Here is a 71,757-nt window from a genome sequence, read left to right on the forward strand (position 1 = left end):
TTCCCATGCTCTCTGCCCTCATTTACCGAATTTCAGATCTCAAGCTAGGGTTTCACTCCTTTCAAAAGAGAATCTGACCTGGTGCCTTGCACAACATAGACTCAATAAACTATTGAGTTCCTCCTCCTGGCTCTTAGACAAGGTTCCTGCTGTCTCTTGTCCCTGATCCCAGCAAATGTCCCTCCTGAATTCTTCCTTCCTAGGCCACATCTTTCAGCCTGTAAAAACTTCCAAACATCCCCATTTCTGTCGAGAGCAAAGTCAACCTCATTCTCTCTCAATCATGTATCCACTTTCTGAATACCAACACATCTCTCAAATTTGTCCCCTTCTCTCCAGTCAAACAGACATCACCCTAGTTCAAGCCCTAACTTGTCCTTTCTAGCCTGGGCTATGGTGGAAGCCATTAATCCATCTCCCTACTTCATCACTTCCTTCTCTAATCTATTCCATATATAGCTGCAAAATGATTTTTCTAAAGCAGTCAATAACCATTTATTAAGCCCCTACTATATGTCAGGCACTGTGCTAAGGGCTGAGGACATAAAAAGAGGCAAAAAAGAGTCCCTGTCCTCAAGGGGCACACAGTTTAATAGGGAGAAAACATGCAAACAAATATATATAAACAAGCTATATAGAGGACGAATAATAACCAACACTAGAATTAAGAGGGACTAGGAAAAGCTTCCTCTAGAAGGTGGAATTTTAGCTAGGACTTAAAGGAGGCCAAAGAGTAAAGACGAAGAACATTCCATGAATAAGGGACAGCCAGTGAAAATGACTGCAGCTGAGGGACTGTGTGTCTTGTTCAAGGAACAGCACAAGGAGGCCAGTGCCACTGGACCAGACTGATGAGCGTTGTAAGGTATAAAGACTGGAAAGTCATGAGGACTTCAAATTCGGCCTCAAACCAGACACTTGACACTAGCTGTGTGACCCTGGCCAAGTCACTTAACCCCAATTGCCTCACAAAAAAAAAAAAAAAAGACTGGAAAGGTCAGAGAAAGGGGAAGGGAACTAGGTTGGGAAGGGCTTTGAACACCAGAGGATTTTATATTTGATCCTGGAGATGATAGGGAGCCACTAGAAATTATTAAGTAGGACAATAACGTAACAGGACCTGCACTTTAGAAAAATCACTTTGGCAGCTGAGAATGGAGAAGGAAGAGATTTGTGGCAGGTAGACCAACCATGAGACTATGAAACTAGGCCAACATGATGCAACCTGCATCAGGGTGGTGGCAGTAACAGAGGAGAGAAAGAGGCATATATGAGATGTTGTAAAGCTGAAATGAACAGCTCTTGGCAACAGACTGGATATAAAGGTGGTAGAGCAGAGTTGAGGACAACACCTAGGTTGCAAGCCTGAAAAACTAGAATGGTGGTGCCCTTAATAGTAATAGGGAAGTTTGGAAGCAGGGAGGGTTTAGGAGTAAAGATGAGTTGTTTAAGAAATCTTGAGTTTAATATGTCTACGGGACATCCAGTTTGAGATGTCTAATAGGCAGTTGAAGACGCAAGATTTCTGGTCAGCAGAGAAGTTAAGGCTGGATAAGTAGATTTAAGAATCATCAGTATATATAAGAAATGATGAACAGGCAGACTTCAGAAAAACCGGAAAGACTTGTATGGACTGATGCTAAGTGAAGAGAGCAGAACCAGGAAAACGTTATATACAGTAACAGCCACGCTGTGTGATGACTAACTTCGATAGACTTAGCCCTTCTCAGCAATGCAAGGACCTAAGATCTCCAAAAGTCTCATGATGGAACATGCTATCCACATCCAGAGAAAGAACTAGGGAGTTTAAATGCAGACTGAAGCATACTATTTGCTCTTCTTTTTTCTTCTGTTTTGTTTTGTTTCCTCTTTCTCGTGGTTCCTCCTATTGGTTCTAATTCTTCCTTACAACATGACTAATGTGAAAACGTTTAATAGGAATGTATATGTAGAGCTTGTATCAGTTTGCACACCGTCTTGGGGAGGGAAGGGGGGAGAGAAAGGGAGGAAAATTTAAAACTCAAAAGCATATGAAAGTGATTGTTGAAAACTAAAAATAAATTAATAAAATATTTTTTAAAAAAAAGAATCATCAGCATAGAGATGCTAATTGAACCCACAGGGACTCAACAAATTAAATAGTATATACAGAGACAAAGGTCCAGGACAGAACCTTGTGCGACATGCATTAATGGTCATGACCTCAATAAAGATCCAGAAAAGAAAACTGAGGAGCTATCAGATAGGAAAGAGAACCAGGATTGAATAGTATCTTGAAAACCTAGAGAAAAGAGAGTATCAAGGAGAAAAGGGTGATCAGCAGTGCCAAATGCTGCAGAGAGGTCAAGAAGGATAAAGATAAGATCATTGGTAACTTTGGAGAGAGTATTTTCAGTTGAAAGATGAGGTCAGAAGCCAGATAAGCAGAGCGAGAGAAGTAGAAATACCTACTATAAATGACCTTCTCAAGTTTAGTCAAAAAGGGCAGGAGATATGGAACAGATAGTTGGATCAAATTTTTTTGAGGATAGGGGAGACGTGGACATGTTTGTGGACAAAATAGAAACAGCCTGTGGTCAGTGAAAGATTGCTGGTAAGAGACAATGGGGATAATAGCTTTTTGGGTTTGGGCGGGTTTTTTTGCTGGACAAGGTGGGATAGAATAGGATTATTTGTGTAAGAAAAGGGGTTGGCCTTGACAAGAAAAGCCACCTCTTCATGTGAGATAGGGGTGAAGGATATAGTGGCAGAAGGCATCTGGGTAATGAGTAGAGGGACACTGAGGAACAGCCTCAATTTCTTCAGTAAAATATGAGACAAGGTTCCCAGCTGGGGGGCAGAAGAGGAGAGAAACAGCCATTGGAGGTTTGAGGAAGGATGAAAAGGTTTCCAAGAGCCACCGTGATGAGTGGAAGGGAATGGAAGTGAAGGCCTACATAAATTTGTAGTGGACCCAGTCAGTAGAGTTGTGTGATTTTCTCCACCTTCCCTCAGCAGCAAGCATGGAGGAGGGAAAGCAGTGAATGATGACTTATCCAAGTCTGAGACTCAGTAAGGCACAATCAGTGATAGACAGGAAAGGGACTGACTGTATGACTTGACTAATCAACAAACTGCAATGGTTCACTATGGCCTTTACAATCAAATGTAGGCTCCTCTGGTGGACTTTTAAAGTCTCCCCCAACCTGGCCCCAACCCCATTTCCAATGTTATGATATGACTCCCTTTCCCAAATTCTGGAGTCCCCCAAAACTGGCCTTCTTGCTGGTCCTCATAAACAACACTCCATAGCATGTCTGTGCTTTTGTACTGGCTGTCCCCCTCACCTAGGATGCACTCCCTCTTCTCTTCAACCTCTCAGAATTTCCACTTTCCTTCAAGATTCAGCTCAAGCACCACTATCTCCCTGATCCTCCAGCTGGGAGCAAGTGCCCTCACTTACACAAACTTACCTTGTATTTATTTTGTATATGTATGTGTATGTGTATGTGTATGTGTGTATACATATATATATATATAATATATATATATTATATATATATCTCAACATGTTGTTCTCCTCCATTGTAATGTAGGCTTTTTGAGGGCATGAGCCATCTCATTTCTGTCTTTGTATACCCAGCACCAAGTATACTGGCACACAGTAAGTGCTTAATAAATATTGTTGATTATCTCATAGAGGTATAGCTATCACCTGGGACCCTATAACATCTCTCTGGACAGTCTAGAGGCTGCAATTGCTCCACAAGCCTAATCCAGATGCCAGAGTGGCAACTACTCACCTCCCATCCCACTTAATTGTGAAGATAGTAACCTGGAAATGGGTTCTGAAGCTGCTTTGTTTCTATAGTACCACCAATCAACTTGTGCCATCCTACCTAGAAATCTAACCCTTGTTTTAAAAAAAAAAAAAACCAAAAAAAAAAAAACCCTCGATTATCAATCCTCTTCACCTAAAGACTTTGTATGTAAATTGAAAATTTTATAAAATAATTTTGCCCTACAAAGTAGCTAGGTCCCTTCATGTATAAACATATTTTACACCTTGCTGCTTCCATATGAATGTGTGGAAATAGACAAAGTGCAACAGACAGGATTTAGATTAGAGAACTAGAACTTTCTAAAAGGTAGGACACTTTACAGGTGACTTAAAAAAGATATAACATTGCCTTTCCTGGATATTTCTCAGAATAAGAAGGGACACGACATATCTAGAGTTGAGAATATTAGTTGAAAAAAGCAAGACAGAATCAACATATTTAGAACCAGAAGATTCCAGTAAGCTTAAAGAACATCAAAATGTCAGTTCCTCCCACAGCATTTTCCACAATCTACCAAAGGTGGGTCAGTGGAGACACCAGTAGGCTGTTACATAGCGAGGACCTATCATTTATTGATTTCTTCACAGGATTCAAAAGTCTCTTCCCCATCTTCCTCCTAACCCTCCCTCTGTCCCCATTAAGAGGTCCCAAAGACCTCATGCACTTACTTCCCTATGTAGAATTTTCAAATCTGGAAAACTCCCTAGATCAGCAAAGAAAAAGGAAACATAGAAGAGGTGTGGGAACACTAAGTAGGACTACTTTCCCTCCTGGGACAAGAGCAAACCTACCAATCAACACACAGCCTAAAGAAAACTAGGCAATGGGCTCTAAAGAAATCAAAAGCTCTTTTGTTTCTCTTGTATCTCTTTCGTGTTAAATGTTTGTTCCACATTTAATTCTGTGTCTACAAGGGAATTCTGAATATGATGGTGACAGGGAAACACAAAGATTCCCAAAGACTAGAGGCCTGAAAAGCAGCAGGAGATAACACTGAAAGGTGGTTACGGTAACTGAGAAGTCCTGTGTTACTTAGGAAGGTATGTTTGGGAATATTGGGGCCTGGAGGTATTCTGAACCCACAAAAGCAGCCAGGCAAGCCTTAATACTCTCCACTCGTCCCCCTACTCATAGTCTAAAGTGACATTGTGTCAACTAGTGTGGGACCAGGAAAAAGGAGAAAAATAAAACTAAACAAACTACAGGTGGGTTTGGTTTTGTTTTTCCAAATGAATTTAATTGATGCCCCCAGCTTCACAGAAAGGGCAAGGCCTTGACTTAAAATAAAAAATAAAAAAAGCATTGTCAAAAAACAAACTATAAAAAATTTTCATCCCTTCCCCTAGCAATAAATATTGAACTAATATACATACACATGTGGCTCAGGAGGATTCACGAATAGAAACCTTGGGGACCCAGCCCCCATAGCCCAGCCCCAGCACTCATACCTATCCAATGATCTCAGCCCAAAATATAGGGATCTGTGAAAGTAACAGGTGGTACCCCAGGCAAGGGGGCAGGTACTGAAAGGGGCTGAGACAGGGTAACAGAAGGATTGGAGGAAGGGAAGCTAGGTTATGTAATAAGGCAAAAGAAGGAAAAATCCAACCCAAACACATGCCCACCCCTCTGAGTCACTGGGTAAGAGTAATCCAGCCTCTTCATTCCCTGGAACATCTCTCCACATTCCCACTTCTTTAGGATGTGAGTCTGAGAGTCATTCACTCTGTGGTCGATATGCCACAGTGGAAGCAGCCTGGCTGCTGGAGCCTTGTGGCTTCCCATTCACCACCAACAAAAGGGGTGTCTCCACACGAATACAGGAAAAGGAGTAGTTCTGGAAGAAACAAGAGACAGAAAAGATTAGTGGGGCTCCTAGGTGGAAAGACATTCCAGAATGGATCCCACCCTCCCCTCCTACTCCTCCTCCCACTCAATATTCATTCACCTCTACTCCATCTCAGATTATCCCAGGCAGGGCCACAATGGGAACTGAGCATAAATAGAGAATAACTGTTAGCCTTACCAGAGAGAATAAGGGTTTGGGACACTGATGAAAAAATCAAGAGGGATTCTGAGAGAATTCTGCATTTCCCCAATGCTCTCAAACAAGACACAAGAGAAATGTTTGGAATAGGAGGAAAATGACCACCATGAGTACTGAAAGGATAAGATTTTTTTTTAAGGAAATCAAGAATAGTAGAAAAAAATAATTTATAGTAATTTTTCTAATTATAATAAAGCACATTAACTCACTGTACCTCAGAATCACCCACAGATTCACTGAAAGTTGACCCACAGATTCACTTAGCTTTAAACAAGTTGAGGCATTTCTATCAAAGAGCCATTGTCCCACTGCAGGTTTGGAACAGGACATCCGAGGTCCTGATAAGGTTTGGGCTCCCTGTTTTCAGATTTGGTTCAAACAAAGAAGTTAGAAGAGAGGATCTGGGACCCATCACCCACCTTTCCTTTATGCTGGATTTGATGGCACCGGAGATGGGGCTCAGGGATAGCCACAGAGTCACCAATGAGCACACCCCAACTCTGTACCATATTATACACTGTCACTGCAAAACAGGGCCCCTCAGAATCCACCAGGCCAAATGTGCTGCCAAGCGTAAGAAATAAAGATGGAAGAGTGTTGGCAAAAGAGAAAACCAAAAGCAAGGGTTTAAGAAGAAAAACTAGAAAAATAAACTTTTAAAACCAGTTCTATGTGTCTATTATTCTCTCATTATAAGCCCCAAGAAGGCAGGGCCACGAGGTATGAATTACCATTATGTATCTTTCCCAAAATACTTTAGACCACCCCATGTATCCAAGGGACCCTCAACAAATATTAATGATGATTAAACATCAACCAAATTGTTGTGGCTGAAACCAAGTTTCTTGTTTGTCATTTTAATTATGGTTACATCTTCCTTCAATCTTTCTAACTCCCTGCAGCTCTCCACATAAAATTTGAATTGACAAAGCACCCCACTAGCCTGCCTTCCTTTATCCCCTGTGCTTTTGGGGGGGGGAGGAATAAGAGGTTGAAGGCAAGGATAACCTGTTTTCAACAGTGTAAGAAACTCCCAGAACGGAAAAAAATCCCTTCACCAATGCAGATAGGCAACTCATCTGAAATCTGTAGTCTTAGAAAGTTGCAAGGTCACACAATTAAAATGTCACAACTTCAATCTAATTCTTCCCAACCGTAAGGCTAGCTCTCTATCTACTACTATGCCACAGCATCTCCCACATTTACTTCTCATAATTACCATTTTATTTAATTGGCTCTTTTCTTTACAGCTTTCCTTCTCTTTTTAATCCAACATGTTTTTAATCCAACTCTTTTTAACCTCCCCAACCAAGCTACTTTCCTCCCTTCATTTAAACCTCACCTTAAAGCTACCTGCAATACCTTCCCTTACTTAAGACCCAGGTTAATAAGACCTACCTACCAAAGAGGACAAAGCAAAAGCTCAGGGAAGAAGATCATCACAGATTTAACAGGGCACCCCTCTGAGGCCAAGGGAAAGACTTGTTTTTTCATGCAATGACCACTCTTGGGACAGTCAGCGAAGGAAAGCCACTAAGACTAGGGAGGGTAATCAAGTAAGACCGCAGTTGCCAGAGAAAATCCAAGCAGAACACCGGATTAGTAAAGATACTCACAAGGGTACCTTCTCCTCTGTGGTAAGACTGAACAAAACCTTGCCCAACACCACAGTACCACTGTTTATGCCAGGTTGCAATGTACTCAGTGGCTTTAGTTCCAGTGCCATCTTCTGCCCAGAGGCTGCCTGATATCGCCCATCCCCACAGGGGCCCAACTGGGCTGGGCGAAGACTTCCCAGCATGCTCTGCAACTTCTTGGCCTTCACCTTACCCTAGAGATAATGAAGATAAAGAAAACAGGTGTCAAAAGTCCAGCCCCTCTCCCTAAGCTCCACCGTCCCCACCTCAGTCTCACCTCTACCTAGGTTGCCATCCACACTGCCTAATCCCAATCCTAATAACCTACCATGAAAAAGAGGACGAGAATCAGTTCATCCAGGCTACCATACCTTGCTATCAAGGAGGCTGGTCAATCTATCTAGGAATTCCAGGAGCTGTTGCTCTCGTTGCTGAGGCTCTGGCCAGGCCGGGTCCAGCACTGCAGCTCTAGAGAAGCCTTCCAGGGCCTCCTCATAATTTTCTTCATATTTATATAGCTGCATATAAAGAATTGATCAAGATTCTCTCCCCATGATATTTGCACCAAACAATAATATTAACTAACCTCTGTATAGCACTTTGAAGTTTGAAAAATTCTTTACATACATTTATTTTGGTATTTTATTTATATGCTATTAACTAGATGAACACAAATCTTTCCAAACTTCTTCCCTTTTCCAACTGCATCATTTCCCCTCAGTACCTCCCACTTCTTCATTCCCTCCTCTTTCCCTCTAGTGTGCCTATGTGTTATCATATGAAGTAGGGCTGACCCACTCCCCCACCCCCCCAAAAAAAAAACTTTGCATTTCCTCTAGATGAATGTGCCAAGCTTTGCTATAATCCTACTCAGCTATATTCACAAATTAAGGCTTAATACATTACCACTTGTATGAGTTATAAATTGTCCTACCGTGGCCCTGTTCAGGTGGAGATCTGGATTGCTGGAGGCAGTCCTGTCCACTTTTTCCTACAGTGAGATACATTATTAAAAAAAAAAAAGCCATCATTCATCAATGAGTTCTGTTTCAGATATGAGAATGGTCACTCTAAACATGACTTGGAGCCTCACAGAAGCTTTCAAGATTTCCCTCCATGACAAAGAGTGCCCTTATCTACCTTCTGTTATGCGGCTGTTTCTGCTATAGATACAGTGGCTACCAGCTCTACCAAAGCGAGCAGATGAATACCCAGATACTGAAGCCTCATAATGAACCAGATAAATTCAATTAAAACTTGTGATTTACTTATCTATGTTACTATTTCATTATGTTTTCAAAATATTATTATAATTAACCAATAGAATGCTATAAGAATAAAATTAATAAATATGAAAGCATTTTGAGTGAATGAAAGAAAAAGTATTTATTAAAGCTATACATGCATTGTACTAAGCCCTGGGGACACAAATGCAAACAGAGACAGTCCTTACCCTCAAAGAGAGTAAAAGGAAGTGGTGCTTGGGACTAGGAAGTCACACAGATGATAAGTGGAACAATAAAACAGTCCAGTGACATGCCCTTTCCAGGGACAAGGGTAGTATCGATTTGATTATAGTTCTCAAAGCAAAAGGTAGAAAGGGAGAAAGTATACAACTCAGTTTTAACTTTAAAAGCAAAATGCAATAGAGAGCAAAGGGATAAACAAGGCTGCATATCGTACTAGTACAGGGAACAATGACAGAGAGTGAAACGTCAACAATTTACTAACAACCAATGAATTTCACAGTATTTGTGGTTAAGATGGAAAAAATATACCTCATCCTAACTCATTTCCTCTAACTGAAGTAACAACGGACACATCCAGAAAGATGTTTCTCTTTCCCAACTTTATTAAAAGTCAGATTAAAAATCATACTCAATCTCCAAACCTGATGCCTGAAACTAGCTGTAATAGATGAAATGGAAATACAAGGATGTATTCTCCCAGGAGAACACACAGGCCAAGCACACAATAAGGAAATCTTACATACATAACACATATGTGGACATGGATGCATGTATATATACACGTATGCATATATGCATACATGTATGTGTATAAACCTACATGTGTATATGTTAATGTTTTTTAAATGTTTTAAAATCTAGGTTCTGAAAGGGGAAGAAGAAAAAATGATCTTTCATGAATTAGAAGCAAGTCTCTGGCACAGCAGATTATGAAACCTGCTGGAAACCTACTATTACCCCAATAAAGGTATCTATTCTTTGAACAGTAAAGTATTTATCAGGACAAAGGTACTGGAAAAGTATAATTGCAGAGCTAACAAATGGGCACAAGGTAGCTATAATTTTCTTTCACTAACAGAAGCAAAGCTGTGTAATACAAAAAATATGATGCTGAAAGTAGTCTCTCTGTGCAAAGAAAAAGATGCAGAGTAGCAAAGAGGCTCTGAGACTTAAATAGGGAGTAATAACGGCAAATTAATGCTTTCTAAGAAGTTCTGAGCAAGTAGTTAGAGGATGGAAGGAAGGTATCTATTTGCAGTAGTTTTTTAAGGGGAAAAGTGATTCTGAAACTAGGAACTATGTCCTACCAGGCATTCAACACAAAGAAAGGATTCAGGGTGAATTTAAAGTTTTTCCACTTAAACCTGGAAGAATTCCAGGAGTAGATTACTAAATTACAAACACATACATCATTAGCTTAAATTCAATCAGACACATATACACTGCTATTTTTAGTATTTTAAAATGTGTATTGAAATGTTAGTAACTGATTATTAAGAAGTAAGCAATTACTATAAGGTAATACAGTTAAATTTCTACAGAAAGAACAGAAACTGATGTCAGTATATGCTACATTATTTGATTCAGTTAACAAGCCTATGGGAAGTTTGGCCAATTGTCTCATGCCATTCAGCTGATGATAGTTCCCTGTATCCCAGGCACGTGCATATAAAGAAATTAAACAATTCTTAATGACTAACGTTGTAAACCCAAACCTGTGAAGTGACGGTAAATGTCTCTCATGTTATTTATTAAAAGGCCACCATCATTTGTATTAGGAATCTGTTGCTATCCCATCCCCATCTGTCCCAGGTGACCATTAATACTCACTGCTTGGGCATAAGCACTAAGAGCTTGTTGGGAAATCTTAGGGTTCTGGCCTGCGTTGAAGAAGAGGGAGAGGTATGCATTCCCTAGGATATCTGAATAAGAAACGCAAAAGCAGTTAAATTAGTAGCACAAACCCACGTTATCCATAATCAGCACTAGACCCTTCCATTTCATCCCACAGGTCCCATGTCTAGGGTGATTGTGTCTCATTTTAGAAAGCCTTACAACAGGAGTTCTTATCCTAGGGTCTATCAACTTGGTTTTTAAAAATATTTTGGTAACTGTATTTCAATACAATTGGTTTCCTTTGCAATTCTAGGTAATTTGTTTTTAAAAACATTGTTCTGAGAAGAGGTCCACAGGTTTCCCCAGACAACCAAAGGTTCAATGACTCAAAAAAGTTTAGAAAGCCCTGGACTAGAAGCTAATAAAACAAAGTTTGCTTAACTCCAGACCCGAGGAAAAGACTGCGGGAACAGTTCTGACTCAACCGTTACGTGTACTGAAATAGCATAGTTCCCTTCTCACAAAAATACAATGGGGGGGTCACCCAGATTTATTGAAAGAAAAATCTACCAATCCCAAAATAAAAGACACGGAATCCTCTAGGAAAGAACTCACACCACGAACGTCCATCATGAACATCCATCTGCACAGCTAATTTGGCCTGCCGGACACTGTCCATGACATGGCGGGAGTGTTCCTCACCAGTCTCAGCCCGCAGCTGACGAAGCACCATTGACAAATTCTGCAGAGAGACTTTGTTCTTGTACTACAAATAAAAAGGAGATACAGTCAACTCCCTGGAACTCTCCTGACCCCATCTCCTTCTCAAAAAACACATTCCCTAAGCCCATCTTCTCATCACTCTCATTTCTAATCTTAGTCTCATTTTTATCACTCCTTGTTCCCATCCCCCTATACCAGTTTTACATTTAACCGTTTTCATTCCTGGCTGTCCCTCACCCAAATCCATTACCTTCTCCCTTTCTTAGTCCTTTGTCCCTCATTCCCTCTTCCAGGTTTGTTCCCCAATTCCTGTTTCTAGTCTTCTAATTCTGGTTTAGTTTCAACCTGGCTTTCATGCACTGGGGGGAATTCCCAGACAACAGAGGAATTTCATCCTTTCCATATGTGATTCCTGTAAATATAGCAGGAAGCTCACATGGGAGAGGGCTCCAGAGAAGCAGGTGTGTGCAGCTGCAACATCCCCTTTCTTCCAGTACACCTCACCCAGCTGGTTCCAGGCTTCCACCAGCTCAGGCTCCAACTTCACAGCCTTCGACAAAAGCTCCTCAGCCTGAGGACTATAGTCTGGAGTCACATTCAGAGCCTTCCCTGTCAGCATAAGAACCCAGGCCTTTTCTTGGGAAAAGCCTATGAAAGAGGAAAAGGTAAAAGAAATTGAAATCTGAGACAATATTAAAAATGGATCTTTCCCCCAGGGAATAGCTCCACCAGTGGGAAGACTTGGAGAAAATTATCATCAACAAAAGTATTGATTTTCTACTAAGTGTAAAACACTATACAAAGTGCTGGGGTCATAAATCATTACATGTTAAGACATGGTCCTTGTCCTAAAGACTTATAGGTTACCTGGGAAGTGCACATAAAAATAGCTCATGTACATAAAAAAGACAAACATCAGTATAAAGCATCACGTGCAAAATATCAAATGAATGATACAAATAACCAAGAGCTACAGGAGTTCGCTGGACGGAGGCAGAAAGCTGAGGAAAAATTTCAGTTATCCAAGCCATCATTGTTGGTTAGAGCTGTGAACTAGTCTAACCATTCTGGAAAATAATTTGGAAATATGCCCAAAGGGCAACAAAACTGTGCATACCCTTTGACTTAGTCATACAGTTACCAGGTCTACATGAGAAGGAGATCAAGTACCCATATATACAAAAATATTTATAATAGCCCTCTTTGGGGTGGCAAAAATTGGAAACTGAGGGGATGCTCATGAATTGGGGAATGACTGAACAAGTTATGATCCTACTGTGCCGAAAAAAATGACGAAGGGGATAATTTCAGAGGAATGTGGTAAGACATACGAACCGACGTAAAGTGAAGTGAGCAGAACTAGTACAACAGACTGAAAGATTTAGTAATTCTGTTCAATACAATGTTCTACCAGAATTCCAAAAGAATAATGATGAGAAATGCTATCCACCACCAGAGAGAGAACTGATGGACTCAAAGTGCAGACTGAAACATATTTTTATTTCCTTTATTTTCCTTGTCCTTTTTTTTTTTTTTTGGTTGGGGGGGTAGGTTGGGGAACATAGCTAATATGGAAATATATTTTGCTTGATTTCATACAATTAATGGGTATCATAATTTCTTGCCTTCTCAATGGGTGAGGGAGGGGGTGGAGAGAGAGAAATAACTTGAAACTGAAAATTAAGAAAAAAAAAAAGAATCCAAGCTATCAACAACCATATGAAAAATACATTCCAAATCACTAACCATTCAAAAAAATGAAAATTAAAGCAACTCTGAAGTTCTACCTTGCACCCATCAAAATAGCAAATACGACAAAGAAGAAAATAATAAATATGGGAAAGGTTACAGGAAAACAGACACACTGGTATGCTGTCGGTGGAACTGTGAATTGATCTAACCATTTTGGAAAGCAATATGGAACCACAACCTAAAAATAACTAAATTATGTATACCCATTGACCCAGCTATACCACTATTAGCCCTACACCCCAAAGAGATCAAAGAAAGTGGAAAAGGACCTAAAATATTTATAGCAACTCTTTTCATAACAGTAAAAATCTAGAAACTAGGAGCATGCCCTCCTATAGGGTAATGAGTAAATAAATTGATGGAATAGAATGATATTGTGCTATGAGAAATGACAAAAAGTACAGAGAAATCTCTATGAACTCTCTATGAACTAATGCTAAGTGAAGTGAGCAAAACAAAGAGGACAACATACGTGATGGCAATAGTGTTATAAAGAAAAACAACTTTGAAAGACTTCAGAAGTCTGATCAGTACAACGATAAATCATGAGTCCATAGGTCTGAAGATGAAATACCTATCTCTTGCCAAAAAGGTGATGGATCAAAATGTAAAATGAGACACACACTTTTGGACGTGACCAATGTGGGACTTTGTTTTGGTGAACTATGTATATTTATTATGAGGGTTTATTTTTCTTGTTCTGTTTTAAAATTATTGTTCAAATAGAGAAGAGGGGATACTACGATAGGGAGAGCTAATGCTTATATAAATAAATTTTTTAAAAATAAAAAGGGAAGATTTCAAGGAAGAAGTTAGTTCTTATAGGAAGAATAACACCTAAAAAATGAAAAGAAGAGTATCCTAGACAAAGAAAATGGTACAAACAAGAGCAAAGAAACAGGACTCTGTATGGCCTAGCTGGTAGACAATAAGTAGACTAGTTGCTGAAACAGAGGGGAATAGTAGGAGATAAGGTTCTCTAGCTTCTAGTCTATGCCCTCTCTGATTCCTCTTTCACACAGCCAACAAATTGATATTCCTAAAACAAAGGTCTGATCATGTCCCTCCAGAAGCTCTTTGGCTCCCTCTTATCTCTAATCTAATATCCTCTGTTTAACATTTAAAGTCCCTCAAAATGTGGCTTTTCCAGGATTACTGCACCTGACTCACTTTCACACTCTATACTCTGGCTAAAATGGCTGTTTCCTATCCATAACAGATCATCCCTCCTCTATGCCTTTGCCAAGACTGCCCACAATGTCTGGAATGTATTTACTCCCTCCTTATCTCTACCTCACAGAATACTTAGCTTCCTTTAGCCAGTCAGGCAATAAACATTTATTAAGTATCTACTATATGCCAGGCACTGTGCTAAGCACTGGATATATAAAAAAAAGATAAAAAACAGTACCTGCTCTCAAGAACATAGGTCTAATGGGGGAAGACAAGAAGCAAACAACATACAAACAGGATAAACTGGAGACAATCAACAGAGGGAAAGCACTAGCATTAAGGGGAATTGGGAAAGGCTTCTCGTAGAAGGTGGAATTTTAGCTGAAACTTGAAGGAAGCAGGAAGGCCAGGAGATGAAAAGGGACAGAACTGCAAAATGGAGGACAACCACTGAAAATTCCCAGAGTCCAGAAATGGAACGTCTTGTTTGAGGAACAGCAAGGAAGTTGGTGTCACTGGATTGAAGAGTACATGGGGGGGGTAAGGGGAGGAGACTAAGGTGTAAGAAGACTAGAAAAGTAGGAGGGGGCCAGGTTGTGAAGGGTTCTTGAAGCTCAAATAGGAGATTTTTTTTTTAATATGACCCTGGAGGAACAGGGAGCCACTAGCGTTTACTGAGTAGAAGGATGGTACAGTCAGCTCTTCACTTTAGGAAGTACAAAACTTTAGGAAGACCACTGCGACAGCTGAGTGGAGGATGGACTAAAGTGGGGAGAAACTTGAGGCAAGGAAACCAGCCTACAGACTATCACAAGAGGCCAAGGGTGATGTGATGAGGGTATGGACCAAGGTGGTGGTAGTGTCAGAAGAGAGAAGGTGTCATGTATGAAAAATATTATAAAACTAAAGATTTGGCAACTGATTGGATATGGAAGATGAAAGAGAGTGAAGAGTTTCAGGTTTTGAGCCTGGGTAACCAAAAGCATAGTAGGACCTTCAACAGTAACAGGGACATTAGAAGAGGAGAGGCCTCTTCCCCTCTTCCAATTTGAAATGTCTAATAGATAGTTGGAGATGCGAGACTAAAGGTCTAGAGAAAGGTTAGGGCTAGATAAAAGGTATGTCTGGGAATTATCAGTACAAAGACGATAACTGAATCTATGTGAGCTAATGAGATCAACAAGGGAAACACTGTAGAGGCAGAAGAAAAGAGGAGGCAGGCCAAAGCCCTGGTGGACACTCATGGTTAGCTGGCATGGTCTTGCTGAAGCTCCAGCAAAGACTGAGAAAGAGCTGTCTGTTAGATGGGGAGGAAAAGAACCAAGGGAAATTAATGTCCCAAAAATCTAGAGAGAAGAAAGTGCCATCAAGGAGAAAAGGGTGATCGGTAGTATCAAAGTCTACAGAGAAGTGAAGAAGGATGGTTAAGTGAGAAAAAGTCATTAGCTTTGGCAATTAAGAGATCACTGGTCACTTTGGAAAGAGCAGTTTTGACTGAATGTTAAAGTCAGAAGCCAGACTGTAGAGTCAAGAGAGAAGAGGGACTTAACACTTACTAACTGTGTGACCCTGGGCAAGTCACTTAACCCCAACTGCCTAAAAAAAAAAAAAAGAGAGAGAGAGGAGAGGAAATGGAGATACTGATTGTAGATTCTTCCAAGCTCAATTTACATGCAACGTCCTACAAGAAGCCTATCCTGATCCTCCTACTTATTAATATCCTCCTCTTGTAAATTACTTTGCACATACTTTGTACTTAATTTTCTAAGCAGATCCTGTTTCCTCCCAATTAAATGGTGGGGTCTTTGAGAGAAGGAACAATTTAATTTTTGTCTTCATATTCCCAGAATCTAGCAGACTGCCTGGTACAAAGGACACTTAAATATTTACTGAATTAGTAAAGTTTTGAAGGGTCATGAAAGGCCTAGTTTAGACTTTATTCTAAAGATCATAGGGAGCCACTGAAAGTTTCTAAGTAAGAGAGTAGCATGAACAATCTGTTGCTATAGGAAAAGTATTCTGGCAGCTATGTCCAGGTTGGAAAGGTGAAGGCAAACAGTTTAGTGAAACACTCTAGCCAAGAAATGAGCCATTTCACATCACAGTGGTGTGACCCTAAGGTGAAAGGAGCTGAGAGTTTGGGAGATTTGGTATGGGGCTTTTTCAACTACATGCATTAGCTATGGTCTATACCTATCAGAATGACTTGTTTTGCTTGACCAACTAGTGGTGGCCCCTTTACAGAATATACAAAGGGAGGAAGAGGCCATCTCATTTCCTAGGCAAGGAACACTGGTGTTCTATCTTGAATCCTAAGGGCCATACCTACTGCTTCCTCCATCTTGTGTAGGGTCTTCTCCATTTCTTCTCGAACATCCTGATGTTTCTGACCAGCATACTCAACTGGATGTGTCTCAAAGTAGTGGTCCCGAAACGAATAGAGCTGGTCCACCAGTTCCTAAAAAAGTATAGGGATGGTGCTATCATTTGAAAGGAACAAAAAGCAGAGGAATCTGAGATTGGCTGGTCACAGAAAGCAATCTTTAACTCAGAAACATCAACTCCCTAATACCCTTCGGGGTCAGGACAACAGGACTGGGATACCGGAGTGCCATAGATCATAACACAAAGCAGCTGGGGTTTCAGGCTCATATTTCAAGAGTGCTCTGCTCCAGTCTCCATAAAAAAAAAAAAATATGTAAATGTCAAATAACATTTCTCTCTCCCTTACCAATAATCTGTTGATATGTTATTGTCTTGAGGATCGGGACCTCAATCACAAACTAGCCTGTTCCACTATTTCTGGCTAGGGCCTGAAACTGAGGCACACAGAAACACGTAATTTTTGTGATATACACACTAGGGCATTTTTTCTGGCATCAGTTAAGAAGAATAGGCAGTCTCTAGGGGTCCATTCCACCCCCAAGAAGTATATAAAAACAAAAACAACCTTTTCCCAGCTTTCTAACCTATGATAGATATATCAACTTATTCCTTTCTTCTTCTATCGGCCTTCTATTTCTGTGCTTTACATACGCCCCTTTTTCTGTCTACCCTCTACGAGGTTACTTTGGAATATCCAGTACAAATGAAATTCATTATTAGGAGCATTCTTTGAGCACCACAGTTACCCCCAATCTCCAACCTATCTCCTCCTGAGGTGCCCTAATTAACAGGGATCTTTGGATCTTAGATTTAGACCTGGACGGAATCTTGGAGATTACCTGGTCCAACTAGAGAAAAGTGAGGCCCAAAAGGTCTAAATGATCCAAGGCCTTCCAGGTAAAAAGCAGCAGACCCTGGATTTGAACCCAAATCCTCAGATTCCTAAACCAACATTCTTTTCACTATACCATGCTGCCCACTATATTTTAAAATCACTCTGAAGTAAAAAATAAAGTTGAACCAAGTTCCTTGGGAAAAGTTAACCAGATATGGTTACAACTGGTACTGCTTCAACCTGATTTAGCTGCTAATTTTCACAAATGTTAGAAATATGGTAGTAAATGCCTTCAAAAGACTAGAAATGAGCTATAATGTAGGTCTAGCATTTAAGCTTTAACTGCCTTAAACCATAAGGAACTGAGTTTCTGAGCCTAAGGGATTATGTCAGATCACTATGGATAATGTACGCTAAAGCAAAACTAAACTAACGGGTACAACTCACATGCACCTGCCTTAGGAGGCTAGTTGTCTCGGCCTCTTGTAGTTCTAGGGACTTCTGTACAGCAAAGTTCAGACGTAAGGACTAGACGACTCCCCCTCGCCCCCATAAAAAAAAAAAAGAGGCATGAGAGAAGTACAAAACTGTCTCTATTGTTGCCAGCTCCAAAGCTGAAGGCAGAGGGAGTGCGGGGGAATGGGGGAAGGGAGCCAAAACAGCCTTACAACAAGTGCTTGGTAGGTGGACTTGCTAAAATGGGGAGGTGGGAGAAACTGTACTCTGGGAGAGAAGAAATCCAATGAGTTGGAGAGAAACGAAACCACAGCCCTGCCTGAAAAATGTAAGGGAAAGTTTGCTAGTAAATCTCCCTACCATGCCCCTTCCACCAGAGTACTAAGTGTAAATGCCCTGGGCGTAGCAGGGGGCGCCCGGGTGCCTGCTGAGCATCCTGGCAGCAAAACCCGCCCCGCCCCCGGCCGCCGCAGCTACTAATACATAAACGCGACCCCCACTCCACCCCCTCCCTAACCCAGGAAGCTTCGCAGCCCAGCCCACCCCCAATCCCGGGCCAGGACGCTTCCCCCCAGGAACGGCCCCCCACTCGGGAAAGAGTTTGTAGAGTAACTGCACCCCGCATCCACCCGGCAGCATGGCTGGGCGCGCGGAATCACTGCCAACAAACCACCCCAGCCTAAGCGTTTTCGCCCCCGGGCCCTACTTGCAAGAGCTGCACGGGCTGCTTGGCTTCCTCCTCTTCTTCAGCCATCGTTCCTCCGGCTACAACCCTCGCCTCCCCCAGCGCTACAACCACAGAGAAACAGGAACTCTCGCGGAGCCACAGTGACATCTAGAGGAGTGGAGGCTCCCCTGCTCACGTGGCGCCGTGCCTGACGGACGCCCACGGGGTCTGTCTGTCCGTCTGCATCTCCGTGCCCCAGCAACTTTCTGCAAACGAAACCACGAGGGGGAGGCAAGTTGGTGTTGGGATGCATATTTTCACGTGCATATTTTTGTGTAGATCCATATTCCGTAAACATGTATGCATTGTACAACATAGAGCTGTGGCCCAAATCATATAGCCACCGTGTTCTCAAGTCTCATTTTAACTGCAGGCCAGCCCATTCCCGAGCAGGGACAAAAGAAGCAGCATTCAGGGGAGTCAGGAAGACCTCTTGTTCCAGGCTTGTATGGGGCACATTCATTCTATGGTAGCTGTGTGAGCCTGAGGCAAGTCACTTAACTTCTCCGGACCCCCAGGCACTGGGGCTATAGTTTGCAGATGAGAAGTGTGCCATTCTACAGTGGTGGAGATTTCCACATTAAAAGCTCTCTACCCTTATGAAACCAAAAGCTATCACCCACCTTCTTGGCAACCTTTTTTACTTCTTTGAATTACAACAAAACCTGAAAGTTATCTTATAAAGGCCTTTTGGTGCTCAAATGTGTAAAATGAGATGTTCATTTACACCCTCTCTGCCCCACCATCAAATAAAAACATCCCAGATTTATTTTATGTACATCAACATTTCATTATGCTATTTTTACATCAAGTACATTCGGATCTGGCATTTAGGGAGCACTTAGCAGTGCCTGGCACATAGTAGGCACTTAAATGTTTTTTGATTGATAAAGCCAGGGTTGTTGTTAGGTACAAATGAGGCTTTGCTGACCTCAAAACACTATATAATGTCAGTTATTCTTTTATTTGTATTACTAAAACACCAAGAAAAATTTCACTATTCTTTTTCCTAATCTACAAAAAAAAAAATCATAAAATTAGAGAGGAAAACAACTAGAAGCCAGTTAGTTTAATCCACTTATTTTACAGATAAGGAAATTAAAGCACAGAGCATCCCAAAGTCACAAAACTAAATGAGAACCTACATGTCCTAATTCCTTAACCAGTGCTTTTTCAACATATACTAGATATCTTCCTAAAGCTCCAAAATCACAGTCTGTCCTTTAAACAGATAACTATTTAATTTTTACTTGTTGTGGAAAGAGTTAAAAATGTTCAGTCTCTGACAAGAGCATACAGGAAACTATTCTTCAAAAGGCATTTTAATGTCATCTGTAAAATGAATTATATGTTGATTATAGCTAGCATTTATATAAAGCACTGTATGTATGAATTATATATATTTGTGTGTACATATTGATGTTCACAACAGCCCTATAAGGGAGGTGCTATTATAATATATGATTTATATAAATTTGTATATAAGGTTAGGCAAACTTTCTACAGTATATATGTACACATATACACATATATATGTGTGTATGTATGTGTATGTCTCTGATAAAGCAAACTGAGACAATAAATGATAAGGTAAAAATATTTTCATGTTTCATATTGAAATGGATACTTAAGAGCCAACTTAAAGAAATAATAATCGTTATCAGTCTGACTAGTTTTAAATTGAAATACAGACTTGACAAATGCCAATGCAATAAGATGTTCACTTACATATTCCCAAATGAATACACTTCTAATACATGCTGACACAGTGACACACAAATATAAACATATCAAGAGATACACATAAATACAGAAATATATCAAAAGCATCTAATCATAGATTCATATGTATTTCTCAAGTTAAATATATACATAAATATGATAACAAAGATGCAAGTGTAAAATAAAATGCACACACATAAATACCAGAATCTACATACTCAGATAACTATATATACACATTTAAAGAAGTCACAATGATCACATATCTAAACACAGATATTCCCATGTTTAAGACTTTATGGATATAACAATATGTGGCCATACAAGCCAGATAGTTACAATAAGCTAAATGTTGTTCTAAATGCCAACACATCACCACATTTGTCTGAATACTACTGATCACAAATATGCAACAGTTCACAAACTGAGTTTAATAAAACAGTGCATTCATTATTCAAAATAACATTGGCAAAAGAAAAGAATCCAAAGCCAACTTTCTTCCTCATAAGTTTCTCACAGCAAGCAGCAAACTCTGTAGAACTAATAGCACAAGGAAACTGATAACCTCACAAATGAGCAACAATACTTGCCACAAGAATGGCTTCACCCTAACTAGGATCCATTTACTGTTAGAAACCATCAGAGAAGAGCAAGAAAGCAAACTAGATTCTTAGTGAATTCAACTTTGAAAAAATGAGGCACAGTAGGCAGGCATAGTTATGATAAATGATAAATTCCCCTCTTTCTCACTTTGCCCTCTGTTTCCAAGATGGGCTACATTCTTTTCACTTTAAAGGTTCTGCTACCACCTGGCTGTGGCACTGCTTCATGGCTGGGAGAAGCAAAACTGAAAAAGTTATTGCTAGGTTCAGCTGCTGTGGGAGAGCCCACAAAAAATGGTCTGAACTGGAAGTCTCCATCTCCACTGCCCCAGTTCCGAACTGGTGTCATATCCACAGGAAACTTGGAAGTATTCCCTGGAGAAAAAGAAAGAACAGAATTTAGATACCTATTTTCTTGAAGATCTATTTATACAGATAATGGGCACTGTTGACTGAAACTCAATCCTCTGAGAAGAAAAATATAATCCTGAGAGTGATAACAGAAAGTCTGTAATTACCTCCAATGTGCCTGACACACATTTCTGTTCAATTATTCACTCATAGCTAGCCTCTGATTCCATATCAAAAGTAGTCTGGAAAAGTAAAGACATGGATTTGTGGTAGAACTAGAATGTGCTTATGATTATCACAGAATTACAGAGTTAAAAGAGAACCCTTACAACATTCACCTTTTTTCCCCTTGATAGTAAGTATTTAATATATTTTAAAAATCAAATAACTCATTCTTCTTAGATGATTCAGGTTTTTATGGTGCTTAGTAATATTCTGAGCATCAACCCTCAATGTACAATTCTCTGTAGATGACTAAGGAGACTGAGCTGAAATATACTGCTCACAAGCCATCCTATACAAGTGTTTGTTTTGTTTTAAATATCTGATATAATGTTATTTCTACCATGTACTCCTTTCAGAAAAAATGAAGTCACTTCTTTAAGTGACACAAGGGTGAAGGATATAGTATTATAAGGCATCAAAGTGATGTGTGAAAAGAAGGAAGAGAGAAGAGGAAGCTCTAAGCAAATGGATTCAAATTTTTGGTGAAGTATGAGGCAAGGTACTCAGCTGAAAGCATGGAAAGAAGGGTGGTCATGGGAGGTTTGAGGAAGGATAAAAAGGTTTGCAATAGTTTTAGCTTACAAGTTTTAGCCTGTACAAGTTAAATATTAACTTTTGTCACTCTAAATGTGAAATATTTGTCCAGTGTCCAATGATACATTCTATTGTCACAGCAACATTGACATTCTCATTATAAGTAAAACCAAAAGACAAAAAGAAATTGAAGGTAGGGGCAGCTAGATGGCATAGTGGATAGAGCACCAGTTCTGGAGTCAGGAGGACCTGAGTTCAAATTTGATCTCAGACACATGATACTCACTAGCTGTGTGACCCTAGACAAGTCACTTAACCCCAATTGCCTTGCAAAAAAAAAAAAAGAAAAGAAATTGAAGCTAAATGGAAGGATGGCATACACCTTTGGAGAGGAAAAGAAGGAAATTAGTAGAATTGACTTTACCATATATAAAAAGGTAATGTGAGATATTTCATGCAACATTTTCATGTAACATGTAACATTCATGTAGTCTATTTTCTCTTGCAGTGCTCATGACAAGCATAAGTAAAAAAAAATTACCATGAAGATAATCGTAGCTTATACCCTAACAACTGTTGTAGAGAGTGAACAGATAAAGAAATTCTACAAAGAACCTGAAAAATCTTCTAAATTAAATCATGTTAATATTTAGTGACTTCAGTGCAAAGATGAGCATGGGAAAGATAGAGAAAAATACAATGGAAAATATGGTTCTAATTTCAGAAACAAAAGAAACTAACAGTTTGTAAACTACACAGAAACCTCATGCCTAGACATATTTTATTCAAGAGCAGAGTTTGAAGGGGCTAGACATGGTAAGTACCAAATAACATTACCAAAACACAATGACATTCACTATATCTAAAAAGAGAGGATAACAACTTGTTGCCAATGTAAGAATCATTTCTGTACTAGCTGCCTATGTACAGTTAGACCATTGACTTACTAGAACAAAAACCAAAATGAAAATCAAGAATAAAAATGGGAAGAAAAGAAGGCATAAAACTAGAATCATTTCAATCTATACAACTTTTTAAAGCTACTGACACTGAAAAATGGGAAATATTACACCAAAATGACTGCCACCATATCTTATGAAAGTTTAACCAATGTAAAGAAATTGCCTCTGAGGAACAGCCAAATGAAACTAGAAACCAACTCAACTAACAAAAATTTGATCTCCTTGCTAAATAGAGAAAGAGAGCAGCAAAAGACAACTCCATTTTAACTATAAAATCATTTAAACTCTTATGAAAGAGGATGGCAGAAGATTATAAGCAGTCTGACCTTATAAACCAGTGGGAAGAAGTGATAGAAAACTCAGCATGAGAACTAATTAAACCATATTATCCTAAGAGTATTTAAAAATGAAACCAGGAGAAACAACAAACAGGTATAAAATGGAGAAGCTCTGTCAAGATTTCTACAACAAACTCTTCTCTCCATTAATGTTAGTAAAGCCATCATATTTGTATAGACAATTCTTGCTTTATGTAAATTCACATTACACAAATTTGACTTTACATAAAGAATTCTAAATGAAATTTCAGCCAACCACCAGTGATAAAGGATAGATACAGTGGGTGGGGAAGGAGTAATATATTGCACACCTACGTTAACTTTACTGGACAGTACTGTATATATTTATTAATTAACTTTACCTTTTATTTCATAATTCTACTTATTATCATGGTACGACATTTAATATGTCTGCATTTGAGTACATTTTATGACTTGTATGAAAGTATTATTTTACGTGTACCTTTGTTATATAGGCTAAATGAAGTGGGTGAGTAGGGACAAATTCTAACCCTAACCCTAAATCCGACACTGACGCCATCTCTGACTCTAACTGTAACCTTAATCCTAACCCTCTGGCTCCAATTCTAACCCTAAATTTGCCTTGTTCGCATTATGTAAAAATTGCTTTACACAGAGGTCTGGGAACAACATCCTAGTAAAGCAAGAATCATCTGTACTCTAAACACCACAACTGCCAATGTATTTTATAAGGAATTAAAAATGACATTAAAGAAAACAAAAATGAGAAAATGAAGATCAGATAGGCCAAACCCAAATATTCTCAGAAGTGGGCCATGCTAGAAGTAATACAATTAAAGCAAGGATTCTCAAGACATCTGAAAGAGGAAAAGAAAACAGAAAAAAATATCATAGATTTAACAGCTTCCCCCAAAAAATGAAATGACAATTCACATTCCATATACTAGAGTGGTTCTCAAGTGATATCAGGACACCTAGAGGGAAAGCCTTAAAGACATTAGGTAAACCCCATTTGGAGGATTTAAAAGAGGACACAGACAAAGATGAGAAGGTATGAATGGAGATCTGCACCACTGAAGGAAATAACCACACTCATAAGAATTCAGATCCATTGAAGTACTGTAAAATATTAGGCTAATTGTACGTATATAGGAGACTGGTCACTAAGCCCGGTCCTCAAAAATATACACAGAGTACCACTGCTGCAATTTCCCACAAGGAAGAGGCTGGAGACATTTCTTCTGGGAGACTTGTGACGATGTGTAATAGAAATGCCTTGGAAGAAACTTTAAAGAATAAGAAGACATTCTGTAACTGGTTCCTGCCATTAACCACATAGAGAAGCCTCTTGATTGACTGTGGCTGTAGATACAGAACTGGGGAGGCATTCAAAAGGCATTGGACAAGTCCTTCCTCTCTTGATCTAACCTCTCTTCAGCTGGCTTCTTCCAGCTGTCAGTGCTCCAGTGAAAGATAACAACACTATAAGGTGAGAGGCTTTGGGCCCTCCCCATCTAAGACTGACATATGGTGCCATGAATATGGGTCTTAGTTCTTTGCCTCAATGCTTGATCACTTGTTGGAGGCTATACCTTGTGAATTCTGAAAGATCAGGAGATCAAGCTACCCAAGATCCAGGAGTCAAAATCTATACTAAGTTTTTCAGCCGTCCCAGCACTGATGTCCTGAGAAGTAAAGAGTAATCTTTGGAACCCGGTCCAGCAGTAGTTGAGAGGAACTCTCAGCAAGCAGTGATATCACACTTGGATATGAACTCAGTGGGACCAAAAGGAAAGTATGCCCCTCAGGGTGTTGAGGGAAATTGTATATACTTCTGTTCTTGCCACATCTTTGAAGTAAATAGCCCTTTGTAAAAGCTAATTGATGTTGATTGGTTAAATGGAAATAGGGCACTAGTCATTGGTGGCTAATAGTGTGGGGCTTGAGTTGAGTATTAGAGAAGAGGCCATCCTAACCCTTACAACCCTAATAGAGGAAATGTAGCCAGACTTAATCTGGGAAAGTGAGGCCAGATATACATATACTTTTACATACATATATACATAGTCTACATATACATATTATCAATATACATAGTACTTTTCCTTAAGTATGTAATGCAATTGTTGCCACACAGCTAGCTGGAGCTGTTCAATAAATTATACTGCCTACTTCAGAGAAAGCTATATTTAAGTAAAATATGAAAGGTTTCTTAATATTCATGAACCAAACACTACCCACTACTCAAAAGAAATCTGACCAGCAACAGAAATGAATTCTTATAACCTAGCCTCTCTAGCCTCTCTCTCTCCCTCTCTCTCTCCATACAAACATACATACATGCATACATATATATGTATATATATATGTGCATGTATACTATAGCAAAGATCTATCAGACAGTACCACTTCAAGACTAATATATTATGAGTAAAATACAAGAAGAGACCTGAGTTCTACTTCTAGTTCTATTGGTAAAATTCCTAGAAAGAGGAAAGTACAATTATAGTGTCAATTACATTGGCTGTTTTATCATGAAGACAGTAAAATGACCTACTTGTCCATCTTATATAACTTCTGGCTTAAAGGATAAGCATTGCTTATGATCTCACCCTGTCCTTACCTGTTGGGAAACCAAAAGCAGCTGGCTGAGAGATCATGGATGGCTCCAGAACCCCTTCCTGGTTAGCAAAGGCAATGTTTCGTAATCTAAGGCTATCATAGAGACTCTGAAGTTTCTGATATTGGCGATTGCGCTCCATGAGTTTCTCAGAGATGTCACTGAACTTTTTCTTGTACTCCTCCAACACTTTCTTCATAGAGGTGACTTCCCCTTTCATAGAAGTCAACTCCACATTCTTACTCTGGATCTGCTGAGTATATACTTTCTCCATCTGTTTCAGATGGCCCTCAGCCTTGCTGAAATTATATTCTTGATAAAGACGCTCTTGATGGACCTATTCAGAATGATAAAAGGAAAAATATTAAAGTAAAGAATGAAAATTTTACCATCTTTAGTATGTTATAAAAGTTTGCAGAAGTGACAGAGAAATAAATGAATGCACAAAGGAAAGAAAGATATCAAGATAATAACTTTTAACTTCCAGAACTAAGTTAAGGCATGGTTTATTCTTTCAATAAGTCTAACCTTGGCCAATGTCATATTTTTCCCTAGTTGTTGCTTTTTGAAAAAGCAGATGGTCCTATTTTTCTTTGAAATTTTTTTCATTGATAATGTATTTCAATGCAAACCCCTAGAATACTTCTAGTTGCTTCCAGTTGAATCCCCCTCAACGTGCAATCCCTGAAAAAAGTTAAGTAAAACAACCAAAAAGGTAATAGCAATTGATAGTATCAATGAGTTAGTATCAATGTTCTCCAGTGTTTTCCATCTGAGTTATGTTGCCATTCAAAGTTGTCTTTATTTACTTGTTATAGGAATTGTGTGTATTGTTCTTTTGGTTCTGCTTTTTTCATTCTGTATCACTTCATACTAATCTTTCTCTACTTCTATGAACTCTTTATAGTCATCATCTCTTATCGTACAGGATTAGTCCATTAAATTCAAATGCCTCAATTTGTTCAGACAGTCTTCAATTCCTAGATATGGAATTTATTACTAATTTTTTAGTAGTAAAAATTGAATTATTAGGAATACTTCATACAGATAAATCTTTTCTTGTCAATAACCTTGTTGGGGTATAAACTCAATAATAGGATCTCAGGGTTAAAGGGCATGACAATTTTCTAACTTTTCTTGCATGATTCCATAATCTTTTTGGAAATGGTCAGGTCAATTCACAGTTCTACCAGCAATGAATTAGTGCAATTATTTTTGTAGCTCCAGTAACAACGAATTTTGCTATCCTTGCCAATCTAATATATGGAGTAATACTTCAGAACTGATTCAATTTGCATTTCTCTCATTAATAACAATCCTGAGCATTTTAAATAGGATTATTTTTTGTTTGTTTTCCTTCTTTGTTCATATTCATTAATCACTTACTTATTGGGAAATGATATTTAATCTTATATGTGCCAATTCTACATGTAAGACTTTTATCACAGATATTTATATAAAGATCTTTTCCTAGTCCTTATATTTTCTTATCACTAATGAATTCATTTATTTGTACAAAAGCTTTTTATTTTTATAGAAAAATAATTTATTTAGTCTTTTGTATAATTTTCTATGTTTTGGTTGGCTACAAATTCATCTCCAAGCCTCAGTTATGAGAGATATCACCTTCCATTCTCTTCTCACCTTTTAATAGTGACTTTTTATATTTAGTTCATTTATTCATTTTGAATATATTAAGTCAAAGGGTATAAAACATGAATATGACATCAGCAAAAGATTATACTTGCTTTTTTGTGAATCAAATTAGCTAAGTATGGAGATATTCATCATCAATGAGTAGGCTAGTTGCTTAATGATGAATTCTTTGGCCATGGCAACACATGAAATAAAGAAAAAAACAAAATAGCCCTCAGTCCTATATGGCCCCTTACCCTTCTTCTGCAGTGAATGATGCAGAAAAGAGGGTCAATATTGCTAAGAATCACAGAGTTTTTAGACTATCTAAAATATTAGCTTCACTATTAGTGGAGTTTTGAGATCTTTGTGCAGAAACCAATGAATGGGCTGAGTACTAAAAGAAGTGAATACATCAGCAATGACATTTTTACCATAAATGAAATCTGAAGACAAAAGTAAATTGCAGCTAAATGGAAAGATAGTTCAACAAGTTCTCCTTGGAGAAGCCAATGAAGGAACTGACAGAGTTTATGTTATCTATGCAAAGGCAAGAAGAAACATTTCATAGGACACTTGGTCATTTTGTCTTGCAGTATTCATAAGCATAAGCAAAAAGACCATCGGGAAGATAATAGTTTATGCACCAAAATCTATTGCACAGAACAAGAAGGGAGATAAATTCTCAAACAGACTTATTAAGACCTTCCAAACTAAATGAACATAGTCTTTCATACATAATAACCTTAATGGAAAAGTGGGGCATGGAGAAGATGGAGAAGAATATGGTCAAAAGTAAGAAACACAAAAGCCCAAAAGCATAGATATTACATATTATACATATTATATTGTGCCTATATATTGGTGAATATTTTCTTCAAGAAGAAAATTATTAACTTCTGGACATAGTAAAAACACCTAATTAAATCACCATAAACAATGAAAGTGACTATATTCTAACAGGAAATGACTAGTTAACATATGCAGGAGTAATTTCCAAATCAGCTGCCTATGTATATAATCAGACCACTGACATGTTAGAACAAACATCAAAATCAATGTCAAATTAGAAGAATGAAAATAAGACAATATGGTATGCAATTGAGGTAATTCTAAAATGTTTCGTTTAAAAAAAACTGTTGAAGCTGAAAAGTGGGAATATATAAAGAGATATCTAAATAGACTAACAATTTCCTAAAGCAGTTCATCAGCTCATGCTAGTGATCTATCTAGATCTATCACTAGAAGAGGCCTCAAAGCACAACTAGACCAATCCCTTCATTTTAGAGATGAAAAATTTGATTTCCTTGCCAAGCAGAGAGCTATATCAGTAAAGGATAACACTTAGTTTAGAGTAAAAACTTGTTTGTAAAATCTTGCAGAAAAAAAAAATCTCAAGAAGACAGGAAAAAATTATGAGCAATACCATCTTATAAAACAATAAGAAACAATAGTGGGAAACTTTAGTTTATAGAAAGCTTGGAATAAAAACCAATTAAACCAAATCATCTTCTAAAACACTAACAGATCAAATTAGAAGGATGAACACAAACAAATCGAAAAGATATGTTAATATTTCCACAACAAACCACCTTCTCCATAAATGACAGTTGGACCTCCACATTTTGTACACTAACATTTCAGTCCCCAAAGGATTTTATGAAGAAATAGAAATGGCCCTAAAGAAAACCAAGATCGGAAAAGGAACTGGTCAAAAGTATATACAAAGGAGGTCTAAGCTGGAAGCAACAGAATTTTCAGGATGTTGAAGTATAGATTCTCAAGATATCTGACAAAAAGGAAGATACTAAATGATTAGGAAAAAACATGGGCCTCATAACTAAAAAAAGGCAATCAAGAAAATATTCAAAGCTACCAAGGCAAAGACCATTCTTATTTCTATATTTCTCATCATCAAATATTTAAATTTTTTAATCTCATTCAATAATTATATTTTTCCAAGATAAAGTATGCTCAGTTTTACAGGATAGGCATTGATTGAAAGCCAAGCTTTCTAGCTTTTTAGCATATTTCATGCTATTCTTTTCCTTCATTCCTTGTCCTTACTGAAGTTACATAATTCTGTGTGTGTGTGTGTGTGTGTGTCTGTGTCTGTGTGTGTGTGTGTGTGTCTGTGTGTAAACTGTTTCCTCCTAGCTGCTTATAAGACTCTCTCCTTACATATAAAGCTCCACAACTTGACAACTACTTCCCTGGCTGAGGCGAACTTTGATTTCAAAAGGATGTTGACAGAAAAGAACCCTGTAGATTTACACTTTGTCCTCCGTTTCCACTATTTTGAGTAAATAGCAATAATTTATTGGGAGATGGTATTTAGGTGAGTAGCAGTATGCTATAGCTCATGGAGAACAAGCCTCTCTTCTGTGAAGTTTGGATTCCATCAAAAGGCTACACTCGAGGACCTAGAGGGCCATGTGGCCTCGAGACCAAAGGTTTCCCACCCCTTCATCTAAGCCAAAAGGATGTGGTTCTAAGCCCCAATAAGGTCACATAAAGTAACCCTGGGCAAGTCACTTAACTTCTCATTGTTCATAAACACTATAAAAAGGTGCCAACCTTTATTAGTAAAATGAATTTCCTCACCTAGGATTTCCCTTTAACAAATGAAATCACAGATTCATTCCTTATGGTATTCAAACTGTATTTTTCTGTGAGAGCAATAATTCTAAGATTTCATCTCTATTTCCAGCTTTTTTTGGGTGGGGCAGGGGGAGATGACTTGCCCAGGGTTACATAGCTAGTGTCTGAAGCTGGATTTGAACTCAGGTCCTCCGGACTCCAGGGTCTGTGTTCTATCCACTGTGCCACCTAGCTGCTCTTTTTTGTTTTTTAAAGAAATCTTATCTCCCCATCCTTGCATTTTTTAATTTTGCTCTGATATTTGTTCTTCTACCTCGGCCTTTTTTTTTTGTCTGTTCTTCTTGAATCATTCTACTCCTACTATTGGGTTTGCCTGCCTCAAGTCTCTCCCCATTCCAGTCCATTCTCCATTCAGCCACAAAAATGATTTTCCTAAAATGCAAGTCTGATCATGTCATCACCCTACTTAATAAATTCCAGTGGCTTGCTATTGCCTTCAGAGCAAATAACAAAATGCTCTGTTGGGCTTTCAAAGCCCTTCATAACCTAGCCTTCTCCTACCTTTCTAATCTTCTTACACCTCACTCCACAAGGTGTACTCTTCTATCCAGTGGCACTGGCCTCCTGACTGTTCCACAAATAAGCTACTCCATCTCTCAGCTCCAGGTATTTTCTCTGACTATCCCCTATGCCAGGAACACTCTTCTTCCTCTCCACTGACTGCGGACCTCTCTAGCTTCCTTTAAATCTCAACTAAAATCATACCTTTTACAGGAAGCCCTCCCTAATTTCTCTTTATTCCAATACTTTCCCTCTGTTAATTATTTCCTTTTTATCCTATGTATAGCTAGCTTTGTATATATCTGCTTACATGTTGTCTCTTCCATTAGATTCCATGGTAAATGGATGATAGTAGGGACTCTTTTTTGCCTCTTATTCCTCTTATTATTATTATTATTCTTATTATTCCTCTTTGCCTCTTATTATATTCCCTAGTGCTTAGCACAGTGCCAAGCACATAGTAGGCATTGAATAAATGTTTATTGAATTGAATTAAATCAAAAAATCCACTGATTTATTGAGATTTTCCATTGTCTTTTCTACTTTGTGATTTATTATGTTCATCTTTTCCAATTCTTTGATTAGTGGTCCTATTTCCTGTCTTATACAGAGATGCCAGCTCTTCCTTTGTATCTCTTATTGTGATTCTAAACTGCTCTGAAGTTTCCTTTACTCTGTCCATTAACTCTTCTAGAGGTGAAACTGTTGCTCTATCCTTCTGGAAATTTCTCCTTGCCTTCTTTTACTACATAGTATTTATTCATTTTTTGCTTACTTATTTCTTCTCTTTTTGCTGTTAATTTTCCTCCTAGGTTCTCTCTATAAGGGTTTCTTTCTTTTCCTCTGTTTTAACTGTTGTTATTCCTTTACTGTATTTAGTAGTAGTTTTGTTTTTGCTTTGAGCTAGTGTAGAAGAGCGAGACTTAGAGACTACTCATTCTACTATCTCGGAATAATTAAGCTTTCCTTTTCTGTGGCAAGTTCATAGAAACCAGGTTTGTACTTGGATAACTCTTAAATATTTCAGCACCACTCAAAGGCATTCTCTCCTTTTTGTGGTTGTTGTTGATGTTCAATCATGTCCCACTCTTTGTGGCCCCACTTGTGGTTTTCTTGAAAAAAGATAATGAAATGGTTTGCCATTTCCTTCTCCAGCTCATTTGACAGATGAGGAAACTGAGGCAAACAGGATTAAGTGACTTGCCCAGGTTCACACAGTAAATATCTGAGGGCAGAATGGAACTCACAAAGACGAGTCTTCCTGACTCAAGGCCCAGTACTCTATCCACTGTGCCACCTAGTTGTCCTGCTCTTGTCACTGTTCCATTTATTTAATGCTGCCTAGTACTTATATCTACAATAAACTTGCTGCTATTATCAATTTTCCACCAATATCCAGTGCTAGATATACACAATCAGGGAGACCACCTCTACAGTTGAGACTTTGTCCTATAGTGATCTGCTTTAAGATGCAGTTCCAGAAAACTGCTGCATCTAAAGTAGGAACTGCTTGACATGAGAAGTAGTAATGGTCATGTTACTGTCTTTTTGTGTGCCTTAGCATTCCTTTTGTAAAAATGCAGTTACACTGTTACCTAACTTACAGGATCTATCATGATTTCTGATCACAGTTCTTCAATCAAGATTAACTTAATTTGCTTACATTTCACAATTCAACAATGTGGAATCACAGATCCAAGGAGCTTTATTATAACTGCTAAATAATGTAATTAGGCCATTTTTTCTTATTGATCCTCTTTTATCGTTGAAGAATCTTTGTCCTACCATTATTCTAATTTTTAAAATCACAGGGTAAATACCTGACTCTTTTATATTTCATATTTATTATTACATTTTTACCAGATTTCATTAACCCTTACTAAGAAAATAAGTAATACATTATTCCTTTTCAATTACATTATACCAGTATATGATAGTGATGTTATTTCATACTGTTATGAAATGTGCAAACATCATCATAAACGCAACTTCAGGATAGTTTTAATCCAAATACATATATAGTACCTAATGACATGTTCAAAAATCTATAGTAGCATTTCAAAATAAAAAATTAGAGTCCTCAAAAAGTTTATGATTTAAGCAAATAAGAAGAAACACATACATAACCAAATAAGAAGAAACACATACATTAGCAAACAGCAAAGTGCCCACAGATAGTTCAAGGTATAATCTCTATAAAAGTGGAGTAACAGCCACAATTTACCTGATATGTCCAGAAGGCCAGTGCTCGGGAGCTAATATCCAAAACAATTTCTGGTCTCAACCCTGCCAACACCATGGCTTTGTATTCCTCTGTGGGACTGAGCTCGGTACGAACAATGTCTAGCTTACCAGAAAGGGTGCTATTGCAGGCAGGGCAGACAGCTGGAGACCGACTGAACTCACCACTGCCATGCTGATCACAGAAGATATGTGAGCAAGCAGTTACCCATGCATAGCCAGAAAGCCTGATGCGACACTTTCGATAATTACAGAGCAACATGTCTTCACATATGGACATATTTCAGTAAACAATGAGTCTCTTAGGCTCCAAAATGCTGAAGGGAATTCTAAGGAAGAATCAAATGAGATATGCAGTTAAATTTTAAAGTCAGGAAAATGGAAGAATGAATAAGACAACAAGCCCACTTGCCACATTTTGGGCAGTCAACATTAATTGACTTTCCTTTACAGACAGTACCTCCCTCAGCAAAATCTTATAATGGAAAGCACATTGAAATGAAAGATAAGAGACTGAGTGCTGCCACTAATTACCCATATGTTTTTTAATGTCTAACAGTCCTGGTCTCAGTTTCATCTATAAAATATGCACTAGAAGATTTCAGCTCCCTTCCATTTCTGTTGTTCTATGATTTTATCACAGAAAAATAGATTTAGAGCTTGAAGGAACCTTAGGGACTATCTAATTTTCATTAATCCCCAATTTTTTAAATGAGGAAACTAAGACCCAGACACGTTAAGTAATTTGCCCAGGGCCACACAAGTAGTAAGTAGCAGAAGTGGGATTCCAACCCAGGTACTCTGACAAATCCAAAACTATTCTTTTTATTTTTTTGAGTGGTTGAGTGGCACAATAAAGAGCTGGGCCTAGTGTCAAGAAGACCAGAGTTCAAATCCTGCCTCAGACACTTACTTGGCCCTAGACAAATCATTTATCCACTGCCTCAATTTCCCCAGCTCTATCTAACATGAGGACAATAATGAGGATTGAAGTTGCTATTCTGCACGGTGCCTGGAACACAGCTAGCACTTAAGAAATGCCTGTTCCCTTCCCTTTCCCCTATATCATACTGCCATGAGAAATAAATAATTTTATCCAGGGGACACACACAAACTGGGCCCAGAGACTACACTGATGTTTAATAGCAAAATTGAAAGTAGAGTTGCTGGTTTTTGACTGACATGGCTGGTAATTTATCCTAAAGCTAGATACTACTTAGTCACAGCCTAATTCTCTTAGTTTTTATATGGCAATCCAAGTTAGGACTAGATACTCAACCCCCATCCACATTACTAGCTGCCAACACCATACTGACTTAAATGAGATGGGTTTGTTTTTTTGGTTTTCTTGTTTTTTAAGAAATTGATAGATTTTGCCAAAAATCATGCTTGGTTTTAAGTTGCAGACAACAAGCATGTCCTCCCATGCAAAGGACCTCACCATCTGGCAGAGTCCCATGGGAGCTACTGGGACATGCCCTACCGACTGGGTCACTGTAAGTAGGCAGCTCAGTTTTCAATTCAATTCATAAAACATAGCAGTGTGGTAGGGCCAGAAGACCTGGGTTCAATCAAATCCACCTTTCATGCTCACTACCTGGAAGACCCGGAGCAAGTCAGAGTTTCCTCACCTGTAAGCAGTGGGGAGGGAGGGGCTGGGGTGAGAGGAGAAGGCTGTTGGGCTGGGCCTCTAAAGTCCCTTCCAATTCCAAATCTGTGATCCTGTGACTGACCTCAGATTCTTCATCTGTAAAAAGACGGAGTTGGCTTGAAAGGCCGCAGAGGTTCCTTCCAGCTCTAGAACTAGAATCTCATTTAGTTTTTATGAAAAGCCTACATGGCGCCAGGCCCATAAGTCGTGTGGGAGCAGGTGAGGGTGGGGGGACTGAGGTAAAAAGCTCGCTAGGCCTCCGCCAGCGGCTTCGAGGCGGGGGCGAGGAATGCAGGAAATGGGGGGTGGGGGTGGGGGGTGGAGGGAATCTTCCCTGAGATTTTCCACCTGGGGGAGGAGCGATTTCCAGGACCAAGCAGGATTCTGAGGCCCGGGGAGGGGGCGGGATTTGATTGAGGGTGGGAGGGTTTTGAACTTGGGCTCCAGCACTGATGGCAACTTCGAACCACCAAAAAGAAAAAATTAAGACTTTACTTGAGCCCGCCAGTAAGAGAAAGCGCGGGAAAACACACTGCCCTACGCTGCACCCTCAGTCGCAACGACCGTCTCTTCCTTTTCTCCCCCTCCCCCACCTGACAAGCTACGCATGCGCCCCGTGCCCCTCGAGCCCAGACCAAACGTCCTGTACTGCGCGTGCGCCACTCCCGTGAGTTATGTGCATACTTAACGTGAAGATGTGTGGAGACGGATATCACATGCCCAGTGAAACTAATGTACTTCTAATAGGCAGAGCTCCTTGTGTTACAGCCAAAGTGGTCGTCTTCGGAATGGCTTACTCTTGTTTGTACTCTTATTCTTTTTCTGTAATCCCCTCTCACCATTTGTCCAAATACTAATCAGACTTTCAAGATTTAGCCCAAATCTCACTATCTGTGACATTACCCTAACTTGGTTAGTTTATTTTTGCATCTCAGGTATAAGCATAATAGATGTTCTTTGTATTGACATCCTGAAGCACTCATTTGAGATATGTATATATATTCAAAAATTCAAGGCAGTATATGTATAGATATTGCCTTGAATTTTCGTTTTATACAGCCTGTTTTTCCTGCTAAAATCTGTAACAGATTGTTCTGTACTTATTTGTATCCATGACTGATGCTAGTGACAAGTTTATGTAATACTATTTATATGGCTTATTACCAAGGGTAGCAACATGTTTATAGAGCAAGTCATCCCAACATAGAATTTTAGATCTGGAAAGGGACGTTGGAGATTATCTAGTATCACCCTCTAATTTTATAGTTGAGGAAGGATATTAGGGTGATTTGTTTAAGGTAATCAAATAGCCAGGAAGTGACTCAGCCAAAACTAAAACCTAGACCTAGCAAAACTCCAGTAACTAGATTAGTAAAATTCTCCTAATTATATGCCACAATTTTTTTTCTAAGTCATCTACAAGCATTTATTAAGCACTGCTGTATACTAGGGGCAGCTAGGTGTGGCAGTGGATAGTGTTGGGCTTGGAGTCAGGAAGACTCCTCTTCCTGAGTTCAAATCTAGCCTCAGAAGCTTACTAGCTGTGTGACCCTGGCCAAGTCATTTAACCCTTTTTGCTTGAGTTTCTCTTCCGTAAAATGTGCTGGAGAAAAAATGGCAAACCACTCCAGCATCTTTGCCAAGAAAACTTCAACTGGGTCCGACAGCACAGAACAACTACGTACCGGGCACTGTGCTAAGCACAGGGTACAAAGACAGCTGAAAAAATAGCCTCTGCTCTCAAGAAGCATGAGAAAACATGCAAACAATGCAGTACCAAGAGATATACACAGAATAAATCAGAGATAATCATAGATGGAAGGCACTGCTATTAAGGGGGAAGCAAGAATGCCTTCTTATAAAAGGGAATTTTAGCTGGGACTTGAAGGAAAACAGAGGATGGAAGATGGAATGTCACGTTGCTGATGAGTTGTATTTGTGCTTTCATGATAATTTCTCACTTCATGAGTTAATGGATAATTTTTTTTTAATTGGTAGTATCATTTGTAAAATATAAAATTGATGGGAAATTCAAAAGCAGGAGCTTCCCATGACCAAATACATAAGCTGGTTGAACAATGTACATAATGGGTTTAAAAACTAAAATGAAGATTTCCAAAACATTTGAGTCAGTTTGCAGGTGGTTATAGTTAAGGCTTTAAAAACACTTTTCCAAGTGAGTTAGGGTTACTTAGATGACAAAACAGGTTTAGCAGATGTCTCATATACCATGAATGCAATCAGAAGCTGATTTTTAAGTTTGTTAACAAGTTTAAGAGGCCTTGGGATAAATATTTGGGAGTAAAGCTTACAGGGTATTTATATGAAAGATCTTGAGATAGCATAAAATGTTACAACTGTAGTCTCTTAGAGCTCTATCAATCAGCTCTTGTTCCCTAATCTCAATCCAACTAAATCATTAAGTATCTACTTAATCTAGTATCTAGAGCAAGGCTCTGCACTAGGCCCCTGAGGGTACAAAGACTAAATGTGCTCAAGAAGTTTATAATCTATTTGGAGCATCACATTTACAAAGACAAGTAAATATGAGATAATTTAATGAGGGAGATAGCATGTACTTAGAACTAAAGTGATCAAGAAAGGCATCCTTTCAAAAAATGATACTTGCATCAATCTTTCAGCGAAACTAATGATTTTAAGAAATGGAAGTGAAAAGCGTGTGCATTTGAGGTATAGGTGTCAGTGCAAGGATATCGGGGTAGGAGATGGATTGCCAAATTAAGGAACAGAAATAGACCAGTTTAGCCATAAGATGCTTGAATTGTTCTTTATTGTACTATTGAAATAAACCTGAAATGGTAAATTTGTTCAGTCACATCTTACTAGACACTGGAGTGGTTTGCCAATTCCTTCTCCAGCTCATTTTCCAGATAAGGAAATTGAGGCAAATGATTGCCTCACACAGCTAATAAGTTTCTGAGGCCAAATTTGAACCCAGGAAGTCGAGTCTTTCTGATTCCAGGCCCAGCATGCTATACACTTCACTACCTAGTATTCCCATAAGGAACTATTTAAACTTCTTGCAGGATAGTCAGACTTGCACTTTAGGAAGATATTTTGGCAGCTATTTGGAGAGAAAAAGAGGCAAGGAGACCAGTTAGGAAAACACTGCAAATACTCCAGGCAAGCAAAGATAAGGACCTGAACTAAAATGGTGGCTATGAGAATGAGATAGTGAATTAAGGATGATTAGGAATTTGTAAACCTGGATGTGACAAGAATGGAAGGATGGTGATGCCAAAACAAAACAAAAGGAAATTTTGAGAGCTGTTTTTGTTTGTAAGGGTAGATAATTCTGCTTCAGACACAGTTTGATATGCCAATGGGCCTTGCAGGTAGAGACTGGTGATTCTGGATGAGTTAAGTAGATTAGAGATCCTGCAAACGTTGAATGGCATGATTTCCATTCTCCTTGCCATCCTCTTAACAGCCTCTGGAGGTGAACTTCCAGAGATGTCACCTCTACCACTTCAGAGAAGTCATTTTCTTTTCCCAATTTATCAAACATCCCTCAGCAGTTGTTCCAAACCTACCTTCTCCTTGAGTGTTCTTTAAGACACTCCACATCCCCTCTCTCAGCAGTAACTTCCAATCCTACTTATTAAACTATTTCAAAAAGTAACTCAGAACTCCTCTACAGCTTACCCTACTTCCTTTGTTCTGTCTTTGAAGAGGAAGTAGTTCTTTGTGTCAAGAGTTTTATCCTTGGGGCAGCTAGGTGGCACAGTGGATAGAGCACCGGCCCCGAGTTCAAATCTGGCCTCTGATCAAACACTTAACACTTACTAGCTGTGTGACCTTGGGCAAGTCACTTAACCCCAATTGCCTAAAAAAAAAAAAAAAAAAGTTTTATCCTTTGCGTGTGCTCTTGATCCCATGTCTCCTCATCCCAAAGCTTAGATCTGAGTCCTGTTCTTTTTCTACATTAGCTACCTTTGTAATTTCATGTATCAGTTCATTTGTTTCTTCAGATGACTCCTAAATCTATACATCTAGCCCACATATCCTGAACACCATTCCTACATCACCAATCACCTGCTGAAGATCTCTACCTGGATGGCCAAGTGATTCTTCAAAATCAACATGTCCAAAACAGAATTCGTCTCATCTGCCCTTTCAAAAAAAAAAAAATCCATCCCTCCTCCAGACTTTTCTCTTGAGGCCACCAATATCACCCATGTTCAAAAACAATTTTTCACTCTCCCTTGCCACCCTTATCCTCATATTCAATCAGGTATTTGTCAACTCTACCTCCACAACAAAGTTTTCATCATCTCCTTCTCATGGGAACTATCCTAGTTCAGGCCCTGGACTATTGCAGTAGCTTGTAATTTAACTGTCTCTAGTCTCTCTTGTCCCATCTTCCATATAGCTGAGAGTAGAACCTTTCAGCTGCAGCAAAGGGAGAGGTTCAACCTGTTAGTTACTTCAATTTCAGTAAGCATGTGATGTCACTCATGTGCACATTTTCTCAAATATAGCAGTTAAAAATATTTGTAGAGATCAACTGGCAACATGAAGGGCTTTTAAAAATTTTATTTTATAAATAAATACAATAAACAAGAATGGCCATGGGGGCATTGAAAGAGACAAGCAATACAAACCAAGACCCTCATAATATTTAACTATAAGTGTTGTAAAGTAGCACCAGCAGGACTTTGGGGGAAGCAAAAATCCTTTGTTGTAATTCTTTTTACTAATTTGAAATTGTCTTTAAAATTTTCCAACTCCCTAAATTACTCTGACAAAGGCAATTTGGTCATTAAAAAAATTTGTTGAATACTAAATGTCAATTGACAAGTTTAACCTAATTTTCAACACTTACTTTTGAGAATATCCAAATTTGTCCTTGTTCAACAGGGACCAAAGACAAATGAATAGCCTTCTGAAAATCTTCTATGCTACTTAATCTTACATAAAACATACAGGAAGGCTGCTAAGTATGTATGTTAAGATGGGAAAGTTTCCTAGTGAACATTAAGTAAATCTTTCATGCACCAATAGCTAACTCGCTCACATGGATAGAAAATAATTCCTATAGGGCAGCTAGGTGGCACAGTGGATAGAACACTGGCCCTGAAGTCATAAGGACCTGAGTTCAAATCCGGCCTCAGACCAAACACTTGACATGTACTGGCTGTGTGACCCTGGGCAAGTCACTTAACCCCAACTGCCAAGAAAAAAAAAAAAGTAATTCCTAAACTAAACTTTTGTTACATACACATGTGTACACATACTGACACACACACATATCACAAAGTAAATATTTCAGCCATCTTGGAACACCATGCTCAAATTAGGCAGTGACAAAATAGTTACTTATGGGAACTTCATTCTATCTACTCTCCTGGTTAGACATGCAGTTGTAATGAACTCTTCAAGTTCTAAGTTATAAAATACAAGCTACAGCCACAGTTGTACCATTTAAAAGTATCTAATAAAGAAAAATATTAAAAAATTATTCAAATACTATTTATTTTAAAACTGCTTGTTAATTTACAGGGCTAATTGTCAAAGGCAAATATTAAGGATTTTCTCAGGTTTCTATGCTGATTCATCCATTTTGGGTACTAAGTGGTTCTGGGGAGAATGGTCAGTTTCTATTTTTAGAGCTGTAGGTGAAAATCCATCTTCATTCTGGAAAAAATATTTGCAAAATCAAAAAACAATCTTTCAAATAATTAAATGCACGTAAGTGCATAGTTCAGTTAACATAAATATAATACAAAGCTACACCACAATTAAGTTTTAACTGCTAAGTTCAATTCAATCTAGTTCCTTGCCCTCTTCCTCAGGATTTATATCTGAGTTACCTTTTATTTAAAAGATCAACTGCCTCATTTATAAGGAGTATCCCATATTATTAGATCAGGTATAAATGTCTGGCCCCGCAAATTTCAGAAAGCACTAACAGATGGCCAATCCATCCAATGGTGCCCTGAGTGAAGAAAGACCAGCTTTGATCTGTGATGGCCTAAAATCCCACTGCCAAAACTCAAAGCAATGAGAGGAACAGCCATCTGGATCTCAACAAAACTACCTTCCTAAGAATACAATGAGATTTAAAAATAAAGATCTATTGTCAAAATGTATAAAACAGTCAAAGGATATGAACCGACAGTTTGAGGAAATCCAAGCTATCAAGAGCCAGATTGGAAAAAAAAATGCTCCAAATCACTATGACAGAAAAGCAAAGTAAAGCAACTGAGATTCTAATTCACGCCATCTGAATGGCACACTATTTAATGCACTGTTGATAGTTGTAAATTGGTCCACTTTATCTGGAAAACAATTTGGAATTCTTCCCCAAAAATCACTAAACTGTAAGCACCTTTTGTCCCAATAAATACTACTTCCAGTCCTATCTATGCCCCTAAAGAGACTAAGGAACGGAAACCCATAATGTACAGCTCTTAAATATAACTTTTTTTTAAAATAATTTTTGTACGGACAAAGAACTGGAAACTAAAGGGGTACTCATCAACTGAAAAATGGCTGAGCAAATTATAATACAGTATATGAAGATAATGAGTATTAACATGCTATGGAAATTATTAAGGGATGGATAGTACCACTGGTAGATCTGTACTTTAAGGAAATCAGGAAGGAAAGGGACTCATATGCAGAAATATTTACAGCAGTACTTTTTGTAAGGGCAGAGCTGGAAAATAAGAAGTACTTATCAATTGGGAAGTGGCTAAATAATTGTAGAGTATGACTATAATGGAATTGTGCTGTAAAGGGTAATGAAAGGAATGGTTTTATAGAAATATGGGAGGACTCACGTGAACTGATACAGAGTGGAATGAGAACAATACAATAACAATATTGTAATGCCAACTTTGAAAAACTTAACAACTCTGATCAAGGCAATGACCAACCACGATGCCAGAGGACCAATGACAATGCATGCTAGCCACCTCTGTACAGCAGTGATGGACTCAGGGTGGAGGATAGATTTTTTTTGGATATGGCCAATGTAGAAATTTGTTTTGCTTAGCAATGTGTGTATGTGTGTGTGTGTGTGTGTATACATACATACACACACACACACACAACACAAATGTTGTTTCTGTTGTTTTCCAATGATGAAGAGAAGGTGGGAGAGAGAAAAAATTTAATTGAAAAAAAAGTTGGGGATGGGGGGGTGATTGTTGCCAAGTTAGGATTATTCCATCAAGGATTTTAAAGAAACAGTCAACTAAAGAAAAATTAATAGTTTAAGGTACCTATCTGTTCTTTTGTTCCTGGCCCCTTTTAATCATCTATATTCAGCCTATGTCTATTTTCTTTAAACCCTCTTGTTTTGACCCACTTTTACTCTCCCAACTCTGCTTCCCAAACAAACCATTATAAATGAAAAAAAAAAAGTAAAGATACTTTTATAATAAACTTTAGGTGTAAGTCATGAATCTTTTTGGTCAATTAGCTCTCTGATTTCTTATTTTTCCGGTTCCATGGGAACTTACCCTTAGTATATGCTTCGTGTTTTTAACTGTCTCCTTCAAAAAATGAAAAATGCATGCATGCAAAGCTCCAATGGTTTGCCAGTGTTAACATTTTCTAAGTATGCCACTCAAACTGACAAAACTTTCCTCTGGACACAATAAGCACATGTTATACATTTAACATAAACATCAGCTGCCATTTGAGGTCATCAAAAATGAACCCCCTCCCCCTAAAAAAAAAAGATTATCTTTCAGTAGTTCAAGTTCAATAGTTCTCAAGACTCAAATGTCAAAAGTCTTCACAAAATGCCTTCATGGCTAGAGCATAAAATTGACAGGTTAGCATCAACTTTTGTAATACAATATATAGATTTAGTGCCAGTCCAGTATGAGACTCCATTGAAGAGTTCTAACTTCTGCCACTGTCTTAACAGTAATAATTCCTCAAAGGCCAAATATAACTTTATTGCTTGTATTATTTCACATATTCCATCATCATGCATTTGTCCTCATAGCCAAACTTCCAGAAATAAACTGAAGTGAAGATTATATTGCAGGATATAATAAAAGTCACATATATGGAGGGTATGCCTTCAGGTAGCAGTCCCAAAGCTTGCATTATGTTCAATTACAAATTAGCTCCCTGAAATTCATATAGAGCTGTTATCCTTCCTATAGGTATCAACATAATTTTAGCATCATGAGGTCTACAACATAGGGTATCAGCACCTATACTGGTTTTTCCTGGTTTTTAAGTGTATACTCACTTCATACTTAACTATGGTGCAATTTCCAGCAGGCAACAATCCAATTGGTCAGTGGTTGTCCATTCATACTTGAAATTTTGTTATACACACGTAAACCCTAAACTTTTCAGTGACAGTCCATTTCAAAACTAAAAAGTATAGTTTGTGTATGGGCTACCAAGTTTCATTACTATTAAGTCTTTTACTAATGACTGCCAACAAAGTTTTTGTGACCATCACTTCCTGGATAGAATAATTCTCCCAAAAGCCATCCAAACTAGCATCAGTATGTAACATCAAGGACTTGGCTCTGCTGCAGGTGAGGGGGCCTCTGAGATCCAGTGCCACCCAACTTCTTGGCTCTATCCAATTTAAGCTTACAAGGATAAAACATTCAATGAATAGTTTTTCTTTAAATGTGAACAAAAATCTTACCATAAAGAGAAACTAAGCTTCTGTCAGTAGGCTGTTCAATCATGGCTTCTACCACTAACCTCTCCAGGTGGACAAAGTGAATTTGGCTACAGCTTCAGTGTCTTCTCTGCAAAAGAAAAGGCCAAAAGCTACAAAAAATTACTTAGTACTAAGATTCATCATTTTCCTTTAAGAATATGTGAGACCACCTTCATATATAGCATCCCAACTTGATTCCCCTCCAAAAATATAAATGAGGTAAACTAGCCAAGCCCACCTTCCCTCAAAGGGTTCGCTTACTCTATTAATAAAGAATATTGACAAAATGGTGACTTGAGACTACAGAAAACTGATGACAAAATAAGCTTCCACTTCTTGGCAGAGGTAACAGAATAAACATGCAGATTAAGTCTTACATTTTCAGACATGAGCAACATATGGATTTGTTTTGCTTGACTATTGTAGTATTCATTTTTTATATGCGAGTGACAGTAGTGACCAAAAAGTGTCAGTGAAACATTTAACACATTAAATTTAATACATATTTTTCTAAGATTTGGTTTCTCACCATCACATGAATATGAAAAGGTTCATGATTATTGATGTTTGTCAAGGTCATATGTTTCCCCAGCATTTAGCAAGGTGCCTAACACGTAAGTACTTAATGCTTTTTCTTTCATTTACTTATTCCTTCTAAATATCAAACTCAGAAATAAGCATTACAAAACCAACCACCTTTTCTAAAATGTTCACTTCTGGCTCTAGTCTGCTCAGAGTATGCATGCAATCAGGGTAATCAGCTGAAACACGGACTGAAAAATGCATTTCATCATGGCAGACATTATGTGTATGACCAGTAACTATGATTGCTTTTCTAGTGGTGTCCCTTGAACTGGAAAACCTACCTCAAAATAAGGCCTCTAGCTTCAGATGGGAAAAAAATGTTTCTCACTCATCCAGATATATCATCTACTCATTCAATGCAACAAAGTGTGAAAAGCTCCAGGGCTGGAGGACAGGAGAATGTGAAACAATCCCACGCTGCTTATAATGTAGACAGTTTAACTGAGTGCTACCTCCCCTCCCCACTGAGCCGCAGGATGTCTGATCCAAGTAAAAGGCAGACACTTTTCATTTTAACTCACCTCTGATACTATGTGCAGCTTCTGCCTTACAGTCACGCACATTAAAACTGTGCACAGCTCTCTGAAGAGTCTAGGAAATGAGACCACATATATGGAAATGAGACTATACTGATAGATATATATTTACATTAAACTGCACTGTACCACACCCTCCTTTAAATCATAAAAATCGTTTCAAAGAAATTTCAGCCACTTTCTTGACATGCTTTTTAACTTGAGTCAATGTTCAATAATGACTCATTGGCCATGAAGAGCCAAATGTAAGGTTACCTAAAAATTCTAAAGGTATAAGTTTAATATGCCTGAGCAAAGACAGCACACTTTGGAATACTAATATATATCCATAAGACCCAGCAAGCAATGAACCACTTTTATTCAGTAAAATTCAGTATTCAAGTAAGTTACTTTTCAATAGTCAAAGATTTTAATAGTTTCTTTCAGTTTTGTTAATCCAAGTGCTGCTGTCATCCGTACCCAAGATGCTTTACCGAAGAACATTTAATAAATGCCTACTATATGTCAAGCAGTGCCACTCTCTATAAATTGAAAACTTTCCCTATTTATATAGACAAAATGAGATAGTACCATGTAGTTCTTAATTATGCCACAAGATGGCAACATGCAAGGTTTCCTTGTCCTACAATATAGAGATCTTCCCAAGTCATGTGTGTCATGGAGCTAAATCACGTGAAACAGACTGGACAGCAGACTTTCTTCCCTTTAAGTGATGAACCAACTTGAAGATTAAAAAAAAAAAGCTGATTGTTGGAATTTATATGGGGATTGTCTTTCAATTTTGTCATCTTCACATATCAGACCAGAATTTTATTAAATCCACTGTGACTACATTCTATGGGAGATAAAAAGAAAAAACAATTCCTCAAGTAGGTACCCTAAAAGAGTGTGTGGGTGTATAGATATAGGTTTGTCTCCTATCTCAGCCAAACTGCAAGTACAGAGAGAGTGGTCCTGATCCCACTGGGGGTGGGAGATCTGACCCACCCCATTTCTGACCTCTACTAATTCACCCCACATTAGTCAGCCTGGTGGCCCCCATTCTCAGGGGCTCATCATACTAGTGCTGGACCTAGTATGGACACTTCACTGGCTTTAGCCTCACCACAGCTCAGAACTCCTGAGCTCGGCCTCCATGGTAGCAGAAATTATAGGCATGTAGCGTCACACAGGGCCAAAGAGCTTATATCCAACTGTAAGGTACACATGTAATGGGTAAATAGAAGATAGTTTGAGTAGAAGGGAAAGCACTGCTGTCAGATGTGATTGCTGAACCTCCATTTGATTGATGAAAGATCATGAAAAAAATGGTAGGTACCACAAGATGATTTTCAAAAAAGAAAATAGTAAGTCTGCAAAGTATAAGACAATGAACTTGACACTTCAATTTCTGAGGAATTCTAGAATGGATCATCCATTATATTGTTAGCTCCTTGAGGGCAGAAACTGTCTTTTGCCTCTTTTTAAATCTATCCCCAGCTTAAGACAGTGCTTGCATGATTGATTGACTCAAGAACAGATGGCTGGTAACCATCTAGAAAGGGAAGCCAGAATGATTTTATTAAGAGCTGACCATGCCAGCCTAAATTGATTTCCTCTTTGGACAGGTTTATTAGATGAGGAAAAGGCTATATAGTTTACCTAGCTTTGGCCAAGTTTTTGGAGATATTATCTCTCATTTTTCTTGTGGAAAAGATAGAGGAGTATATAACCTAAACATTAATATAATGAGATAGACTCAAATGGTTGGCTGGCTTGACTCAGTGGGTAGTAGTAAATGGTTCACCTCAACATGGCAGTAAGTCTCCAATAGATCTGCACTATTTAATACAGCATGTTCATTCAAACCTGAAGATAACAAAAATTTAGGAGATCTAACATTGTAGAAAAGAATCAGGATATAAAAAGATCCCATCAGATTAGACCAATGGACTGAATCAAATAAGATGAAATTCTGTAGGGATAAATGTGAAGTCTTATCCCTGGGTAAATAAAAAATAATTGCACAAATACAAGATGGGAGAGACATGGTGAGCACTTGTTCTGAGAAAGAGCTGAGAATTTTTTAGTGGACTAAAAGCTCAACCTGAGTCAGCAGTGTGAAATAATATTAATAGCTAACATTTATATAGCATATACTAGACACTGTGCTAAACACTACAGTTATCTCCTTTGATCCTCACAACAACCCTGGAAGGTAGGTGCTGTTATTATCCCCATTTTGAGGAAATTGAGGCAGAAAGTTAAAACTCAATTCAACAATGATCTCCTGAGTCCCAGTACTAGGACAAAAGTTTTCAAAATGATTCCCTGCTACCAAGAGCTTACTATCCTATTAGGTAGGTGAACATTTACACAAGTTAATCCATTAGGGAATGTAAAAAAAAAAAATCTACTTAAGTCAAATCCTACTACTTACCTCAATCAGACTTGAAGTCATGCTACCTTTCAGCCCTCCCCATGCAGAAATGTCAATCCTGGTTAACTTGGTCCATGGTGGGCCTGAGGCAAAGAAGTTCTGATTTTCTGGTGCTGGACTTCTACCTCCCAGCTTTGCCCACAGAGCCATGTCTCCTCCCTTGTCAAGGATTTAGCCCACTTTCCACCAAAAGCCAAATCCATCTTCAACCTAAAATTCAAAAGCAGAAGGTTATCCATTGTTATCCAGAACTGGTCACATGAACTTGAATGCCAGGATTTGAACTATACCAGTCAATTCTAACTGGAAAAATCAGGGGCATGGCTTACTGTTATCTCCTCTCTTGCAGATATACAAAAAGTTGTGGCTTTCATACTTAAATTTATACCTGGACATGAGAAGCAGTCGGAAAAATTAATCTATGAGGTTTTTTTTAGTAATTTTTGAAAAACAAAACAAAACAAAAAAAAAAACGAATAACATGGTCAATGGTGCCCTTCCCCAGGGGTAGCTCTGCAGTGGATAGAACGCTGGCCCTACAGTCAGGAGGACCTGAGTTCAAATCCAGCCTTAGACCAAACACTTGACTCTTACTAGCTGTGCAAGTCACTTAACCCCAATTGCCTAAAAAAATTTTAAAAAAAAAATGGTGCCCTTCCCCTCTCCAGCTCACCCTCTAAAATCTTAATATGGTTTCTGCTCAGGGCATGTGTATAATCAGTGATCATGTGAAACACGGACTGAACATGCAGCTCATCATGGCAGAAAACTTTCCCAGGGACTATGCTGTTTCTCAACTGAAGACAAAATTAAAATCAAGTGCATCTGAGGGATTTTGATCAGGAAAAATTTTTTAACAAAGGGGTGAAACATGAGAAGTGTTCCCCACCTGTTAGTTTCCCATTCTAGATTAGGTAATAAGCACTATGCAGCCTAGAGATGTGTAGATTACTGCAGTAAATAAAGTCGATAGTTTAAAATGAAAAACAATTTTTGTAAGATCTATTCCAGTCTCCACCTGAGCAGGGAACTGTTTGCTAAGAGAACACTAATCACCAACCAAATCTCATTTTATCAGTAAAAAAATGACAACCACCATTTTAAAAGGCCTCTTAAAAATAGCCTATTTCTCCACTTCTTAGCATCCTAAGCTTCAGTTACAACCTCAAATAAATGCTTAAAAAAAAACCACTTAATTATTTACTCACCCACTACCACAATTTTTATATAAAAGATCTCGGGAGGTAGCATTACTGCCTGCAGACCTGCCAGAGAAGTCAGAGGCCACATGGTTTCTTCTTAAAGGCACAAAGCCCAGTATTCTCATTCCTCTCTTACCCTCATCAAAAGCACTAACCGCAAGATAAACTGACCCATATTTAAAAGAGAGTAGCTGTTGGCAAAAAGATCTGTATTAAGGGTTGTCAGTACAGTTTGACTCTGTATGTAGTCCAGGGTATATTTTAAAGATGTTTATTAATTTTCTGTCAGCACAGGATGCGCCCCCCACACCCCCCAAAATCTACACTTTTCACAGCATAAACTGTTATGAAAAATAACCACCAGAAATAGTTTTAAGGAAAAAGCTAACACACCCAAACAAAGCCCTGTCCAGGCCAGAAAATTAGAATGGCTAACAGAAACCCCAGAAACCATCACACTTCTCATACATCACCAGATATTTCACATCAATCAATGAAGAGACATTTATTAAGAATCTAGTCAATGTTTCTCAGCCATTCTGTCTTTTATAAAAATCACAATACTCATTCCTAATCAAACTGATTAAGAGAGAAAATGTGGCTGGGATAAAATGAAATTTAAGGCCAACCCCATTCGTGCCAATCAAGGTATTGGGGCACAGAAGCTAGCGATCTAAATTGTAGTTCACAACTCGAGTTTTCAAAAGACACCCTTCCAAGGGTTCCTCTTATCTCCAAGGCACAATGAAACCCTGTCTCCCCCAATCCTGCCCAAATACTATTAGCAGCACAAAGGTTATAATAACGATCAAATAAAATTTTAAAGTGTTAATTAAATAAAGAAGCATTCCCTGCCCTCCTCCTCACCCACCTTGCAGTCACATGGATGGAACCGGAAAAGGTGACCAGGCGGGCAAGGTCAGAATCCTGATTCAGGCTCAAATCTGCATGCCCTCTGGCACATAGGCAACATTAGCTTGATGCAGCACCTGCCATAAAAAGCGAGCAATCCCAGGCCCCTAGCTGTTCATAAATGTTGTCTGTGCAGTTAGTTCTCTGTCCCTTGGAAGCCTCCAGGTCGCCGCCAGCAGAGCCCTGGCTAAGAAGCAGCCCCAAGGCCTGCCTCAGCTTTCCCCCTCCCAGGCTAAAACTCCATACCACCCCCATGCTTTCTCACGACTTCCCAAGGTCTAATCTTGCTTCCAGCTAGCATCAGGAAGTGAAAGCAAGAGTGGATGGTTCCCCAAAACCCAGGCTCAAAACGGATTGAAAAGACCCCCCTAAGAACTAACTACTCACCAGGCCACCAGCAGAAAAAATAAAAGGTGGGAGATCCCGGAAATGGCTTGAAGAAGCAGTGGAAGCACCTGATTGGCTAGTTAGTCCAAGGCAAAGGCCCACCCCTCCCTTACCTTAAAAGGTGTTGAAATTACGTCCTTTCCTGTTTCTTCCAGAACAGGTTCTTAAGCCTTTGGGGGTATAGACCCCTTTGACAATCTAGTGAAGCCTATGGACTCCCTCGTCAAAATGATGTTTTTAAATACATAAAATAAAATACACAGGATTACAAAAGAAATCAATTATATTGAAATACAGTTATCCAAATAATTTTTTAAAAAAAGTTCTGTGATAGGTACCCTATCTAGAGTCTGTGATAATCTTTAGAAAAAAACCAAACTAAATTGTTTGGTTTGGTTTTTTAGCAAAGTCTGCTTAACAAAATCAGGCTAATTAATGAAGCCTATTTAAACAGACTCTGAACATCAAACTGCACCGCATCAGAATGCAGTAATCCATTTTTATATCTTTAAAGGACTATTTCTTTTATGTAGGGATTAAAAACCCTAACTTGGGAACCCACATTAAATCCTTAATAAAATAATGGCTCAATAAGTAATCTCTTTTGCATTCCTCAGTAGTTAGGTCCCAAGCACTTATGCCTACACTATTGAGATAGAGCACTCTGCTTGGAATCCCATCTCAGACACTAACTAGCTGTGACCCTGATCAAGTCATTCAACCTCTCTGTGTCTCAGTTTCCTTATTTGTAAAATGAGGGCATTGGGCTCCTTGGCCTCTAAGATCACTTTCAGCCCTAAATCTAAGATCCTAAGTAAATTCCTGCCTGGGCACCCAGCCTCTAGGCCCTCCCTGCTGTAGTTCATCTATATAATGATACTTGATTGTATCTTCCTCATTATATACAGTACTAATAACAGTCTAGCAACCACATCCCTATCCAAAAACCTTAAGATGTTGCCCTTTGCTTAAAAGTCTAAAAATCCTTAGCTTTTGCCACCCCAGACAATCTTGTTCCAATTTGCCTTTCTAGTTTTAGAAAGGGCAACTCAAATATTTTACTTTTATTAAAATAATTTTAAATTATATAAACCTGCAGGTATTATTGTCATATAAAGATTAATTTCAAAGTTTTCTGTAAGATCTACTCCAGTTATTCACCTTATACTCCAGTCAAACTATGCTTTTTGCCATTCCCCAAATTCACCAGCTGAAGTGTCACCTCCATGAAATCACCCCTAATCCCCAGCCAAAATCAGTCCCTACCTCTTCTGGTCTCTACACATTTTCTTATAATAATCTACATTTATATATGTTGCCTCCCTTATTAGAATGTAAACTCTTTAAGGGTAGGAACCTGTTTTGCTTTGTCCTGTAATGCTTAATGAAATTAATTCAGGCTTTTCACTAGACGGTCAAATACTGAAGCTGAAGCTTAAATACTTTGACCACAAATAAGAAGACAAGACTCATTGAAAAAGACCCTGATGTTGAGAAAGATTGAAGACAAAAAGAAAAGGGGATGACAGAGGATGAAATAAATAGATAGTATCATGGGAACAATGAACATGAACTTGAACACACTCCAAAAGATAGTGGAGGATAGGAGGGCCTGACATGCTAGTCCATGGGGTCAGAAGAGTAGGACACAACTGAACAACTGAACAACTGAACAACACAAAAAAGTAACTGATATGTTAACATAGTGCTTGGCACCCAGTAAATACTTCTTAAAGCTTGTTGATTGATTGATTGATTATGTGACTAAGTACTGAGGTACTCAAAACACTCAAATCTTTGATCTCATCAAGTTGTTTAAATTTGCATTTCTCTTATAGAGATTTGGAACGATCTTTCCTATGGTTTTTTTATTGCAATTCTTCTGAATATCAATTGACCTCTTTTGGAGAAAAAGTTCTTCAACTCTCCTTGTTTTTCATATGAGCAAACTAACTAGAGAAAAGTGGTTTGCTGGAGGTCACACAGCTAATAAGTATTAGAACCAAGATTCAAACTTAGGTCTTCTTGACTCCAAATCCACACTGTCTCCCCTGTATCATGCTGTGTATCGATAAAATGCAGGCACAGAAAGATGGTGCAGTGGATAGAGTGCTGGAGTCAGGAAGATGAGTCTTCCTGAATTCAAATTTGACTCAGACACTTAGTAGCTGTGTGTCCCTGGGCAAGTCACTTAACTCTGTTTGCCTGAGTTCTTCATCTGTACAATTGAGCTGGAGAAGGAAACGGCAAACCATCCAGCATCTTTGCCAAGAAAACCCCAAATGGGGTCACAACAACATGAATAAGATATCTCAAGGAACTCTGTCCCCTTATCTCCACTTTACACAGCCACCACCCCAGTTCAGGCCCTCATTGTTTCTCATCATGACTATTGTAATGGCCTTCTAACTGGTCTCTTTGACTATCTTCCCTCTCTAGTCCATCTTCCATAGCTGGGATATTCCCAAAACACAGTTTCAACTGGGTCATAAAAAGTAGCTCCTCTTCGACTTTAGGATAAAATACAAACTCTGGTATTTGGCTGGCAAAGCCTTTCACAATCTTCCTTCATCCTATCTTTCTTACGTACCTTACTTTCTCCTTCATGCACTCTATATTTCAGCCAATGGGCACACATGCTATTTCCTATATTTGATGTTCCATCTCCTCTTGCCAAGCCTTTGCAGACTAGCCTCCATACCTGGAACACACCCCCTTCCTGTAGAATCCCAAGCTTCCTTCAAAGCTCAGCTCAAATGCTCCCTTCTCGTATGATAATAATCTACCATTAGGTAATGTAAGTCATTGATCCTTGGGCCACTGCAGTAGGTTCAGGAGCCCAAATCAGCAATTGTTCCCTTCCCACCAGAAAGGCAGGGGGTGATTGTAGTTATGATTTACTAAAGGAGTTGTTGTTGATGCTGTTTGTCTGATGAGAACCGAGGACATCAGGAGGCTGACTCTTGAGTTGCAAGTACATCGGATTTAAGTGAGGCAGGGCTATGCAAAGTCATCAGCCTTACTCTCTCCTCCAGAGTCATGGGGTCCAGTGGTAAAACATAAGTCAAAATGACTGGCGATGACCCAGGATACAGTGGAAGACCTTGGCCTTTTTAAGCTAAGGTCTTTTCCAGGTCTCAGTTTGTCAGACAAAACTGCTCATTCAGTGATTAAAGGCTAGGTAAGAAAAGGGGGAAGCTAGGTGGTGCAGTGGATAGAGCTCTAGCTTTGGAGTCAGGAGGATCTGAGTTCAAATCCGGCCTGTGTGACCCTAGGCAAGTCACTTAACCATGATTACCTCACAAAAAAAAAAAAAAAGATAACCTGTTTGCCTTCCCAAAAGAATCAATCTGGGGAAAGAAAGACCCTCAGTTTCAGGTGGGAACAGAAAACAATTGCTATTTACCCTCACTCTGAGTCATCAAAACCCAAAAAGTGGGCTGGGACCTATTATTGGCCAATCAATGAAAGCCAGAGTGATTTGGATTTAAAGAAGTCAAGTAGCTCCATTTGAATCACAATGGGCTTTTTCAAAGCCTGTTTTTTCAGAGCTATATTTCAATAAATCACAAATGAAATTACTGAGACAAAAGAGTTATTTGTCCCAGCTTTTTGAAAAAATAATAATAGAATAAATAAATAGGGAGAAAAAAAAGACTCTAGTCCCAAAGTCCCAAGATTTCTTTCAAAGTATAAGCAATCAAAACTTATATTCCTTTGGACAGAGCATCCACATGTAGAGTTTGACTCACCATGTGGACAGAAGGACAGAAGGAGAAGGAGAAGGAGGAGAAGGAGGAGGAGGAGGAACCCTGCCCAACTCAAAATAGCCAGTTGGGTGCATAGGGGGCAGCTATTAGTACTCACAGATTATTGTTTGTCCCTCATGCTTGAAGTACCAATGACCACCAAGTGAGTATAATATATCTGAGTTGTTCTGAAAGGGGGGGGTTTGGGGTGCTCTTAGATGCATAGAGGCACCCCAAGATTGCGGGAAGAAGCCCAGATCGTGGCGCAGATCTGCCTGAATGAATTCAACTCAGATCTTCTTCCAGCCAGAGAAAAAGTTTATTAAAAATATAGCATGTAGGCCAAACTCCAAAGGAACCCAAACATCAGTGATCTAAAATGGGGTTTAAGGTGGTCAGGTGCGGCATGAGGCAGTCTAGAAAGCTCAGTGTCTGAGTGGGGGCTTGGGCTAAGGTGGTCAGGCCAGGTGACACCCTTTACAGGAGGGCATAGGGTCTCATCCTCTAGGGGCATGAGAAATTCCCAGCGTCTGAGTTGGGGCTGGGGTAGATAGGCCACGTGATGCCCATTAGAATGAGCGGGCATGAGGGGTGTCAGCTTCTAGGTTTGAGAATAGCTCAGCATCAGAATGGGGGAAAGGTGAACCTTAAGTACAGACTGAGGGAGGAGGGGTCTAAGAAGTGGCCAAGCAGCTTGGAGTGACAGGAGGAGGGGTCTAAGGAGTTGCCAAGCATTTTGGGGTGAGAGGAGAAAGGGTCTAGGGAGATCTGGATGGGAGTGGCCAGCAAGCTGGGGTGAAAGGAACACTGGCACCTAGCTAGGATTAAGGGTGGGAATGGCCAGGAAGGCAAAACAATGGGAAAGCCAGTAGATGGGGGAGGTGGACCGTTTGGAAAAGGGACCAGGTGAGAATTTGTTTGGAATGTCTGAGTGATTTGAACAGACAATGAGAATAGATAATGAAGGGAGCTGGAAGGGGAAGTTTGCTTTCAAAGGGCTTTTAAAGGGAAATAAGGCAGTTTCTAAAACTTTAAGGGTTTCCTGGAACCAGTAAACAAAACTGAAGTCAGGTTCTTTTTGGGGCAGGGGAGGAAAGATGTCAAAGAGAGATAAGTAAGTCTACAAGGAATCTAAAAGTTTTAAGATTTTTCTGGGAATTGTAGGTAAACCTCTTCAGTTCCACAGATGGACAATTCATTCAATCCACCAGCTAAGTGATTTCATCATTTTCTTTCTATCCCATTCCTGAGAGAGCCTATCAAAGGACTATCAAATGGGTAGCTTAGGTGGTAGATAGAGTACTGGGCTTAGAGTAAGGAAGGTTAAAATCTTCATGAGTTCAAATCTCAGACCTGGCCTCAGACACGTACTAGCTGTGTTACCCTGGGCAAGTCACTTAACCCTGTTTGCCTCAGTTTCCTCATCTGTAAAATGAGCTGGAGAAGGAAATGGCAAATCACTCCAATATCTTTGCCAAGAAAACCCCAAATGCGATCACAAGGGACACTACTAATAAGACCACACAATAACAACAACACATAAAAAGACTTCAGAATCCAATCTGGCTACCAGAGAACTCTCAGCCTGCAAAAGTCTAGGTTCCTTCCTGTTCCCCAGGACCACAGTCCCCAACTCCAAGTTGTGCACTTACCATACTGGGTCAGATTCAGAATTTAACTAGGGAATGATACGTAATATTGATTTAAAAAATTCAAGAAAAATAGAAATCTATGACTCTGGAGTCCACACTTCACATTCAAAATCATCTCTCCACCTCCAACCCTGAGTCAATCAACAAGCATTTATTAAGTGCTTACTATGTACAGGCACTGAGCTAAGCACTGGGAATACAAAAAAGCAGTCCTTGCTCTCAGGAAGCTCACAGTCTAATGGGAGAGACAGCAGGCAAACGATATGTACAGGATGAATTGGGGATAATCTCAGAGGGAGGGCATTAAGATCAAGGAAGACTGGGAAAGGCTTTGGTAGTGAGAATACACTTTACTATCTTAATAAGACAGTAGAAATACTTTTATCAACTTACCATCACTAATTCCATTTTATTTTAAGCCTTCATTTTATGACTGAGTTGCATAGAGTAAGTTGTTTTTCTATAAATTGTTTTTCAATAAGATAAGCACTTGTATGGTATGATGTATTAAGTGTTCTTAAGTGATAAACATATATGGACTCTCTGAAAGGACAGAACACCAATAGAAAAATATTATAAACAACTTGTCCCTCTCTTGGGCTAGGTGGCACAGTGGATAGAGTGCTGGGCCTGGAGTCAGGAATCTTTGTGAGTTCAAATCTGGTCTGAGACACTTTTACTAGCTGTGTGATCCTGAGCAAGTCACGTAACCAGTTTACCTCAGTTTCCTCAAATGTAAAATGGGGATAATAATAGCACCTACCTCCCAGGTTGTTGTGAGGATCAAGTGAGATAATATTTATAATTTAGCCAATGGTTGGCACATAATAAGCATTATATAAATACTAGCTACTGACACAGCTAGGCGCAGTGGATAAAGCACTGGCTCTAGTGTCAGGAAAGCGTGAGTTCAAATCTGGCCTCAGACACATAACACTCGATAGCTATGTGACTCTGGGCAAGTCGCTGCCTCACCAAGAAAAAAATTATATTTGTTATTATTATTCTCTGGTCTCCCAATCAGCCAATTTTGCTCTGATCTCACATTTTCCCCCTCATAATCTTGATTCTATGATAAACCAGTTTAAATAGATATTGTTCCCAATTCCCTCAGCCACTTTTCCTATTGAAGCTCATGCCTTATCAAACCTTAACCCTAGGCTATTTCCCCCCACCCCTATCATCTACTTTTATATTTCTACTCAAGAGTTTCTGAATGCTTATGGAGGAAGTCAGTCAATAAACATTTATTAAGAGCCTACTATGTGCCAGGCACTGTGCTAAGCCCGGGGGCGGAGGGGGGGGGGATACAAAGAAAGGCAAAAAATAGACCTTAACCTCAAGGGGCTTACAATCTAATTTGGGAAAACAGTATACGAAAGGAAGCAGAAAAGGGGGGAGACTAAAAAGGTTTATGGGGTGAGGGATGAGAGGGAAGTTGAGAGGAGGTCAGCTGGGTGGGAAATGAAGAGATAGCCATTCTGGGCGCCCTCATTAAATGATGGTTCTGGGAGGAGCTCTCTACCTCTCATTCAGAGAGTCCTGCGGCAGAGGGTGCTGATGAGATGAGAGTTCTAGGGATGGTGTGATCTGTTAAAATGAAGATGTTCCTTAGGCATGATGGAGAAATCCAAAGGAGAGCAGAACAATAGAACTTTATTTTAAAATGTATAGAATGCAAAGAATACAATAGAACTTTATTTTAAAATGTAAAAGCCATTCATAGGTCTAAGGTGGGACAGCCCTGCCCTAGACCAATAAAAGAGCCACAGAATTTAAAAAATAAACACAGCAACTGGGGACCTCTGAGCCACAGAGCTGTATTATTGGGGCTATTGTCTGTATGGCCTATTTGCAGAGATAGACATTTGGAAAATGTGCTTTATGATCATTGTAAGTTAGGACAAGGTCTCTTACCCAGGAGACTTAGCCCTGAACCAGAGAGTTGTTGAAAGCAAATTACGAACCTAGATCTACTCTCTTACCGTCGGTCTGGGAGACAGAGCTCCTTAGACATGAGTTCTAGAGGCTTCTGTCAGTTCTAAACTATGGGTCTCTGATCTTTCTGAAAGTACACAATAATACCCCAACTAAGGAGTGGGCCTAAGCCTGAAGCTGGAGGAGGAAGAACCTATGGCTTGCCCACTGAGGAGTGAGTCCAGCTGAACAACCTATCCAGCATAGACACCATATCCAATAGTCAGCACTGAGAGGACTTTTTGAAAAGTATAAGGGGATCTTAGTGTTCCAGAGTTGTGGGTCACCTTGGCCATATTTGTTCCATACACATGTGGCTCATTATGATTATACTTTAAATTTGTGCCTACTTTCCCTATCAAAATAATGGATATTTATGAAAGAGTGCACCCCAGGTACATGGGGGGAGGGGGAGAGAGGGAGTTTGTAATTATTTTTTCTTACTGTGTATTGTAGTCAGGCTCTAACACCTGCAGCTCAGGTTAATGAGCCACTCACAAGTCACTTAACATTTAAAGAGGTTTATTCTTCACTAATACAGCTTCTCTGGTCACAGCCTCCTTCATCTCTATATGGAAAAGTCTGGTCAGTAAATCATCAAGGTATAGGGACTTGTGCGGCTTCAAGCACACACTAAGTCTGAGATGGCTTCTTGTGGCTGGAATCTTATATGCACCCACACCAGAAATCTGAGTCAAGAAAACTGGGACCATCAGAAAAGATGCATCAAGAAAATAAATGCTGACATTGTGTGATGACTGACTTTGATAGACTTAGCTCTTCTTAGCAATACAAGGATCTAAAACAATTCCAAAAGCCTCATGATAGAAAATGCTATCCACATCCAGAAAAAGAACTATGGAGTCTGAATGCAGATGGAAGCATACTATTTGCTCTCTTTTTTTGTTTGTTTGTTTCTTCTTTCTCGTGGTTCCTCCCATTGGTTCTAATTCTTCACATGACATGTGAAAATATGTTTAATATGAATGTATATGTAGAGCCTATATCAGATTGCACGCCGTCTTGGGGAGGGGAAAGGAAGAGTTGAAAGTGGAACTTCTGCAGGTGAGAAAACACGAAGTGAACCAGGAGGTTAAACAAGCATGGGCCAAATATAAGAGTGAATGAAGGAAAGAAGGGAGAGGAACCACGGCCCCCAGAGGTGGTAGGGGGTAGATATCAGGCTGGAGTGGATGTCTTGCATCCAAGAGGCTGCCTGTAGTATTCTTCAAGTGCTCAAAGGATAAATTCTATGCAAAGTTTTCGGGGAATAGGAAGAGAGCTATGGAGAGTAAGCTGGTATCCCGGGAATGATGGTGACACACCCAGCAATCATGTATACTCCACTCTAACCCACAGAGTTCCCTACTTGAATTAAGGCATTAAACTTCAAGGTAGGGCTGAGAATACTGCATAGCTAGAAAGCACACAGGCAAGTCCCCACAGTGAAGGGTTTCAATGCATAGTCTTCTTTGGTCACTTTTCTGGCTGGTCACACCCTGCATCATATTTTGTATCTCACATCCTGCATCCTGCTTGCTTCATCTGCCTCCAGCTCTCCTATCTGCCTCACCATCCACCCAAATGCTCTTGGGAGAGGACTCTGCCTGAGTGGGGGTGGGGAGGGGAGTAAAATGAGGCTGAAGCAGCATCCAGGGGATGAGGAGAGCGAGGAATAGGTATCCTTGTTGCATGACCATCTGTAGGTGGACAGCCAATAGTCTAGAAGACACAAATCTGATAAGCTGGTTTAATATGCAGGGCCCAAATAGAAGGAGCATTAAAAGTGATGTTAGAAAGGAGGAAAACAAAGAAAGAAACCAAGAGCCCCCTGATGCCATTATTTGCTTTTGACATACAGGATTATCTGATCTTGTTATTTCCTCAGAAGTTACCACTCTGATTCCAATTTTTTTTAGGAGGATCAGATGCTATTGAGGATCCAACTCTACGTATGTAAATATAAGTAACAACATTTTTGTAGGTAGAAACTTTCTGCTCTTGAGTTCAATAATTATACAAATGAATTTGCTTATAAGAGACTGACTTTACTCCAATTGTCATAAAAGTCTTGGGAGGATCCATAAGTAATTAATTCCAAAACAGTGCATAATAAAACATGTACCACAGGACACACGAAATAAACAGGTATTATTTCCACAATAGTAACAGACTTTGAATGAAGTTGACTTTTAAATTAAAGCAAAAATATTCTGTAAGTTATTTCCCTGTAAGAAATTTGATTGCAATGAAATTATTTTTTCCCCAGCTGAAGACATTTCTGATTTAGTTTCAGTAATTAAAAGAATAACAACTAGGTCCCTCAATCAGTTGTACCAATACCCAATTATTCTTACATCATTTTGAAACATTTAAGGACCTTATTCCATACAGACATATATCTAGTAATAGGCAGATGTCTAGGCCAAATAACTCAATTACTAAGTTGTTTAAGATATAGAAAGGAATATAAATTTTAGGCTGAATAGTTAAGATCTTAAACATACATTTTATTAGTGTATTTAGCTCAAATGTATCCCAGCCTTGGTCTGTGGTATAATGATTCACCTTTGTTTCACAAACTTTTTTTTCCTTTGTCTAATTATTCCCATATCATTCAGAAAGACTGTTCTGTTCCAAGTATTTAATCTTTCACATGACTATGCAAGAGTACTAATTTACCCAACTGTTTGGGATATGGGATGACTACACATTCAGACTGAAAACAGCAAGATTTCACATGATAGCATTGTGTTTACATCTTTTACTGACCACTTGCTTCGATTATAGAAATTTGCCTTTAAAAAAAGGAAAAGCAAGGATATGATTAGATAAAACATCACAGTTTTCCAACCATGCAGTATCAATTCCACCTCAGGAATAGTTAGGTAGGAAACATTCTTTTTCAAAAGAGTATAATGAGGAAACTGAGCCAGGAGGATCCCATCTTAGATTGAGGCTAAGACTGTCCTCTCAGCTTTTCCAGATGCAGAGCTCCACCTGTAACAGTCACATCTCTCAGAGTAGCTTGTGACATTTCTCTCAGATGGTGGATTATTGACTACTGATTATTATTAATAATCATACTTTGCCTATAAGAGACTTTTTTTTTTTGGTGAGGCAATGGGGGTTAAGTCACTTGCCCAGGATCACACAGCTAGTGTCAAGTGTCTAAGGTTGGATTTGAACTCAGGTCCTCCTAACTCCAGGGCTGGAGCTCTATCCACTACGCCATCTAGCTGCCCCTTGACTATTGATTATTGATGGATTTTTTATGATCCATCAGACAACTCAAAACACAATTCGTTATGGTCCCATAAGCTTTTACCTCAGATGGCAAGTTTCACCAATGAAAAATTGACCAGGACTCAAATCTCAAATTTAAACTTGTCCTCATGCAAAAGCCAATCACAAGAGATCATTTCTATATACTTGCAAATTCTCAGCAAACCAAGTTCCTTGTTTAGAAATTCCATAGCCCAAACAAGCTCTTTGGCAAGCTTACAAAATTAAGTAGGATCCAAAGGGACCCCAGAGAAGGTGCTTCCTATTCACCCCATCTACCCTTAGAGCTGCTGCCATGGGCTGTGCTTTTGACCAGCCCTGTGGACTGCTGACAAGCTGGGTGGAACCAATCAGGATGAGGCTTTGGACTCATCCCCCTCCTTTACACACACACACACACACACACACACACACGCACACACACACACACACAATCAATTACCAGCTTTAGGTTTTAGCATTAAAACAATAACCAACAATCTTACAATTTTCATTACGTGATAGCCAAATTGTTTTAGCTATAATACAAACAGTAAACTTCACATGACATCAATTGCATTTGCAGATCATATAAAAGTTACTGATAAAAGGATGGGCTGGCTTACCAAGTGCAGATGCTGACTGACTTCTTTACCTTGACCCATTCCCCTTCCCTGTCTCCCCATGGTTATAAAGGCTGCTCGAAGTTGCTTGTGCTGGACTTGGATGATACTCTCTTTTCCTAATCTGATCTGAGATGAGAGGGGTTAACACAAAAACTCCGGGGCTGTTGGCAGTCCCCGGTTCTAAGATACCCTCTTGACTTACGGGGGAGGAAAGTGGGGGAAGGGAATGACGAGATTGTAAGGAAGTTGTTTCAAAACTCCTTAATGACTAATCTCAAAACTTCCAGAAACTGCTAAGATATTTTTAGCTGCCCTAACTTTTTCACTTCTACATCCACCCTCTAAAACTTAGAGTGTGGCATTGTACCTTTCAAAACTACATTCACAAGACTAGTGCCCTTTCTGATGGTACTTGAAGCACAAACCATTGACTCTGTTTCTCTGAAAGCACCCATTTAAGGCCAATCCAAGAATGCAACAAACCTAGGAATGAACCTCGGAAATTCACTGTAGGTTTGAACATAATTGTTATCAATATCAAATTATTGCAACAAATTAGCTTGCAAATGGAAATTTAGTAGGCCTTCGTACACAGAAGATTTTGCAAAACATTTCTTTGTTAAAAATATTTCCTTTTCTAATAAAAAATAAAAAGCTTACAATTTATTCTGATGTTAAAAGGAATAATCATTAAACTTTCATGAAGTAAATGAGGTGAAGCCTTAAATATTGGAATTTATCAAAATCAAGTTGGTATAAAATATCTTTTAAGTAACACAAGTCCTCAAAGTGCCATAAGACTTTGCACAGGGTTGATAAGAATTTATGGCTAGATAGTTCCAAAAATCCTTGTCTTAGTTAACAACCTCATGATCTGACAGTACAATTCTTAATCTAACAACATCTAGATTATAAGAGAAATCGCATTTCTAATAACATAGGGGATATAATTGTTAACCAAATTACACAATATAAGAAAATTTAGAAATAAAACCAGACCATAAGCACATATCCTGTTTTTAAAACTTGAAATAAAACCAATTAATTACCAATCAGGAGGCATTGATTTAGTTGGATGAGCAAATCAGATCCGGATTCATACCCACTAAGGGTAGCATTTTAATTTCTAAGGCCCAAAACTCTTAGCACTTTAAAAGAAAAGATTATTATCCATAAATTCACATTTTTTTGAAGACATGTGGTGACAATTGCCAGCTCCAAATAACATTTTACTTCCTTGTGCTGGAGTTCCCTGTCCCTTTCATCTTTGAGATCTATCAGATCCCTAAGCATTCCAGCTCTCCATTCCCAATCGTCCCTAGAATTTCGAGCTGCATGTGTTAGAAATGCATATAAAGTTTTAAGTTAACAGCAGAGGGCACAGAGACCCTGAAACCAGGGTGCAGGGTGATGGGGGACTTGGGTGCCTGTGCTTGGATCCCAATTTCTCCCTGGCCTCAGAAACACTATCCCTGGCAGTTTTCCTCCAGCCCAAGGACCCTGTCTCTGGCAGTATGACTCTTGAGTGAGTCCAGTGAGGCAACTATCTCTCCCTGTTACAAGAACAAACTGACCTCTTTAGAATTTCCCTTATATGAACAACGACTATCTTGTACCAGCAGAACTATCAAGTACTGATGCCCACAGTTACTTATACAATCCTGAGGTCAAGCTATAGACGTCAATTCCTGAAACTATCTTGTTTGAGACAGACCAAAAACCACCCTTAGGAAACACCCCTCCCAGGTTTCCAGTAGAGAATGACATAGTTGTATGTTATCACCTAATTAGCATACTTGGCACATAATCCACTACTTTTCCTATATAAGCTTTAGCATCATTCCTGTTAGGTTGCAAGTTCCCTAAGGAGCTCTACCTACTATGACAGAATTCCTTAAGGACCTCTGCATGCTGTATAGCATAACAATAAATCTTTGCCACCTTGACTTAAAGAATGCTTGAGTCTGTGAATTCATTCCCGACAACCCAGTCTTGTACTCTGGTCCTTGAGAAGTCTAAATCTCTCAAACCACAACACAGGAACCCCTAAAGAAAGCCAGGCACAGAGGCTCACCTACCTGCTTCCCCCAACATCCCATGGAGGTGGAGAAGGAGCAACACAGGGTAAACCAGGGTGCAGGGAGAATAAAAGCCTACTCAAGTAGAGCAAGGTGCCTTTTCTTTAAGTTTTGGAGACCAAATTTCTTACTAAGCTTGTCTTGTTTAGAAATCCCCTTCAGGGGACAGCTAGGTGGCACAGTGGATAGTGCTCTGACTTTGCAGTCAGGAGGACCTGAGTTCAAATCTAGCCTCAGACACTTGACACTTACTGGCTGTATGACCCTGGGCAAGTCACTTAACCCCAACTGCCTCACCAAAAACAAAACAAACAAATAAAAGAAGGCCCCTTCACAAATCACTTTTCTAGATTACATCAAGGTCAGGAAGTGTTAACAATGGAACACTAGGCGTTTTTCCTTAAGATCTCCTTCACCAAATTTTCCATCCTAGCAGTCTCCTAGCAGTCTCTCTCAGCTCTTTTCAGCATCCCAAGACAAAGGAGAGAAAAAATGTGACCCACCCAGTGCAAGGATATCCCCTTATACAAGGGTCCACAGTCCAACTGACCACTCAAAAGTCAGTGAAGCTTCAGATGCTACGAACTTAATAGTTCATAGATTTCTATAGCAAAATTATAACTAAAAAAAACTGGCAGCAATATCCAACAATTGAGAAATATTTGAACAAATACCATGATACAACTAAGAAAGACATGTATTATGGAATGTATTGAAATTCATTTATTTAAATGAATACCAATACCAGATACCAATTTGGAAGAAGTAGTGAAACTTGCCTTTTGAGGTAAAAGCTTATGGGACCATAATGAATTGTGTTTTGAGTTGTCTGATGGATCATAAAAAAATCTATCCAGATGCCACTGGATGCCACAGTGTTTGGGCACTCCAGGGGTCTCGAAGCCAAGGAGACACCAGGAACAAAAAGGTCTGGGGAAAAGAACAAAGAAAAGGGTACTTAGCTCTGGTGGCTACGAGAAGGTCAGTGGAGTCCAATTAATATTTGGACTCCCGGGTCTTGGCACCATAAATGTTGAGGTCAGAGTTGGGAGAGTGGTTCAGGTGTGAAAGAATTCACTTAGAGTTCTCTTAGCCATTCATGGGTAGCTTTATTTAATGTGTCAGCAACACAGGTCTCCTTAGCAAGAAAGCCAAATGAGACCCTGATATTTGGGGGAGTTAAGCTTATAAAGAGTTTTTTTGGTAGTTTTAGGGGTTTTATGAGGCTTAAAGATAAGGACAGGGGCACACAGGATAAGGGGAAAAAAGCAATTCTTTTAGTACAAGTTAAGAAGAAGTTTTATGGTATTTCAAGATAAGGGGAAAGGGACTTTAGGAGGCTCTCAAACTCAGGAGGGGCCTCACAAAGTACTGGAAAAGCAACCCTTAATATTCTTTTTAACTGTTAGGGTATTGTTTATATCCACATCAAAAAGATGAAATGGAAGAAATACCAAATGATAAATTAAATTGAATATTAAATATATTAAAGGACACAAAAGGTAAATTTAATTCAGTTTTTAAAAAAAGAAAGAAGGAACAACTAGGGAAATTACAATTGTGACATTCCAAAATTACAAAGTTACATTAAATGACTTTCAAAACAACAATGGTATTGACAATAGTGATAGCTAGCATTTATATTACATAATACATATATAATTACATTTTATCCTCACAACAACCCTGAACAGTAGGTACTATTGTTATATCCATTTTACAGATGAGGAAACTGAGGCAGATAGGTTAAGTGGCTTCCCCCAGTGTCACAAGTAACAGAATAGATGAGGTTGAACAAAAATCAATAGAGAGTAAAAATTAATTTGAAGAATAGGCCCAAGCTATAATAGAAATGAAAAAGGAACTAATAGATATGCAGAATAGAATAACAGATTTGGAAGGAAAAGCAGAGAGTACAAACATTAGAAAAATTGGGATTCTCTAAGACACTGCAAAATGTTTTACAAATTAGATACTATATTTAAAGGAAAAATCTTTCCAGAATGACAAGATCTGGTATTATTCTTCAAAGAGAATGTTGACATATATGAAGAATTCAGTAGCTGGGGAAGGGAAAAGGAGAGAAAATAAATGCTTGTTATTTGAAAAAAATTAATTTTATTAAGAAAAAGTTTATGTGAAAATACATGTGAAGAAATCTAAACTATGAACAATCAGTACACATAACTGTTGAACCACAAAATTACAAAGACAAAAATTCTTCAAGTATGAAGAAAAAAATTAGATTACATTTTTAAAAAATATTTTTTTTGGCAATTTTTAACTTGGTAAACATCACCCAACATGAGTACTTCCATATGCCAAGAAGAGAAAGAGGAATGTACATGTGAAACCCAGTAAGAGATTATGTATTTAAAACTTAGAATTAAAGTAATAAGTGATTTCAAAAAATATGAAGGACACTACTAACATTGAACAAAAATACACAAAAGCATTTTAGAAAAGGATTGCAATCCCAAATTACACACCTTAGAAACAAGATTGTATTGAATGAAAAAAAAATTTAAACTATTTCAAAAACAGAAGTGAAAGAATTTAAAAGCAAAAATCAATAACTAAAGAAACTTGTACAAGTCGCAGACGAAGAATTCTAAATTAACGAAGTGACAAATACATAACAAAAATAATAATGTGTTTTGCCTGTGACTAATTGTAATTATGATTTGGGGAATGTGTATATGATATACAAATATGTGCATGCAGAAAGAATGGAAAAGAAAATATGTCCATAATATACATTCTTTTCGAGTGCACATGGAAGGCTAGCAGAAACTTATCACAAAGGATTAAACTATTGAGAAACTATACAAAAATTTTAAGAAGCAAAAATTGGGCAGGCTGTATAACAATAAAGACAGATGACAATTCAATAAAATTGAAATTATATTACAACATGAACAAAAGTTATACAATTATCAAGAATATAGTTTCTAATGCACTTAGCTAAGTAAACTCTTTTGTGGATAATTAGCATCTCATAAGCTATCTTCTTATATGACTAAAGCAGCACCAAACCACAACAAAGTGTAACAGAAATAAATCATTAAAATTTTAATTAAAAACAGCAATGCTCATGCAGCTGTGTTTTAACAGGCATGCTTATTCATTGCTAGTAGAATTGGGAACTTACAAGTTCGGAGGGCAAGATGTGGTAAAAGTTTAAAAAAAAATAAACATACCCTTTGAGTCACTATTTGCCTTGTTGAGTTATACTATGAAATTTTTTTCCAATTTATTGGTTTATAGATTTCTATAGCAAAATTATTTGTAACTGAAAAAAATTGGCAGCAATATCCAGCAATTGAGAAATGTTTGAACAAATATGATACAATTAAGAAAGACATAAATGGAATGTATCAAGACATTGAAAGAATGCATTAAAATTCATTTACTTAAGTACAAGTGATTGCAAAGCAAGTCAAATTAAATAAAGTGATATTAAATATTAAGAGTATAACAGATTATTTAATAAAAATAATAGAGATAGTAAAAAGCATTGAAGACTTTTGAGCAAGGGATTGTGCTTTAGGAAAATGACTGGCGGCTATGTATCAGATGGATTGGAGAGAGGAGAGATTAGAAGCAAGAAGTCTGTTGCAATAGTTTGGGAAAACTGAAGTGACTAAGACAGAGGCTTTGTGAGTGGAGAACTGGGGAGGAATAAGAGAGGTGTGTAGATAGAACAATACGACTTTGCAACGAATGGCTATGATGGAAAGTCAGTTGGTCAATAAACATTATTAAGCATTATATACCAGCACTGTGCTAAATGCTGGGAATACAAAGAAAAGAAAAGAAAAGAAAAAAAAAGAAAAGAAAGGAAAAGAAAAGAAAAGCTATAGTCCTTGCTCTCAAGGAGTTCACATTCTAATGATGTTGGATTACATGTGAAAAAAAAATTATACAGGAAAGTTGTAATCAGCGTGAATGAAAGGTAAACCCAGAAGGAATGTACTAGTGTATGTTAAGGGCAGGGGAAGGAGGAAAGGAGGGAGTGGTAATGGATGGGAAAAGGCCTTCCTGAAGAAAATGAGATTTGAGTTGAGTCTTAAAGGAAGCCAAAAACGTTAGGAGGTAGATGTGAGGACAGAGAGCATTCTAGGCACGGGGGATGACCAGTGAAAAGGCACAGAGTCAGAAGGAGTGTACTGTTCCAGGAATGGCAAGAAAGCCACTGTCATTGATCCTAGAGTTCATGTACGGAAGTATGGGCCAGGTTGTGAAGGGCTTTAAAAGCCAAAAAGAGGATTTTATATTTGATCCTGGAGGTAATAGGGAGCAATCGGGGTTTATTGAACAGAAGGATGTGCTTTAGGAAAAGCACTTTGGTGAATTAGTGGAAAATGGATTGGAGTGGATAAAGAATTAAGGCAAGGAGAACAACCAGAAGGCTATTGCAATAGGGCAAGTGAGAGGTCCCAAGGGCCTGCTCTAGGAAAGCAACTGTGTGAGTGGAGAAAAGGGGATGCACTAGCGATGTGAAGGTAGAAATAACAAGACGTAGCAACAAGTTAGATATGTGGGACGAGTGTATAAGAAGTCAAGGATGACACCAAATCTGTGAGTCTGGGTAAGACTGAGAGGAGATTGTTGTCCTAGATAGAACTAGAGAAGTTGAGTAGAGAGGACATCTGGGGGGAAAAGATGATGAGTTATGTTTTCTTCATGTTGAATATGAGATGTCTATAGAATATCCAGTTTGACATACCCAATAGGCAATTGGTGAGGGAAAATAGAAGAGGGCCAGGGACAGACCATTCATGCATGTGAACTCAATGAAGGTCTGACAAAGGAGACTGAGAAGGATTTGTCAGATTGCAGGAGAACCAGGAAAGAATAGTGTCATGGAAACCTCAAGAAGAAAGAGTATCCAGGAGAAAAGGGTATCAAAAGTGTCAAAAACTAAACAGTTCAAGACAGATAAAAGACAGATTAAGACAGATTGAGAAATGACCATTACTTTTGGCAATTAAGAAATCATTGGTAACTTAAGCAGGAAGAATCAAAGATGATTCCTAGGTTTTAAAGCTGAGTGATTGGAAGAATGATAGTGTACCCCAAAAAATGTGGAATTTGGGAGGCTAATGGGAAAGAAAGTGAACTATCTTTTGGACATGTAGATATCAATATCCTTTGACCAGGGGTGGGGAAACTGCAGCCTCAAGGCCACATGCAGTCCTCTAGATCTTCAAGTATGCCTTTTGACTGAGTCCAGGTTTTACAGAACAAATTCTTTTATTAAGGGGATTTATTCTGTGAAGTTTGAATTCAGTCAAAGGGCTGCACTTGAGGACCTAGAGGGCTACATGTGGCCTCAAGGCCATAGGTTCCGCACCCTTGCTTTAGCCTGAATCTAACTTTTGATGGTACGTTGGCTTGTGATTATGTCTAATTTATATTGTGCTAGAATGTAACATAGTTTGGACCAGCACTACAACAGATAAAACAAATGAAAATTGCCAGATGTGTAGTCTTGGACACTAGAACTTTTGTTTTCCTATTTTAATTTATATTTACTTGAAGCCACAGCTACACTGAAGGAGCTGTTTTAGAGATTCACTCAAAGGGCTTAGACAAAAACATACCTGATCAGTGGAATTTGATTAAATACTCTGGGTATGAGTGGTCATCAAAAAAGGTTACAAATATCTTTGGCATACCCACTGAGTCAACCAAGCTATCATATCTCCCTCCTCCTGGCTTTTCTGGAGGTAATGTTATTGACGAATGACCGTTAGAGTACTCTCCAGTAAGGACACGGACCTGGAACATATGCTTGGATCCTTGGTGGCTTTTTCCACAATAGTGGGAGGACAAATGAGCATCCACTGCAAAGTAGATCCCCTGGCCATACCGTCCATCTAGAAAAAATAAGGACTTGTTAACTAAATCTTAGATATAAAACAAAGGAGAAGCTAAATATCCCTTGCGACAGATGAATACAGGTTGCAGTAGGAACAATAGTAGCAACAATTCCTATTCCAATGTGATCTAGGATAGTTTTTCCTTAAAAGGTATTGAGATCATCCCCAAGACTTGGTTGGCATGGTGAATTAAAGTATTGGGCTTTTGACATCACTTACTGGTTACTGAGTGCAAAGCAAATGTGAAGAGCTCCTGGCGACCTGATGCTTGCCTGGTGGATCACAAGAGGTAACTCAGGCAAGGGAGACTTACTTAACTGAATCAACTACAGGGATCCTCAGTGCCCATCTTTATTAAATATCCTTCTCTGTGCTTGGCTAAGTAAATCATCTTTGAATGACCTACAAGTATTTCATTTTGTTCCATTATCACACCTAAACTACCAGGGGACAGGTGTAATCAAGTCAGCCCAGAACTCAGGAAAAATAAACCTGAATTTCAGTCATTTCAGTAGCATTAAGCCCTACCCTCTCTCAGCTGTGGCATACTCACTTTCCCTACAGGTGCTTTTTAGTCCATTTTCAATGATGGATGAGCAGTTCTGTGCTGGTGTTCCATGGAAGAGGAATTTCTCATTCTGTATTCCTGGGGGATTCTTTTTCTCCATCCAGTTCCGCTTGTAAATATAAGAGGTCCAGAGATATGGGTTTTGTATTCTTTCTATCTAAATATCAAAATCAAAGAGAGAGGACTAATTATCATTCAGATGAGATTAATATATATATTTTTCCATTTATCTTTTTTTAAAATTAACTTATTTATTTTTAGTTTTCGACATTCACTTCCACAAGATTTTGAGTTTTAAATTTTCTCCCCATCTCCTCCCTCCCCCACTCCAAAACGGCATGTGTTCTGAATACCCCTAATCTGCCCTCCCTTCTATCTTTCCCCCACTTCTCTTATCCCCTTCCCCTTCAATTTTCCTGTAGGGCAGGATAGATTTTTATACCCCATTTCCTGTATATCTTATTTCCCAGTTGCATGCAAAAACAATTTTTTTTTATCTTTTGTTTTTAAAATTTTGGGTTCCAGATTAATATATTTTTCTAGGTATATTTTGTTTTCATAACACCTTCATTTCCAAATGAGACTTAACTGAATGAGTAATTCCCAATGTAGACCACTAAAAGTTCCCATATCTATTTCTAGAGCTAGGAAGCTCTAGCATCTCTCCTTCTTTTAATAGTGATGGTCCTTTGAACCCTATGAAATGAGAGATTAGGAATGGGAGGTTAAATTTCATGTTGTCTTTTTTTCTAACTTTTGGTTATTTCATACATGAATATGGTGTAGTGGAAACAGCAGACATTGGACTGGGAGTCAGAAGACCTGGGTTCTAGACCTGGTTGTATTAGCTATATGATGCTGAGCAAGATGCTTCCTCTCTCAGGGCCTCAGTTTCTCCATTTGTTAAATAAAATGTTTGGATTAGATGATGTCTAAGATCCCTTCCAGCTACAGTCTAAACCCAGACATATTATCTTAAAGATTACTCATAACTAGCTTAGGAGAAAGGAAGTAGTGGGAAAAAGAGAGAAGGGAGATAATAATAAATGTGAAGGAGACAATAAAGAATTTTTTTTAGGGATAGTGGTCTTTATAATATGTCAACAATATTGTAATAATGTTATATTCAACAGTGTTTCCTTGGACATTGAGTTAATGAGCATAATCACTTATTCGTTAAACATAATTCACCTTAAGGATGGTACTCTTGTCCATGGAGTGCTTGAACTTCTTGGCTACTCTCTGGTACTCCACTAGATTTGGTGGGAGTTTCACAATCTTCACTGGGTCATCATTCATTGGTTCCCAATGCTCAGGGATGCTCATCTCTATTACAAAAGGTTGGAAATATCTTTAGAAACTTAAGTGAAATCTGTGAGTTTTCCTATTTCTTATATTGGGATGCTTTATTTTTTTCTTTTTCAATGCATTTATGTTCTGTTTTGTATTGGTAGTTTTCTGTATATGTAGTCTAACCTTGGCAATACCCACAGGAAGCAGAAAGACTTGGCTGATGGGACTAATTACCCAGATTCCCAACTCCTACCCAAATATTGACCCTAATCTTAAGTTTGAAGGAGTGGGAAGAAGAAACAGGAAGCCATCACAAGTATGAAGATGCAAGAGTGATGGCCCTCATGAGACCTCAGGGAGGACCCATAAGGAGCAACTGCCAGGAAGAGCTATTTCAAGCAGGCAGGGATTAAACCAAAATGAATAGCCATGATGATCCTGTGGGGTGATCCTGGGATGATAAGGGAGAAAGACTATGACATCCTTTTCTTTTTCCTCTTTCCCACTGTCCAGGAGGGGTGCCAAATGTATGGTGGGTTGTAAACTCACTTCATCCCTACCACGCTATTTGAAGACTGGAGAATCAGGAAACAAAGGGAAAGACTCAAAAAACTTTAGTCATTTTCCTAAATGACTTTTATTTTTACTTCTAAGCTGTTAAATGTGATTTAAAAAACAAAACTGTTGGCCAAGAAACACTGGAATTGCTTGTTGTATTTTATTTAATATTCAGATATAGATAAGGCCAAAAAGGAATTTCCCCTTTACTAGATAAACATCTGGTTCAATTGAACTGAACCGAGAGACTGGAACAGAAAAGGAAGATAAGGAGAGAGACTGGTATTGGACTTTCACAAACCCTTATAATAGTATCTAAGACCATTTGTTGTTGTTCAGTCATTTCAGTGTGTCTGACTCTTTGTGACCCCCACTTGGGGTTTTCTTGGCAAAGATGCTGGAGTGGTTTGCCATTTCCTTCCCCAGCTCATGTTATAGATGAAAAACTCAGGCAAACAGGGTTAAGTGACTTGCTCAGGTCATCCAGCTAGTAAATGTCCGAGGTCAGATTTGAACCCAGAAAGATGAATCTTCCTGACTTCAGTCCTGCCACTCTATCCACTATATCACCTAGTTGTCCAAATTCAAAACTAAGGTATTGTAAAATTGTTTTGTTTTTTGGTTTTTGGTTTTGTTTTGTTTCGTTGTTGGGTTGTTTAGAGTTTTTTTTAGGGAGGGGAGGGGTGGGAAGGAGACAACAAGCCAGAGGCAGTGTATAATTGAGAAGCAGA

The 71,757-nt window shown here is 38.7% G+C and overlaps 3 protein-coding genes, 1 long non-coding RNA gene and 3 other non-coding genes across 10 annotated transcripts in view; all 7 read right to left on the reverse strand.

Moving 5' to 3' along the window:
- Window positions 1-4,466: 4,466 nt before the first annotated feature.
- On the reverse strand, window positions 4,467-18,700 carry TTC5 (tetratricopeptide repeat domain 5). The gene is made up of 10 exons (XM_027843203.1): window positions 18,622-18,700; window positions 16,565-16,697; window positions 11,751-11,962; window positions 11,207-11,357; window positions 10,586-10,677; window positions 8,440-8,496; window positions 7,877-8,023; window positions 7,485-7,699; window positions 6,288-6,432; window positions 4,467-5,658 (listed from the first exon to the last, which is right to left on the reverse strand). The coding sequence occupies exons 1-10, from the start codon at window positions 18,667-18,669 to the stop codon at window positions 5,539-5,541; spliced, it is 1,320 nt and encodes a 439-aa protein (XP_027699004.1). The 5' UTR covers window positions 18,670-18,700; the 3' UTR covers window positions 4,467-5,538.
- Window positions 18,701-20,573: 1,873 nt separating this feature from the next.
- Window positions 20,574-34,922, reverse strand: CCNB1IP1 (cyclin B1 interacting protein 1). 2 transcript variants are annotated; one of them, XM_027843164.1, is made up of 4 exons: window positions 34,750-34,922; window positions 33,000-33,345; window positions 25,982-26,315; window positions 20,574-21,341 (listed from the first exon to the last, which is right to left on the reverse strand). In XM_027843164.1, exons 2-4 carry the CDS (start codon window positions 33,294-33,296, stop codon window positions 21,139-21,141), a joined length of 834 nt encoding a protein of 277 aa, XP_027698965.1. In that variant the 5' UTR covers window positions 33,297-33,345; window positions 34,750-34,922; the 3' UTR covers window positions 20,574-21,138. The 2 variants fall into 2 exon arrangements, with proteins under 2 accessions (XP_027698965.1, XP_027698964.1); XM_027843163.1 differs by having other exon boundaries at window positions 34,648-34,922.
- Window positions 34,923-40,138: 5,216 nt separating this feature from the next.
- On the reverse strand, window positions 40,139-49,454 carry LOC114028791. 3 transcript variants are annotated; one of them, XR_003567409.1, is made up of 6 exons: window positions 49,377-49,410; window positions 48,949-49,032; window positions 46,876-47,085; window positions 44,442-44,511; window positions 43,318-43,423; window positions 40,139-40,325 (listed from the first exon to the last, which is right to left on the reverse strand). It is a non-coding gene; the product is annotated as an uncharacterized LOC114028791 (long non-coding RNA). The 3 variants fall into 3 exon arrangements; XR_003567410.1 differs by lacking the exon at window positions 48,949-49,032 and having other exon boundaries at window positions 49,377-49,454; XR_003567408.1 differs by lacking the exon at window positions 49,377-49,410 and having other exon boundaries at window positions 48,949-49,354.
- LOC114028872 lies at window positions 40,565-40,710 on the reverse strand. The gene has a single exon (XR_003567420.1). It is a non-coding gene; the product is annotated as a small nucleolar RNA SNORA79 (small nucleolar RNA).
- On the reverse strand, window positions 44,060-44,137 carry LOC114028867. The gene has a single exon (XR_003567415.1). It is a non-coding gene; the product is annotated as a small nucleolar RNA SNORD126 (small nucleolar RNA).
- LOC114028868 lies at window positions 47,569-47,643 on the reverse strand. The gene has a single exon (XR_003567416.1). It is a non-coding gene; the product is annotated as a small nucleolar RNA SNORD126 (small nucleolar RNA).
- Window positions 49,455-63,571: 14,117 nt separating the features above from the next.
- Window positions 63,572-71,757, reverse strand: part of LOC114028732 — a 36,607-nt gene continuing 28,421 nt past the window's right edge. The window contains exons 12-15 of the mRNA XM_027843008.1: window positions 70,367-70,503; window positions 69,161-69,332; window positions 68,507-68,604; window positions 63,572-63,652 (exon numbers count right to left, since the gene is read on the reverse strand). Coding sequence (XP_027698809.1) covers window positions 63,572-63,652; window positions 68,507-68,604; window positions 69,161-69,332; window positions 70,367-70,503 — 488 coding nt within the window. The remainder of the gene's footprint in view (window positions 63,653-68,506; window positions 68,605-69,160; window positions 69,333-70,366; window positions 70,504-71,757) is intronic.

The sequence above is a fragment of the Vombatus ursinus genome, unplaced genomic scaffold (assembly GCF_900497805.2).
Source record: "Vombatus ursinus unplaced genomic scaffold, bare-nosed wombat genome assembly UNPS02014894.1, whole genome shotgun sequence".
Classification (NCBI taxonomy): domain Eukaryota; kingdom Metazoa; phylum Chordata; class Mammalia; order Diprotodontia; family Vombatidae; genus Vombatus; species Vombatus ursinus.

What these genes read in the sequence shown, in the direction of transcription:
- TTC5 (XM_027843203.1), bottom strand. Translation starts at nt 18,669, where the DNA reads ATGGCTGAAGAAGAGGAGGAAGCCAAGCAGCCCGTGCAGCTCTTGCAA. An exon ending in AGCCCGTGCAGCTCTTGCAA is followed by an intron (nt 16,698 to 18,621) that starts GTAGGGCCCGGG and finishes ATACTTTTTTAG; the next exon opens with GAACTGGTGGACCAGCTCTA. An exon ending in AAATCCAGCATAAAGGAAAG is followed by an intron (nt 5,659 to 6,287) that starts GTGGGTGATGGG and finishes TGTTTCTTCCAG; the next exon opens with AACTACTCCTTTTCCTGTAT.
- CCNB1IP1 (XM_027843164.1), bottom strand. Translation starts at nt 33,296, where the DNA reads ATGTCCATATGTGAAGACATGTTGCTCTGTAATTATCGAAAGTGTCGC. An exon ending in TGGCCTTCTGGACATATCAG is followed by an intron (nt 26,316 to 32,999) that starts GTAAATTGTGGC and finishes CATTCTGAATAG; the next exon opens with GTCCATCAAGAGCGTCTTTA. An exon ending in TGCTTTTGGTTTCCCAACAG is followed by an intron (nt 21,342 to 25,981) that starts GTAAGGACAGGG and finishes CTTTTTCTCCAG; the next exon opens with GGAATACTTCCAAGTTTCCT.